The sequence below is a fragment of the Nerophis lumbriciformis genome, linkage group LG02, assembly GCF_033978685.3.
Source record: "Nerophis lumbriciformis linkage group LG02, RoL_Nlum_v2.1, whole genome shotgun sequence".
NCBI lineage: Eukaryota > Metazoa > Chordata > Actinopteri > Syngnathiformes > Syngnathidae > Nerophis > Nerophis lumbriciformis.
Window position 1 is genome coordinate 48,210,942 of NC_084549.2, and position 72,089 is coordinate 48,283,030.

The window sequence follows — 72,089 nt, forward strand, 5'->3', positions numbered from 1 at the left end:
GCCTTGAGCTCTTATTTTGAAGGCGCCAAGAGCGGAAGTGATGACATGTTTCTGTGGAGCGGAGGTTTTTGAAAGAATGTAAATAAAGTGGTCCTCGTGTAAACTGGAGCCTCCGTGTTTGTTATTTTGTAGTTTCATACAGTATAGGCGACATTTATAAACCCTCGGTTACACTTTTTTAAATAGATTCAATCTTGCACGTGGAAAATTTAAGTGAGGGCTCCTGTCAGGAGGTGCATTAATCCAGCACAACAGCGGCGAATGGACTTCATTTATAACTTAGTAAAGGTAAGACCATAATAACGTTTTTTTTTATTAACTGTGCTTTTTTGTGTGCTACAGTTTGTATGTGTAAAGTTAAAGTTAAGTTAAAGTACCAATGATTGTCACACACACACTAGGTGTAATGAAATTTGTCCTCTGCATTTGACCCATCCCTTGATCACCCCCTGGGAGGTGAGGGGAGCAGTGGGCAGCAGCGGCACCGCGCCCGGGAATAATTTTTGGTGATTTAACCCCCAATTCCAAGCCTTGATGCTGAGTGCCAAGCAGGGAAGAATGCTGGTATGAGCTTTTAAACATAACCTGTTAACTGCTGCCAATCAAATGGTGAATAAGATACTCTTTAGGGTTCATATGTTTGTAAATCTGACTGTGATGAAGTCAGTGCCTCACCAGCCATGAACCTCACCGCACGTCACTGTGGCTAACGTTAGCTGTGATGCTAGCGCACGGCAAATCTATGCCACGCACAAAATCAAATAAAAAAATAAGCGCATAACAATTTTCGACACACGAACACGACAGAGAAAACAGTTATCGTCATCATTTTTCAAATATTGTAACGTCTGTCGAGACGCTTATCTCCATTCGGTGCCACACGCTCACACCATCAAAATGCTGAGGCAAACATTTCCAGATCAACACTGTATGAAAAAAATAATTATTTTTTTTAGTTGTGATTTCCCTCTCTGCATGAAAGTTTAAAAGTAGCATATATTAATGCAGTATGAAGAAGAATGTTTTAATGTAGACACATAGAATCATCATACTGCTGTGATTATATTCATCAAGTGTTCATTCAAGGCTAAGGCAAAATATCCACATATATATTGTGTATCGCGATATGGCCTTAAAATATCGCAATATTAAAAAAAGGCCATATCGCCCAGCCCTAGTTCAATGATGCCATTTCTGTTTGTCATGTATAATTTTGTCTATTTTGTGTTTATCCTTGAATAAACAGGTCAGTTTCTTGTTACCAACCATTGTGTATTATTCTAACTCCCCTAATTCAGCTGGCTAGTTAACAAGAGTACTAAAACCCTTTTCAACATGATTCTGACAACTAAGTAGGCTAAATAACTTTAAACTTTAATACATGCTCGGATAGGCCAGTATCGGTCAGTATCGGTATCTGATCGGAAGTGCAAAAACAATATCGGTATCGGATCAGAAGTGCAAAAACCTGGATCGGGACATCCCTACACCAATGTACTCTTTTGTTTAATCAACAACTACCAACAACCTTCGATCAACTTACTCCCATACCTATTTTTAACTTTTGCCCTGAAGTATGTTCTTCTCTAATAATGTTTTTTATATCTTGGCAGTGGAGAGGGGATGGGAAGACAGCAGGTTCAGGTCCAACCGGAGATAAAAGATAAACTGGCAGGCTACGATAAGCCCTCCACGCTACAGGGACTCATTTACGTGGCCATTTGTTGAGAACAATGCAGAAAGAGAGACAGCGCGGTGATCTGGATCTCCCAAAACCACTGTCAATCTCTGTAGCTATTTGCTTCGACCCACAAGTCATTCAGAAGTGACCCTAAGCACCACCTCATCTGGGTACACAGTTGTATCTCATCGGCACTGATGAGCTAATGCAACTGGGGGTAAACAGCCTCCCTTTACTCGATTGGAAACAATCTCTTTAGTTGCATGGTCCGCCCTGCCCGTGCTTCACATCCAGGCAGGACTTTCATGCTTATCATTCGCTCCTCCACTAATCACTGCACCAGACGTCTCCAACTCCCAGGTACGAGGTCAATGGCGTTCTTCCGCTTATGATGACTTCCTGGATTCTAACCCAATCATTGTCTGTAATCACACACCACACCTGCACTTCCCTCACATTTTATGATAATCATTAATACAATTGCTGAAAAATAAGTCCTGCTCAGCCTGCACCTGTTGTTCTTGGTCTTACCTGGCTTCAACTGCACAGTGCACAAACTGACTGGTCCAAACCTGCTGTCATGTCGCCTCCCACCACTTGAGTGGACTGATCAGTCTTTTCTTTTCAATCTTTTCTGTTTACCATGACCTGCACCAGATCATGTTTTTAGCAAAGACCTGGCTCTTTCCTTGCCTCACAGTAAGGTTAGAAGGTACTCTGTTTTTTCCTAACTTGAACCCTGATCAGATTTTGTAAGTATCTACAAGGTCCAAATTGAACCCATTCAGGCCCTTAAGGTGTCCAGGCAGATTCCAAAAGTGCCCAAGGACTTCTAATGATGTTGGCCAAAAGGTCTGAAATGCACCCGGCAGGGCTGTTTGGGTACATTTTGGACCTTTTGGAGCACTAAGATATAGGGGTAAGATTGTTTTGGGGTACTTTGGGACCTTTAGGGGATGATGGTCATATTTGAGGTACTTCAGTTAATTTCCTGAGTCAAAATACTTTCTTGTGTACAAATAGGTTCCAATCCTTTTGGGGCCACTTCTAGTAAAAAAGTGTTCCTAAAATTCCTAGCCCCATTTGATCTGTGAACCAACTCGTCCGAGAAGTTTGCCTTTCCTTGTCTTTTTGATATACCGGATTTTAGATACATACCTTATCTTGGTTTAAGAGGTGAGCATGATTTAATAATGGTAATATTATCTATTGATGGAGATAGCATTGGTAAACATTTGTGTGAATGTATTATTTCCTTCTGACCTACAGTTATCCATATGCAATATAGTCATGTACACATTATCCTTTTGGGAAGCAGAGTGGATTTGTATTTCCTCATTTGTCAGCAACATTGTAGATTTTTGTATCAGAGGAAATTATGGAATGTTAGGCAGTCATTGGAATTCAAGCTGAAAACACCTTCATGGTAATTACTGCTGGAGCTACAGTGTGACAAAGTAATTCTCCTCTTACTGTTTGTTCCTGCTGGGGGATTAGAAAAAAATTAGAACGGCTGATGCAAGCTTTTCAAAGTTATTAACTAAACAAAGTCACTTTTCATGAACTGTTTGTTCAAACCATTTTGTCTTCATCAATTTTACGAACTGTTGCAAATGTGAGTTTAAGAAAGAAGTCTGAACGTTCTGAAAGTAGATGAGAATGTGTGTTTTTATTTCAGTATATTTGCTTTGGACAAGGAGTCCTATCATTTATTACAGGTAACATTGGTGGTAGTAGAGAAGATATTCATACAGATGATTAAATACGGCCACAGAAGACACTAAGATTGATAATGCAATTTCATGAGTACGGTGATACTTGGGTATACGAGTTTAATTAGTTCTGTGACGTAGTTTGTGCCTTGAAAAACTTTATATTGCAAAATTAATTGAAACCACTTGGTGCTTGGCCCTCAAAACATTACAATTTAATCATGCAACATTTATTTTTAAAATAAACTAAGTTTTAGCCAATACATATTGGATCAAATACAATACAGTATAAATAGTTTTTTGAAGTAATGCAATAATTATATACAATACTTACTTTGGAGAGTGGACTACTATAATGTATAATTCCAGCTGCTTCTCCATCAAACACACCATCAGCAGATTCTCCATATTTTCATGGATAAATATCTACCGTTTAGATATTATTAAACGTCCTAAGAGACAGCTTGGATGCCAAAAGAATTATAAGCTGGGACACTCGTAAGCCGAGGTACTGTACTACTGTACAAATAAAAATTAGGTACCATTGAGTGATCTGTGGTGACAGTGTTAAACATGATGTTAGTTTTTCACCAGCACACAAGCATCTCGCTAAAATGTCCAGGTCAAAAACTCTAGAAACTTTGATTTTACTTTATCTTAAAAGATGCTGTCTCAGTCAACTGCAACCAGTACTCAAAGGTGATATCTTGGTGATAATTTATTCACTCATTGTGGACTGTCTCGTTTCATATTTCATATTTAATGTAATTAAAATGCTTACATGTCATAATATTTACAAATAAATAATCTAACACTAATGTGCAAAATAAAACTTACTCCTATTGCCACTCGAAGGGTTAGAAAGGAGAACATGGCTTAGATAGAGTAATAACAACTGCTTCACCAGCTATTGACGCTTCGCAATGAGGGAAGTTCCTGAAAGTCACTTCTTGATGATGTTTATTGCCTGAACACTAACATACACATGTAAAACCATAACCCCTAGTGGCCTGGAAGAAAAAAAAGGCCAATTCCATCACACAGTGAATAAATAATTCTTACATAAAAGGTCAACTCGCAAACATTTTTGCATTGTGGCTCTAACATCAACACAATTGTTGATCAGTAATACATTTCTGCTCCAAATCATCAAAAGGTTCTGCCTGACTCTGAAGTAGCTATAAAAATTCAACTAAAAAGAATAAAAGTCATTCTATACACCCTATCTTATCTTTGTCTTGTTGTTCAATATGAATCATTTATAGGAGTTCGTCATAACCACAAACTCCAGAACACGAAACATTGTTGTGTTTGATCCTCTGATGATTTTATACTTTTGTTTACTTATCACAAAGATATATAAAAAGTTAATAATTTTTATTGTAAGGGATGTTGACAGAGAGAGAGAATGTAAAAAAAATGCCTAAATATTGTGCCTTAATTCAGCTTGAAGCTTGAGCAGCGTTACAAGGTCATATATTTTTTAATTTGTAATATGATATGTAATGTAATACGTAATGCAATGTCACGGTCGGAGATGAGGCGGCAAGGTGAGGTGGACTCAATTGCAGGGAAGCAAGGTAGAAGCAACAGTAGAGTGCTGCTCCATTAAGGACCCAAAAATACAAACCATGAAGTTAAATGGCAAAGCGCACAAAATAAAGTAAAAAGGTAGAAGCAGGAACAAAAAGACGAGCTTGGAGCAGGACTCACCTCAAAGACATAACGACAAGACAGGGATTAGACAGCAAACTGGGAACTAAATACACAGACTACTTAGACAACCGAATACACCTAGACCAGGGCTATTCAATTACATAACAAAGAGGGCCGCAGTTCCAAGAGCCCGACGTCTGAGGGGCCAGATTTCAAAATCTGGATGTTTCTTTAGTAAGTGCCTCCGCAGGTTTTATTCATTTGAGACTGTGTTTACTTAATTGCAAAGTAAACACATCACATTTCACACTTCTTTTGAATAATTTTTCTTCCTCAGTTTTATTCATTTATAACTACACGACCACGAATACAAAAGACATCACAAAGTCAGCAGTTTCAATACAGTCATACTTTGTTGTCTGGTCGCTGTTAAAAGTAAAATTCTTGCGAATGATTTAGATTTTTTTTAGGGTCCAATGTGCCATCTTTTTCTACTTACCCACCGCTGCTTCATTGTTGCAAAAATGTTTTGCTGTTGCCCCCTGTGGGGTGGCGGGAGTACTGCATATATGAGCAAACCTTTTATGAATGGTTTCATCAAGCCTATTTGGGTGTTGTTCAGGGGACCAAATTAAAAGCCTGCAGGCCTGATCCAGACAAAACACAAGAGGAAGGAGAAAGCTTATTGGTGGTGTTATTAAATACGTGTCGGTGTCCAGCAGGACCGATAATCAACAGATGCAAAAAGATGCTGGACATCCATTGTTTAATTTCATTTAGACACGCCCCCAGGTGACTACAATCTGGCGTGTTGGTCAGCTTTAGGGGCATGTAGAGTTGGGTGACATCACCATAACAGTGAAAGCTAACACCATATTTGCATATGATGTCACCTAGCGGCAACATGTAGATGATGAAGAGTGCAGGGCCAAGAACTGAACCCTGTGGAACTCCACACGTTACCTTAACATAGTCCGAGGTCACATTGTTATGGGAGACGCACTGCATCCTGTCAGTAAGATAGGAGTTAAACCAAGAAAAGGCTAAGTCTGACATACCAAAACGTATTTTGGTACGTTCTAATAAAATGTTATGATCGACGGCAGGCACGTGCACACATAGGGCCCTATGGGTGCTTGAGCCGCTGCCCTTTTTTGCCTTGTCTTAAAAAGTGCCCTCTGCCTGTGTGTGTGTGTTTTTTTTTCTTTTTTTCTTTTTTTTCTTTAAACAACATTAATAAATTCCTGTCAGGGCCTAGTGGTTAGAGTGTCCGCCCTGAGATCGGTAGGTTGTGAGTTCAAACCCCGGCCGAGTCATACCAAAGACTATAAAAATGGGACCCATTGCCTCCCTGCTTGGCACTCAGTATCAAGGGTTGGAATTGGGGGTTAAATCACCAAAATGATTCCCGGGCGCGGCCACTGCTGCTGCCCACTGCTCCCCTCACCTCCCAGGGGGTGATCAAGGGTGATGGGTCAAATGCAGAGAATAATTTCGCCACACCTAGTGTGTGTGTGACAATCATTGGTACTTTAACTTTAACTTTTTAAAAAAAAATAAAAAATAAAAAACAGCGGTACAAAAACTCCACGTTTTCTTGTAATACCGGGTTGTTTGAGCCTGCCGCTTCCGCCAGAGAGAGAGAGAGAGAGAGGGCGAGTGAGTGAGTAAGTCAGAGGAGAGAGAGCCAACTGCGCCCCTGAGGAGACGTGACAGTGGAGCAACTTGAACCTGTGAGTTATGGTCTAGTCGCCGTCCACTTATTCAGCATCTAATATGGGTAATATTTCAGAAACACGCTGTATTATTCTATTATTCAGTGTGTCAGCTTCTGTTTTTGCCGGACGTCAGAGCACGGCGCATCAATTGAGCACGGCACATCAATTCCGCGCAGAGCGGATCGTGCGGGACAGGAAGTAGTGTACAAAATACAAAATAAAACACCGGGTTAATTTTCAAAATAAAATGCACTGTGTTTACGGCGGATCACATTTCTCTCACAGTAGAGGTTTAGATATAAAGTTTATTGTGACTTTGCTATTACTGTGTGGGTTAACAAAATAATGATAATAATAATGATAATAATGATAATAATAACACTAATGATAAGAAGAATAATGATAATGATAATAATAATAATAATAATAATAATTATTATTATTATTATTAATAATAATAATAATTTCAGCATTCTGGGGATATAAGATGTAGGTTATCTGTTAGGAATATTACCATCTGTATTTAAACTTGATTCACGTTGATTATGCCTGCAGCACAATGCCAAAAAAAGAAAGGATACAGAAAAGGAAGGAGAAGGGGCGCCAAGAAGCAGCTAAGGGTAGCAGACCTCTTAATGCATGGCTAAAACCAAGTACTAGCACCAGAATTCAAGAAAGACCACAGACCTCAGAAAGTGTCACATCTGAGAGAGAGGCAGAGACCTTAGAAGCAACACCTGAGAGAGAGGAGGAGGAGAGTGTAGAAGCAACACCTGAGAGAAAAGAGGCTTTAGATGCAACTCCTGACACAGAGGAAGCCATCGAAATCCCGGTAAATGTTGGGGAGGAAGAATCCACAGGAAGGGAGGCAGATGATACTACTGCAGAGGAAGCCATAGATGAGGGGGAAGTTGAAGGAGCTACAACTGATGTAGGAGAAGAGGTCTTATCAAATATTGCAGTATAGTATAGTTGTATAGTTAGCTTCCTATTAGCAAATTTAATTTTACATTAATTTCCATATTGTGTAAAGGACCAAAAAAAAATTCCTGCCCTTTTCTGACTTTGAGCCCCTACCCCTCTATAATCATGTGCACGTCCCTGATCGACGGTATCGAAAGCAGCGCTAAGATCAAGTAGCAGCAGCATATAATTGTGATTTAATAAATAAAGGGTTTGTATGTTCTCTATTTCCAACATTATGTATTATTCTAATTGATCTTTTTTGTAACACAGTTAGTGAATGAAGCGCACATTTGTAGTTGTTCCCCCATATTTCTACACAATAACTCAGATATGGTAACACTAGCGAGCAATAAAGAATATGAAGTGATTTTTGGTCTAGAACATGTTTTGCTTCATTCATTATTGATGTGTTTCTTGCTACTTTATGTTGTATATTTTTTACATGAGATTTCCAATTCATTTTATCATCTATTATTAAACCCAAAAATGTGTTTTCTTTTACCCTTTCAATATTTACTCCGTCTATTTGTATTTGTGTTTGACTTTCTCTTCTACTGTTACCAAATAGCATTATTCTAGTCTTACTGAGATTCAAATATACTCTGTTTTTGTTAAACCATATTTTTAATTTGTTAATTTATTTTGATATTATTTGTATTAGCTTCTGTGTGTTCTCTCCTTAACAAAATGCTGTTGTGTCATCTTCAAATAATACTAACTTTAAGTCCTTTGTAACTTTACAAATGTCATTTACGTATATAGAGATTGAACAATGTTGGTACGAGTATTGATCCCTGAGGTACGCCACAAGATATTTTCATCTCTGTGGAAGTGTGTTTGCCTATCTTCACGTATTGCTTCCTATTGCTTAAGTAGCTTCTCACCCAGTTCAATACCAACCCTCTTATTCCATACCGTTCTAATTTGTTTATTAAGATGCTATGATTAATTGTGTCAAATGCTTTTGTTAAATCCATAAACACTGCAGCAGTACATTTTTTACTATCTATTGCATTTGTGATCTCTTCCGTTATTTCGATTAATGCCATTGATGTTGAGATGTTGGCTCTGTATCCGTATTGGTTGTTTGTGAGTGTTTTGTTTTTATTTATGAATTTGTCTAATCTGTTGTTAAACAGTTTTTCAACGATTTTAAAAAATTGTGGAAGTAGAGAAAAAGGTCTGTAGTTTGTAAACTGGTGTTTGTCTCTAGTCTTATAAATCGGTACGATTTTTGCTATTTTCATATTGTCTGGGAATTTGCCTGTTTGAAATGATAGGTTGCTGATATATGTTAAAGGTTCTGAAATCTCTTCAGTAACATTTTTTATCATTTTCATAACAATTTTGTTGCAATCATTTGAGGTCTAGGATTTACCTTTTTTCACAATATTGATAATTTCCTCTTTTGTCACTCCTTCTAGGAACATAGAGTTGGGGTTTCTATCTATGGTGTCATTCAAGTCCTCAACTGACTCAGGATCAGTACATACATACACACTCAAAGTTCATACATCCACACACACATTCACTGTACAAACATACATATAATCATACTGCTAATATACAAGCACATATGCATACATAGTCACACATATAATCATGTTTCATCAAACATATATTAACGTTGTTCCCCTAAGCGAAACTGGGTAACACACGGCACACTGACAAAGCTTAAACTATTGGTACTGTAACAATCTACACGATTAATACAGTTAATACTTTCTTCCCCTCCATTTATCTGCTTTCTTTTGTATTTCAAGTTATCATTACATATATATATGTTGCATTTGAAACAATTATATTGTTGATAATAGAGGTGTGGAAGTCTTTGTGATGTGGGTTCCCGTGGGACCGACAGAATGCCCGTGAGCCCAAGTCCAGGGTTCAATATTCAATTGTTTTATTTTCTATCTCTACTGAGTGTCTCGCTCGCAGCCTCCTGCTCGCCCGTGTCTGTCCGCTCCTCTCCCCCCCTCATGGTCTCAGACACTGCTGTTAAGGAGAAAGGTGATTACGATAACCAGCCTCAGCAGGGCAATCCACTCACCTGTCATCTGCTTCGAAGCCGGTCCATACACACGCCCTTCCCGCAGGAGGCGCGCCGACCATGCAACCCTCCACATGCCTCCACCGCCAGACTCAGTCCGGGAAGCCGTCCGGCCGCGCCCACTCCCCCCCACCCTCTCTGTAGGAGAGCGGGAGAGGAAGTCGGCCACGGCCATCTGTGCCCCCGGTCTGTGGATCACTCGAAAGTTGTAGGGTTGTAACGCGAGATACCAACGGGTGATCCGCGCGATGGCATCCTTCATGCGGTGGAGCCACTGGAGGGGTTTGTGGTCCGAGCAGAGGCTGAAGGAGCGCCCCAGCAGTAAATACTGGAGGGCCCCGACCGCCCACCGGATGGCGAGGCACTCCCTCTCCACCGTGCTGTACCTCGCCTCCTGGTCCGAGAGCTTCCGGCTGGTCTACAGTACGGGCCGGTTGACGCCCCCCACCTCTGCCCGACACGTCCGCCTGCAAGCAGAAGGGGATGGAAAAGTTAGGCATGTGCAGGACCGGCTCCTCGCAGAGGGCCGTTTTCACCCTCTCGAACACCTGCTGGTACTGCTCCGTCAACCGGACCAGAGTGTCACAAATTGGTACAATCATTCCGGAGTGGAAAATGCATGTTTTTCCTTGGACTCTGGCGACAAGGGAATCTGCCAGTAGCCCTTGGTCAAATCCAGTGTCGTGAAAAAACGAGCAGTGCCGAGCCGATCCAGGAGCTCGTCGACCCGGGGAATCGGGTAGGCGTCAAAATGTGACACTTCATTCACCTTGCGGTAATCCATACAGAACCGTACAGACCCATCCTTCTTCCCTACCAGAACGATGGGGCTGCACCACGCACTGTGGGATTCTTCTATTACCCCTAACTCCAGCATAGATTTTAATTCTTCCCGAACCACTTTGCGTTTGTGTTCGGGCAGCCAGTAGGGCCGAGACCGCACCGTCACACCCGGGCTGGTCTCAATGTGATGTTGGATGACGTTCGTGTGGCTGGGCCGAGAATAAAACACATCAGAAAAGCACTGCTGCAGCCTGGCAACATCTGCTTTCTGCGCTAACGTGTGCTGATTATCACAGAGGAGGAGGGAGGGCTGGGCGGAGCGCGGGATCTCCGGCCCAAACTCCTCCTCCTCCTCGACCACCGTCATCATGGAAACAGGCTCCGCCTCCTTCCATGCTTTCAGGAGGTTGAGATAGTAAATTTGGGTGTCTCCGCCGCAGTCCGAACGCTGGACCTCGTAATCCACATCACTCACTCACCGTGTGACCACAAAGGGTCTTTGCCACTTGGCGAGTAATTTGGAGCTGGACGTCGGGAGTAATACAAGCACTTTTTCTCCCGGTGAAAATTTCCTTAGCTGCGTCCCCGTTATACAGGCGCTGCTGACCTTCCTGGGCCCGGAGCAAATTCTCACGTGATATGTGACCCAATGTGTGGAGTTTTGCTCTCAGGTTCATGACGTATTGCATTTCATTTTTGCTAGGGCTTGGACCTTCCTCCCAGCTTTCCTTAACTATGTCCAAAATCCGGCGCGGCTTCCTGTCGAACAACAATTCAAAAGGGGAAAACCCTGTGGAGGCCTGGGGTACCTCCCGCACTGCAAACAGCATGGGATCCAACCATTTATCCCAATTAGGTTTGTCCTTTTGCATAAACTTACAAATCATGGTTTTCAGCGTCTTATTCAGCCGCTCCACCAGCCCGTCGGTTTGCGGGTGGTAGACGCTAGTCCGAATAGCCTTAATTCCCAATAGTCCGTATAGTTCCTTTATCGTGCGTGACATAAAGGACGTGCCCTGGTCAGTCAGAATCTCTTTCAGGATTCCGACTCGGGAGATGACCTGGAACAGTGCTTGCGCCACACTCTTTGCAGAGATGGACCGCAGCGGCACTGCTTCAGGATATTGGGTTGCGTAATCTACCAGAACTAACACAAAACGATACCCGGGTGGAATGGTCTGATGAGGTCCATGCCAATCCTTTCAAAGAGGACCTCCATGAGTGGTAACGGGCGCAAGGGCGCCCTGGGGGTGGCTGCGGGATTGACTAGTTGGCAGTCCGGACAGGCTGCACACCAGCGGCGCACGTCTGCCCGGATGCCCGGCCAATAGAACCAGACTATTACCCGGTTGAGTGTTTTATCATACCCCATGTGGCCAGCCATGGGGTTAAAGTGCGCCACCTGGAAAACCATTTCCCGACGGCATTTCGGCACCAACAACTGGGTGATTTCCTCTCCTGTGTGAGTGTCACGACTCACTCTGTACAATCTGTCCCTAATTAATGCGAAGTGAGGGAATACCCGCGCTATTCCCGAGCGCACCAGCTGACCGTCAATTGATAACACTTGGTCCCAGGCCGAGCGCAGAGTGTCATCTCGCAACTGCTCAAGGGGGAGGTCCTTCACGGGGTGCCATTGGGGGGTCGGGGGGGTTTCCCGCGAAGCCCCCGCCGGTTCCCCCTCGGCAGTGTCAGATGACCTCGCGTCGCCGCTGAGAACAGCGCAGATATCCCATTTCCCTACCGGTCGTGAATGCACCCCTGCGCACTGCTTCACTAAGTCATGAAACCCCGCCCAATTAGTTCCCAGGATTAAGGGGTGCGTGAGGTGCGCGCTTACAGCAACCTCAACACTATATTTTCTTTTGTTACACTGAATTTCTACTGGCACCACAGGGTACCGTGCAAATCCCCATGAACACATTTAATTTTTTACCTGTGCTGCCTGCCTCAAAGCCCCGGGTCGAACCAGGTTCTGGTGGATCATGGACTGCTCACAGCCCGAATCCACCATTGCTCAGTGTGTACTCCCTTGTGCCCTTACCAGGACACAATACGTCTCTCCCGGGCCGGGGGAGGGCGCCGGAGTGCCGACAACCCGGATCACCTGTCCCACCTCCATGAGCGAGCACTCCCGCTGCACGTGACCGGGCTGACCGCACCTCCAGCACGCCTGCCCAGGTGTTCGAAGGGCCGTCTGCGGAGGAAGCCCCATATCAGCAGCAACTGGAACCTGGGCGAGAGCAGAAGATAAGTCAGTTGTGCGGCGCCGCGGGACCGGCGGTGCGTGGTCTGCGCGGGGCTGGCCCTGGGCGCTCGGCTGCTTCCGCGGTCCTCTCCTCCCTCTGCGCCTCGCGATGCACCGCTAGGTGGTCTTCCGCCAGTGTCACCGCTGCTGCCAGGTCACGTGGGCGGTGGTACCGCACCCAGGCTGATGTCCGCGCCGGGATGGCCTCCAGGAATTGTTCAAGGACGACGAGTTCCTGTCGCCGTCTCTTGGCTGCAGCCAACGTGTCGCCACGTCCCGGAGCTGCTGCCCGAGCACAAACGGGTGGTCCTCCTGCCCCAGATGCAGCGCCCGGAACCGGTGTCGGTGGTCCTCGGTGGTGCAACCGGTCCGGTCCAGCATCGCCCTCCTCAAGTCCGGGAAGTGCATGCGGGAGGCCGCCAATAGGCTAAGTGCCGCCCGCTGCGCCTCCGCCGCCAGCAGCGGCATTAGGCGCATCCCCCATTCTTCTTCAGGCAACCCGCATGCTGCCGCAGTGGCCTCAAAAATGTCAATGAATGCCTGGGGGTCTTCGATCTCTGCCATGCGTTGCACGGAGACGGCTGATGACGTTGGCGGTGCCGCTCCCACCCGGCCCGCTTGCGCCTGCAAGATTTGGCTCTGCTGGGCCACTTGTTGGCGGGCCGCCTCCAGATGGGGCTGGCTCGCTGCTGCCACGTTCGCAAGCACTTGCCTCAGTGCCGTTAAGGAATTTGGTGCCGACATTTCCTGTCCACAGGTTTGATTGGGCGCCAGTTGTGGAAGTCTTTGTGATGTGGGTTCCCCTGGGACCGACAGAATGCCCGTGAGCCCAAGTCCAGGGTTCAATATTCAATTATTTTATTTTCTATCTCTACTGAGTGTCTCGCTCGCGGCCTCCTGCTCGCTCGTGTCTGTCCGCTCCTCTCTGCCCCTCATGGCCTCATACGCTGCTGATAAAGGAGACAGGTGATTAGATAACCAGCCTCAGCTGGGCAATCCACTCACCTGTCAGCTGCTTCGACGCTGGTCCATACACACGCCCTTCCCGCAGGAGGCGCGCCGACCACGCCTCCCTCCACAAGAGGTAATTATTATTATTCATTATCAATGGTGCTATTTGTATTAGTGTTTGTATTGCTTTGTAGTATAATAATGTTCATTGTCATTTCTGTTTTATTTTATGATTATTTTCTGTTTATCCATCCATCCATCCATCTTCTTCCGCTTATCCGAGGTCGGGTCGCGGGGGCAGCAGCCTAAGCAGGGAAGCCCAGACTTCCCTCTCCCCAGCCACTTTATCCAGCTCCTCCCGGGGGACCCCGAGGCGTTCCCAGGCCAGCCGGGAGACATAGTCTTCCCAACGTGTCCTGGGTCTTCCCCGCGGCCTCCTACCGGTCGGACGTGCCCTAAACACCTCCCTAGGGAGGCGTTCGGGTGGCATCCTGACCAGATGCCCGAACCACCTCATCTGGCTCCTCTCGATGTGGAGGAGCAGCGGCTTTACTTTGAGCTCCTCCCGGATGGCAGAGCTTCTCACCCTATCTCTAAGGGAGAGCCCCGCTACCCGGCGGAGGAAACTAATTTCGGCCGCTTGTATCCGTGATCTTGTCCTTTCGGTCATAACCCAAAGCTCATGACCATAGGTGAGGATGGGAACGTAGATCGACCGGTAAATTGAGAGCTTTGCCTTTTGGCTCAGCTCCTTCTTCACCACAACGGACCGATACAGCGTCCGCATTACTGAAGACGCCGCACCGATCCGCCTGTCGATCTCACGATCCACTCTTCCCTCACTCGTGTTTATGTTTTATTAATATTTACTTCAATAACTTCTTCTCTGCTATCACTTTTACTATCATATTTGTACATATCATATTTGCTGATGCTTTTCTGTGGTTGTTGATGTTATTGTTGTGTTTGTAGTTGTTGCCTCTTGTCCCTGCAATTTCCCTCTCGGTCTTGCTTTTTTTCTCTTTCTATTCCCTCCTGCTGCGGCCCGTCTGCGCCAAATAATAATATAAATCCATTTAATAAAGTCAAATACAAATAAGGCAACAAGAGAAGTATCACACACTTCTCTTTAGTAAAGTAAATCTGTACAGGTACTGTATGTAGATATGGGCATCTACATCAACAATATGATTTGCTCAAGTAGCTGGACAGGATAAAAACAATAACCAAAAAAACCCAGAAATTCTGTCCATAAAAGTTGTAAACAGAATCGGTGACAAAGGGAAGCCCTGGCGGAGTCAACCCTCACTGGAAACAGGTCCGACTTACTGCCGGCAATGGGGAACATACAGGGATCGGACCGCCACAATCAGGTGGTCGGATAACCCATACTCTTGGAGCACTCGCCACAGGACTTCCCGAGGGACACGGTCAAGTGCCTCTCCAAGTCCACAAAACACATGCAGACTGGTTGGGCAAACTCCAATGTACCTTCAAAGATCCTGCCAAGATCATTGAGTTGGTCCACAGTTCCACGACCATGATGAAAATTACACTGCCCCTCCTGAATCCAAGGTTTGACTATCCGACATAGCCTCCTCTCCAGTACACCTGAACAGACCTTACGGGGAAGGCTGAGTAATATGATGATGCCACGATCATTTGAATACACACTCCGGTTCCGGTGTATTATTATAACAATTATAATGACAAGGAAGCAAGATATTTAATTTAATTAGAGTAAATAAGTTTCATTTCTTCCCAATCATTTTCAGATATGAAAAATCTAATCATTATGTATTGTTTTTATTATGTTTTCTTTATGAAGTATTTGTTTTCTATGTCTGTACAATATTGTTGTTTTTTTTGTTATTATAATTTCCTAAAAAACTAAACTAATCTAAATGGTTGTTGTCTAGTACGGAACAGTTATAAATGACAATGAAGAATCTTCTAAATCATTTTAATGATATCAACTCACCAGTGGAAAGTCAAGATTTTACAAATCGGTGTGAATACCTAAAATGGGTTACAGTTTATACAACTGTAGATAATACTGCAAGTCCAATCAGATAAAATGTTATGTCTGCAATTTTTCATAGATTTGTTGACTAACGACAGGTGGGCCGATCCATTAAAGTTTCTCCAGACAATACTGATAACAAAATGTACTACAGTCAAGGTTAAATTGCTTCATGTATGCAGCACATGTTGACTACGTGTACATTATTCGTATTTTTCTCCACTATCAGCTGCTTGTTTCCCACGAGCTCATGACTAATGGGCGGTTAGTTACACTATTTAAAGGAGTCAAGCCATACCCTTCTACACATCTTTATGCCAAACCTCACGGTAAATGCAACCAATTATTGTTTATGTCTTTTTTAAAATGTATTTCTGCAAATACATAATTTCTTGTCATTTTACTCCAAACAGATGTCACCCATGAAGTATTTAGTCGTGCTCTGCTTACTTGCTGGTGCATCATATGGTGAGTCATCTATGGATTTTAAATGAAAATTTGTTTTTTGAGTTTTTCTGCTGTAAAATCTTCATGTATTGAGTAGTATGGCTTAATCCCGATTAGTGTCATTCATCAAATGTAATAAATTGTAGTAAGGCCTGTTTACTGATAGTCTCGCATTGTAATTTTCTACAGCCATGAAGTAGCCTGTATGATGAGCAATTTTTAAACAAAAAAACACATTTAAAACATGGCTAGTATACGTGAATTTTAAAAGTAGATTAGGTGTCTAATCATTAATGAAATGTAGTACTGTAAATTGTAATGAAGTCTGTTTGCTGCTAGTCTTATGACATTAAGGTTTACTCGTTGGTCATATTTGCCAGCTGGTATGACAAGTGAGTTTAAAATCAAAACAACATTCAAAACATGACAATATATTAGTGGTGTGTCAGTCATTAATTACTATGAAAATCAATCATGCTTATAAATACGTACATTTTTGATGTGCTTTCTGCTCAGCCTTATTCTCATAACGCCAACAAATAAATCCATCCATCCATTTTTTCTACCGCTTGTCCCTAAATATTATATATATTAGGGCTGTCACACGATTAAAATATATATTTATAAAATATTTATTCGCGGTTAATCGCATTTTTTTTCATAGTTCACTCAAAATTAAGATTAAGATAGATATAATTTTTCATCATTAGTAAGTTTACCCTTGACAGATCATTTTCAAGTTTTAACACCATGAATGGACAATTAATTTGCTTTAATGAAATGTGTTTTAAACATGATACGTTTTTAAACAGCTCAACAAAAAAAGGACAAACATGATTTAATGACAATTAAAAAATAAATGCCTGTTGTGTGTTGGTTTCTTACCAGATTTTGTAGAAATACAGAATTTGTATTCCTGCTTTAGGAGCACTTGCATTACTTGTTGTACAAGTTAATGGTCTTCATATAGCGGCATTACAATGTTTCAACCTTCTCTACTAATTTATAAAAATGAATATTCAGTCCTCTAACCCACCCCCACATTCCTCAACTGATGTACTAGCATTTCTTTATGTGCAATTATCACACAATAACATTACAAAACATATCCGACAAAGCATGATCGTAATGCAAGACATTTTTATTTTGTTAATGTAGTTAAACCGGATGTATAGCGTTGCGCTTTTATTTTGAAGCCGGAAAAGTGTGTGACTGGTTTGCGAAAGTGTCTTGACATGTTTTGATGTTGGATATATATATATATATATATATACATATATATATTAAAAAAAAAATATATATATATATACATACATATATATATATATATATATATATATATATATATATATATATATATATATATATATGATATGTATATATGATATAATATATATATATATATATATATATATATATCTATATATATATATATATCTATGTATCTATCTATCTATCTATCTATCTATCTATCTATCTATCTATCTATCTATCTATCTATCTATCTATCTATCTATCTATCTGTCTATCTATCCATCTATATACGCAGATATATACTCCATCCATCCATCCATCTTCTTCCGCTTATCCGAGGTCGGGTCGCGGGGGCAGCAGCTTAAGCAGGGAAGCCCAGACTTCCCTCTCCCCAGCCATTTCGTCCAGCTCTTCCCGGGGGATCCCGAGGCGTTCCCAGGTCAGCCGGGAGACATAGTCTTCCCAACGTGTCCTGGGTCTTCCCCGTGGCCTCCTACTGGTCGGACGTGCCCTAAACACCTCCCGAGGGAGGCGATCGGGTGGCATCCTGACCAGATGCCCGAACCACCTCATCTGGCTCCTCTCGATGTGGAGGAGCAGCGGCTTTACTTTGAGCTCCCCGCGGATGACAGTGCTTCTCACCCTATCTCTAAGGGAGAGCCCTGCCACCCAACGGAGGAAACTCATTTCTGCCGCTTGTACCCGTGATCTTGTCCTTTCGGTCATAACCCAAAGCTCATGACCATAGGTGAGGATGGGAACGTAGATCGACCGGTAAATTGAGAGCTTTGCCTTCCGGCTCAGCTCCTTCTTCTTCACAACGGATCGATACAGCGTCCGCATTACTGAAGATGCCGCACCGATCCGCCTGTCGATCTCACGATTCACTCTTCCCTCACTCGTGAACAAGACTCCGAGGTACTTGAACTCCTCCACTTGGGGCAGGGTCTCCTCCCCAACCCGGAGATGGCACTCCACCCTTTTCCGAGCGAGAACCATGGACTCGGACTTGGAGGTGCTGATTCTCATCCCAGTCGCTTCACACTCGGCTGCGAACCGATCCAGCGAGAGCTGAAGATCCTGGCCAGATGAAGCCATCAGGACCACATCATCTGCAAAAAGCAGAGACCTAATCCTGCAGCCACCAAACCAGATCCCCTCAATGCCTTGACTGCGCCTAGAAATTCTGTCCATAAAAGTTATGAACAGAATCGGTGACAAAGGGCAGCCTTGGCGGAGTCCAACCCTCACTGTAAACGTGTCTGACTTACTGCCGGCAATGCGGACCAAGCTCTGACACTGATCATACAGGGAGCGGACCGCCAAAATCAGACAGTCCGTTACCCCATACTCTCTGAGCACTCCCCACAGGACTTCCCGAGGGACACGGTCGAATGCCTTCTCCAAGTCCACAAAGCACATGTAGACTGGTTGGGCAAACTCCCAGGCACCCTCAAGGACCCTGCCGAGAGTATAGAGCTGGTCTACAGTTCCACGACCAGGACGAAAACCACACTGTTCCTCCTGAATCCGAGGTTCGACTATCCGGCGTAGCCTCCTCTCCAGTACACCTGAATAGACCTTACCGGGAATGCTGAGGAGTGTGATCCCACGATAGTTAGAAGACACCCTCCGGTTCCCCTTCTTAAAGAGAGGAACCACCACCCCGGTCTGCCAATCCAGAGGTACCGCCCCCGATGTCCACGCGATGCTGCAGAGTCTTGTCAACCAAGACAGCCCCACAGCATCCAGAGCCTTAAGGCTCTCATCCACCCCCGGGGCCTTGCCACCGAGGAACTTTTTAACTACCTCAGCAACCTCAGCCCCAGAAATAGAAGAGCCCACCACAGATTCCCCAGGCACTGCTTCCTCATAGGAAGACGTGTTGGTGGGATTGAGGAGGTCTTCGAAGTATTCTCTCCACCGATCCACAACATCCGCAGTCGAGGTCAGCAGAACACCATCCTCACCATACACGGTGTTGATAGGGCACTGCTTCCCCTTCCTGAGGCGGCGGATGGTGGTCCAGAATCGCTTCGAAGCCGTCCGGAAGTCGTTTTCCATGGCTTCCCCGAACTCCTCCCATGTCCGAGTTTTTGCCTCCGCAACCGCTGAAGCCGCACACCGCTTGGCCTGTCGGTACCTGTCCTCTGCCTCAGGAGTCCTATGAACCAAAAGAACCCGATAGGACTCCTTCTTCAGCTTGACGGCATCCCTCACCGCCGGTGTCCACCAAGGGCTTCTAGGATTTCCGCCACGACAGGCACCAACTACCTTGCGGCCACAGCTCCAATCAGCTGCCTCGACAATAGAGGCGCGGAACATGGTCCACTCGGACTCAATGTCCAGCACCTTCCTCGTGACATGTTCAAAGTTCTTCCGGAGGTGGGAATTGAAACTCTCTCTGACAGGAGACTCTGCCAGACGTTCCCAGCAAACCCTCACAATGCGTTTGGGCCTGCCAGGTCTGTCCGGCATCCGCCCCCACCATCGCAGCCAACTCACCACCAGGTGGTGATCGGTTGAAAGCTCCGCCCCTCTCTTCACCCGAGTGTCCAAAACATGAGGCCGCAAATCCGATGACACAACTACAAAGTCGATCATGGAACTGCGGCCTAGGGTGTCCTGGTGCCAAGTGCACATATGGACACCCTTATGTTTGAACATGGTGTTCATTATGGACAATCTGTGACGGGCACAAAAGTCCAATAACAAAACACCACTCGGGTTCAGATCCGGGCGGCCATTCTTCCCAATCACGCCTCTCCAGGTTTCACTGTCGCTGCCAACATGAGCATTGAAGTCCCCCAGTAGAACGAGGGAATCACCCGGGGGAGCACTCTCAAGTACTCCCTCGAGCGAATCCAAAAAGGGTGGGTACTCTGAGCTGCCGTTTGGCGCGTAAGCGCAAACCACAGTCAGGACCCGTCCCCCCACCCGAAGGCGGAGGGAAGCTACCCTCTCGCCCACCGGGTTGAATTCCAACGTGCAGGCTCTGAGCCGGGGGGCAACAAGAATTGCCACCCCAGCCCCGTCGCCTCTCATTGCCTGCAACGCCAGAGTGGAAGAGAGTCCAGCCCCTCTCGAGAGAACTGGTTCCAGAGCCCTTGCTGTGCGTCGAAGTGAGTCCGACTATATCTAGCCGGAACTTCTCGACCTCGCGCACTAGCTCAGGCTCCTTCCCCCCCAGCGAGGTGACGTTCCACGTCCCAAGAGCTAGCTTCTGTAGCCGAGGATCGGACCGCCAAGTGCCCTGCCTTCGGCTGCCGCCCAGCTCACACTGTACCCGACCTCTATGGCCCCTGCTATGGGTGGTGAGCCCATTGGAGGGGGGACCCACGTTGCCTCTTCGGGCTGTGCCCGGCCGGGCCCCATGGGGACAGGCCCGGCCACCAGGCGCTCGCCATCGTGCCCCGCCTCCGGGCCTGGCTCCGGAGGGGGGCCCCGGTGACCCGCGTCCGGGCGAGGGAAATCTGGGTCCTTTATTTTTATTCTTCATGGAGGTCTTCGAGCTGCTCTTTGTCTGATCCCTCACCTAGGACCAGTTTGTCTTGGGAGACCCTACCACGGGGCATAAACCCCCCGGACAACATAGCTCCTAGGATCATTGGGACACGCAAACTCCTCTACCACGGTAAGGTGGCAGCTCAGAGAGGAGGCATATATATGCTGTATATATACTGCATATATATACTGTATATATATATAAAATACTGTATATATATATTTATTTCAAGATTGCAAAACGAGATTCATCCTCAGACAGATCATCCAAACATCATGCATAAACTCAGGGTCCAGGACAGCAGACACCACGCTCACTTTTCATACACTTCCAGAGACGCTCGGCGTCTGATGGGTGGGACAGAGCAATTGTCGCTGTTGTGGCATGTAACTTGTTACATTGCACAATTTTGATTTGGAGGTTAAAATAAATTCAATAAAAATAAATCCAAGAACCCTACTCGACAAAAGAGTTTTTCTGATTGGAGCTCTGTCATAACTCACCAAAATGGATCAGTCAAATTCATTTTGGTGTCTACTGGCTCGGATCAACCCCCAAAGTCATCCAACAGGTATACAATTATAAAATGATATTGCTGAAACGACAATACGTCTAATATGTTTGTTTCTGACAGTCCAAATGTGTTCACACGGACAGAAGATTCCATCTCCATCATCTGTCTTTGTAGTGATCGTTTCCTCAATGACCGTGACCATTTGTGCCAGTTTGCACGTACATTCAATAATTGCTCAATATAAACACAAAACCAGTTAAAGGATTATATTTGCATCTCCTCCTCACTCGCTATTTAATAATCATCAAATATTTTGCAAATACATGAAGGCAGACACGCCAAATGGATTGTGTGAACTATTTTGCTCATTTTAGAGACCAAATCCTGAGAGCACATACTTTCTAGATCATTTTTTATGTGCTATGACGTTTTTACGTGGTTTAATACACTCAAAACTTTAATAGATCAGACCCTATTAGTGGTCCTGTAGAGGACGCAGAAATAATAAGGCGAACAACATGGACTGTTTTCTTCTCTTGCTTCCGTCTGACTACTGACCATCTGTGCTGGGAATGCACCCTCACAGGAAAAAGGAGGTACAACATAATGTCCATTGAATAAAATATGAAGCTTCTTAAAATAATGAGTTCATGTGACCACACATTGCAGAACATTTACTGTAAGCATTGATAACAAAAAAAGGATCTGCGACAGTAATCCTCTTACTTACAGTAAATGTACTCCATGTTTTTAGCTGCTGAGGTCTGTTTAGGGGAGCTTGGCTGCTTTAACGACCTGCCTCCATGGGGGGGCACTTCCCAGAGACCGGCCAGTGTCCTGCCATGGCACGCTGACCAGATGGGCACTCGTTTTCTTCTATTCACCCCGAGGAATCGCTACTTCCAGGCAAGAAAGCTCTGTTTTTTGTTTTTACATTCCTAAATACCTTGATGGTGCAGTTTTCTTGGTTAACTCATAGCTGCTTACACCTCCAGGAGATCAAGATCGATGAAACCATCCACGCTTCAAACTACGCTGGTACGAGAAAGACTCGAATCATCATTCCTGGTTATCTGCAAAACGGAGAGGAGGATTGGCCCCAAGAGCTTTGCAAGGTTGGAAACACTATTTACTTCATATTTCAAAGAAAAATTAGTGTATTGTAACATTGGAAACAACTAGTTAGTGGTTTGATTCATATTTTTGCATTAGACTAATATTTTTTGTGAAGTGAAACTCTTTCCTTGACCCGGGGGACCACATTCACCCGGTATTTTGAAGATCATACATTTCACACAAATTTGTAGTTGTTAATGATAAACTAAAACCGTGTTTGCTAGTTAACCGTATGTGCAATATTTGTGTAATTCATCAGTAAAACAAGACATAATTTCATACGCATCACCTTCAAGCACTGGTTGCAGGTGGCAGTCAACATTTTAAGAGTAAGTGCAGGCAAAGTTTCTAGTGTTTCTGAATATTTTAGCCAGATGCTCACCGAAAAACTAAATCCTAGCATAACACCAGTAACTATACCTAATTTAATTTACCCAACTTGACCCTTATTCTAAACTCTAACACTGTTCAAAATGGTCCCAAATAATGAAATACATAAATATCTACATAAATAGGGATGCACAATATTTTTTTCTTCAATCCAATAACTTCCTGCTCTTCATGAAAGATACTGAGACTGATAACCAATCACCTGTTTTATCTATCATTCTAACTGTAGTTTGTGCACACCCTTCTTTCAAAACACATTCAGGTGGCTGATAAGGTTTGATGTGTTGAATCACAATGTTGTTCTTTCACACCTCGCAAAATGTTTGCGCAACATCTGGTTCAGATAGAATGTAAAAAGTATTCCTCTGAAACAGTAAGACATGTCACACGATTGACGCCATGTTTGTTTACAATGAGTTAGGCGAGTTTACTGCAAGTCAAAAAGGGCGCTTAATTTGCTCACCCGGAGCCACCTACAGCACAGTATGGCTAGTGTAACTTCATCGGAGCATTTTCAAACATTTTTATGAAAACTTTTTTTTTTAAATTGTAGCCTGTTTATTGTAATGACACTATAATTCCTCATAGCAGCCGGACAATGATCTTAATCCTTGTGTGGTGTTCATATTGTTGTTACTCAGCCAGTGTTTGTGGGTCTGATGGACCCGTTGCATTTTGTGGCTTTTAATGCCTCACAGTCAAACACTTTATGTTAAAATACTGAACAGATGTTTACCTTATCCCAAAAAACATCTGTAATGAAGTGCTTCGAGAGGCTGGTAAAGGAATACATTGTCTCCGGACTTCCCCCCACATTCGACCCATACCAGTTTGCTTATCGCCCTAACCGCTCCACAGAGGAGGCCATCTCCTCTGCACTCCACCTGAGCTTAGAACATCTGGAAGGAAAGGACACACACGTGCGGACGTTGTTTCTGGACTTCAGCTCGGCATTCAACACAATCATCCCGCAGCACTTGGTGAGCAAACTGGCCCCCCTTGGATTCAGTACCCTCCTATGCAACTGGCTGCTTGACTTCCTCACAGACAGACCCCAGTCTGTGAGAGTGGGCAACAACACCTCCAGTGCCATCTCCCTGAGCACCGGCTCCCCCCAGGGCTGCGTCCTGAGTCCGCTGCTGTTCACATTGATGACCCATGACTGCTGCGCCAGGTCCACTACTAACCACATTGTGAAGTATGCGGACGACACTACAGTAGTGGGCCTCATCCGTGACAACAACAACATGGACTACAGGGAAGAGGTGAACCATCTGGTTGACTGGTGCAGAACCAATAACCTGGTCCTGAACATCGACAAGACCAAGGAGATCATCGTCGACTTCAGGAAGCACCAGTCCAGCCACACTCCACTCTTCATCAACGGCACAGCAGTGGAGATGGTAAGTAGCACCAAGTTCCTGGGGGTGCAGATAACTGACAATATGACCTGGTCCCTGCTGAGCTCTTGTAAAAAGAGCTCAGCAGCGCATACACTTTTTGCGTCAGATGAAAAGAGCACAGATCCCTCCCCCCATTCTCAGCACATTCTACAGAGGCACAGAGAGCCTACTGACCAACTGCATCTCTGTCTGGACTGGAGCCTGCAGTGCCTCAGACTGGAAGTCTCTCCAGAGAGTGGTGAGGACGGCGGAAAATATCATCAGGACTCCTCTTCCTCCTATCGAGGCGATGGCAAAAAAGCCGCTGCCTGACCAGGGCTCAGAAAATCTGCAGAGACTCCTAAAAGTGCAATATATTTATCTGTACAGTATCCATCCATCCATCCATCTTCTTCCGCTTATCCGAGGTCGGGTCGCGGGGGCAGCAGCCTAAGCAGGGAAGCCCAGACTTCCCTCTCCCCAGCCACTTCGTCCAGCTCCTCCCGGGGGATCCCGAGGCGTTCCCAGGCCAGCCGGGAGACATAGTCTTCCCAACGTGTCCTGGGTCTTCCCCGTGGCCTCCTACCGGTCGGACGTGCCCTAAACACCTCCCGAGGGAGGCGATCGGGTGGCATCCTGACCAGATGCCCAAACCACCTCATCTGGCTCCTCTCGATGTGGAGGAGCAGCGGCTTTGCTTTGAGCTCCCCGCGGATGACAGTGCTTCTCACCCTATCTCTAAGGGAGAGCCCTGCCACCCGGCGGAGGAAACTCATTTCTGCCGCTTGTACCCGTGATCTTGTCCTTTCGGTCATAACCCAAAGCTCATGACCATAGGTGAGGATGGGAACGTAGATCGACCGGTAAATTGAGAGCTTTGCCTTCCGGCTCAGCTCCTTCTTCACCACAACGGATCGATACAGCGTCCGCATTACTGAAGATGCCGCACCGATCCGCCTGTCGATCTCACGATCCACTCTTCCCTCACTCGTGAACAAGACTCCGAGGTACTTGAACTCCTCCACTTGGGGCAGGGTCTCCTCCCCAACCCGGAGATGGCACTCCACCCTTTTCCGAGCGAGAACCATGGACTCGGACTTGGAGGTGCTGATTCTCATCCCAGTCGCTTCACACTCGGCTGCGAACCGATCCAGCGAGAGCTGAAGATCCTGGCCAGATGAAGCCATCAGGACCACATCATCTGCAAAAAGCAGAGACCTAATCCTGCAGCCACCAAACCGGATCCCCTCAACGCCTTGACTGCACCTAGAAATTCTGTCCATAAAAGTTATGAACAGAATCGGTGACAAAGGGCAGCCTTGGCGGAGTCCAACCCTCACTGGAAACGTGTCTGACTTACTGCCGGCAATGCGGACCAAGCTCTGACACTGATCATACAGGGAGCGGACCGCCAAAATCAGACAGTCCGTAACCCCATACTCTCTGAGCACTCCCCACAGGACTTCCCGAGGGACACGGTCGAATGCCTTCTCCAAGTCCACAAAGCACATGTAGACTGGTTGGGCAAACTCCCAGGCACCCTCAAGGACCCTGCCGAGAGTATAGAGCTGGTCTACAGTTCCACGACCAGGACGAAAACCACACTGTTCCTCCTGAATCCGAGGTTCGACTATCCAGCGTAGCCTCCTCTCCAGTACACCTGAATAGACCTTACCGGGAAGGCTGAGGAGTGTGATCCCACGATAGTTAGAAGACACCCTCCGGTTCCCCTTCTTAAAGAGAGGAACCACCACCCCGGTCTGCCAATCCAGAGGTACCGCCCCCGATGTCCATGCGATGCTGCAGAGTCTTGTCAACCAAGACAGCCCCACAGCATCCAGAGCCTTAAGGAACTCCGGGCGGATCTCATCCAGGGCCTTGCCACCGAGGAGCTTTTTAACTACCTCAGTAACCTCAGCCCCAGAAATAGAAGAGCCCACCACAGATTCCCCAGGCAATGCTTCCTCATAGGAAGACGTGTTGGTGGGATTGAGGAGGTCTTCGAAGTATTCCCTCCACCGATCCACAACATCCACAGTCGAGGTCAGCAGAACACCATCCTCACCATACACGGTGTTGATAGTGCACTGCTTCCCCTTCCTGAGGCGGTGGATGGTGGTCCAGAATCGCTTCGAAGCCGTCCGGAAGTCGGTTTCCATGGCTTCCCCGAACTCCTCCCATGTCCAACCGCTGAAGCCGCACACCGCTTGGCCTGTCGGTACCTGTCCGCTGCCTCAGGAGTCCTATGAGCCAAAAGAACCCGATAGGACTCCTTCTTCAGCTTGACGGCATCCCTCACCGCCAGTGTCCACCAACGGGTTCTAGGATTACCGCCACGACAGGCACCAACTACCTTGCGGCCACAGCTCCAATCAGCTGCCTCGACAATAGAGGCGCGGAACATGGTCCACTCGGACTCAATGTCCAGCACCTCCCTCGTGACATGTTCAAAGTTCTTCCGGAGGTCGGAATTGAAACTCTCTCTGACAGGAGACTCTGCCAGACGTTCCCAGCAAACCCTCACAATGCGTTTGGGCCTGCCAGGTCTGTCCGGCATCTGCCCCCACCATCGCAGCCAACTCACCACCAGGTGGTGATCGGTTGAAAGCTCCGCCCCTCTCTTCACCCGAGTGTCCAAAACATGAGGCCGCAAATCCGATGACACAACTACAAAGTCGATCATGGAACTGCGGCCTAAGGTGCCCTGGTGCCAAGTGCACATATGGACACCCTTATGTTCGAACTTGGTGTTCATTATAGACAATTTGTGACGGGCACAAAAGTCAAATAATTAAACACCACTCGGGTTCAGATCCGGGCAGCCATTCTTCCCAATCACACCTCTCCAGCTTTCACTGTCACTGCCAACAAGTCCCCCAGTAGAACGAGGGAATCACCCTGGGGAGCACTCTCAAGTACTCCCTCGAGCGAATCCAAAAAGGGTGGGTACTCTGAGCTGCCGTTTGGCGCGTAAGCGCAAACCACAGTCAGGACCCGTCCCCCCACCCGAAGGCGGAGGGAAGCTACCCTCTCGTCCACCGGGTTGAACTCCAACGTGCAGGCTCTGAGCCGGGGGGGAAACAAGAATTGCCACCCCAGTCCGTCGCCTCTCATTGCCAGCAACGCCAGAGTGGAAGAGAGTCCAGCCCCTCTCGAGAGAACTGGTTCCAGAGCCCTTGCTGTGCGTCGAAGTGAGTCCGACCATATCTAGCCGGAACTTCTCGACCTCGCGCACTAGCTCAGGCTCCTTCCCCCCAGCGAGGTGACGTTCCACGTCCCAAGAGCTAGCTTCTGTAGCCGAGGATCGGACCGCCAAGTGCCCTGCCCTCGGCTTCCGCCCAGCTCACACTGCACCCGACCTCTATGGCCCCTGCTATGGGTGGTGAGCCCATTGGAGGGGGGCCCCACGTTACCTCTTCGGGCTGTGCCCGGCTGTGCCCGGCTGTGCCCCATGGGGACAGGCCCGGCCACCAGGCGCTCGCCATCGTGCCCCGCCTCCGGGCCTGGCTCCAGAAGGGTGCCCCGGTGACCCGCGTCCGGGCGAGGGAAATCTGGGTCCTTTATTTTTATTCGTCATGGAGGTCTTCGAGCTGCTCTTTGTCTGATCCCTCACCTAGGACCAGTTTGTCTTGGGAGACCCTACCAGGGGGCATAAAGCCCCCGGACAACATAGCTCCTAGGATCATTGGGACACGCAAACTCCTCTACCACGTTAAGGTGGCAGCTCAGAGAGGAGTCCAAAACGAATGGAAACAATAATTTCAGTTTATCCAGGGCAGTTCGAAGGGGAAGGGGTATGTTGCCTGTAAATTTTGTAGAACAGACTTCTCCATTAAACACTGTGGCCGAACGGATATACTCAGTCATGAACGGACAGCGAAGCACAAAGCGTTGGCAGCGCAGCACCGGTCCCAGCCCCCAGTATTATGGGCCACCTCGCTAAATGGAGACCCGATGGTGTAACATATGCAGAGACAAAGATGGCTATGCTGATAGCTGGAAGCAACATCCCGTTCTCATTTGCGGATGTCTTCAACAAATCCGTGAAGCATATGTTCCCGGATTCAGAGATCGCTCGCCAGTACGCAAATGGCAGAACAAAGGCTACTCAAATAGTGAAAGGTAAGTGTTTTTTTTTTTTTTAGTAAGTAAGCAGCAAGCACAGTACAGTTAGTAGAACAACTCTGTTTTCATTAGTGTATTTAGTATGTATGTAGTACAAACCCCGTTTCCATATGAGTTGGGAAATTGTGTTAGATGTAAATATAAACGGAATACAATGATTTGCAAATCATTTTCAACCCATATTCAGTTTAATATGCTACAAAGACAACATATTTGATGTTCAAACTGATAAACATTTTTTTTTTGCAAATAATCATTAACTTTAGAATTTGATGCCAGCAACACGAGACAAAGAAGTTGGGAAAGGTGGCAATAAATACTGATAAAGTTGAGGAATGCTCATCAAACACTTATTTGGAACATCCCACAAGTGAACAGGCAAATTGGGAACAGGTGGGTGCCATGATTGGGTATAAAAGTAGATTCCATGAAATGCTCAGTCATTCACAAACAAAGATGGGACAAGGGTCACCACTTTGTCAACAAATGCGTGAGCAAATTGTTGAACAGTTTAAGAAAAACCTTTCTCAACCAGCTATTGCAAGGAATTTAGGGATTTCACCATCTACGGTCCGTAATATCATCAAAGGGTTCAGAGAATCTGGAGAAATCACTGCACGTAAGCAGCTTAGCCCGTGACCTTCGATCCCTCAGGCTGTACTGCATCAACAAGCGACATCAGTGTGTAAAGGATATCACCACATGGGCTCAGGAACACTTCAGAAACCCACTGTCAGTAACTACAGTTGGTCGCTACATCTGTAAGTGCAAGTTAAAACTCTCCTATGCAAGGCGAAAACCGTTTATCAACAACACCCAGAAACGCCGTCGGTTTCGCTGGGCCTGAGCTAATCTAAGATGGACTGATACAAAGTGGAAAAGTGTTCTGTGGTCTGACGAGTCCACATTTCAAATTGTTTTTGTCCTCCGGACCAAAGAGGAAAAGAACCATCCGGATTGTTAGAGGCGCAAAGTTGAAAAGCCAGCATCTGTGATGGTATGGGGGTGTATTAGTGCCCACGACATGGGTAACTTACACATCTGTGAAGGCGCCATTAATGCTGAAAGGTACATACAGGTTTTGCCATCCAAGCAACGTTACCATGGACGCCCCTGCTTATTTGAGCAAGACAATGCCAAGCCACGTGTTACATCGACGTGGTTTCATAGTAAAAGAGTGCGGGTACTAGTCTGGCCTGCCTGTAGTCCATACCTGTCTCCCATTGAAAATGAACTGCTGAACAACTTAAGCTGTACATCAAGCAAGAATGGGAAATAATTCCACCTGAGAAGCTTAAAAAATGTGTTTCGTCAGTTCCCAAATGTTTACTGAGTGTTGTTAAAAGGAAAGGCCATGTAACACAGTGGTGAACATGCCCTTGAAATTCTAAGTTAATTATTATTTGCAAAAAAATAAAATAAAGTTTATGAGTTTGAACATCAAATATCTTGTCTTTGTAGTGCATTCAATTGAATATGGGTTGAAAAGGATATGCAAATCATTGTATTCCGTTTATATTTACATCTAACACAATTTCCCAACTCATATGGAAACGGGGTTTGTATATAAGGCTGTGCTTCTGGCTGCAAAGCATTGCACTTTCAAGTACAACAATGAGTAGATGAGTGTTATGTGTGTGTATACGTGTAAATAAATGAACACTGAAATTCAAGTATTTATTTTATATATATATATATATATATATATATATATATATATATATATATATATATATATACATATATATATATATATATATATATATATATAATATAATAAATATATATATATAATAAAATAAATATATATAAAGCTAGAATTCACTGAAAATCAAGTATTTTATATATATATATATATATATATATATATATATATATATATATATATATATATATATATATATATATATATATACTGACTTTTGATGATTTTCGCTGTAAATATACTCCTCCCTCTTAACTACGCCCCCGACCACGCCCCTGCCCCACCCCCCGACCACGCCTCCCCCACCCCCCACCCCCCCATCTCCCGAATTCGGAGGTCTCAAGGTTGGCAAGTATGTGTGGACATGTTAGTTGGATCCTTTCTAATAAGCTTCTGCCTTGGAGACTTTGTATGTGTAAGTAATATGCAACTATAATTATTTGTTACCTTTTTATATTGACAAATATGTTTTAGAATGCAATGTTGTTTAACAAAGGAAACTTTATTACGTATGTACTGTATAGCTTGCATGCTATTGTGTGCAACTGCTATCTCCTAGTAGCCTATAGCCTACCGTGTTTACCTTTTGTAAATGATTTGACTAAAATACAAGCAAAGACCAACCTTGTGTGCTTATTGGAGGACATTTAGATGCTAATTGGCTGTCCAGCATTGCACAAGTATTTTTCATAAATACATATAGATTTTACATTCAAGCACATATAATTTTTTTATTTTTTTTGATGACATCAGACCGATGATCCAATCAATATTGGATCGGGACACCACTCGTTATTGGGTTAGAATTATTCATATCTAATAATTGCAATAATCACTTTATTGCAATGGTTGATCAGAAATCAGTGAAGACCATCAACATCAAGCTAGCAAGAAGGTTTGAGGAGCAGGTTTTCATGACGCATGGAGGTGCCTCAATGCAGCATCGTAGACATATTTAACGACATGTAAATTATTCACTTTGATTTGGTATTCATGAGTGGTCTCGGAACATAATCCTAATAGCCTGAATCTACTGTACTGTGTTATTTATTTCAGTGAGCAAGCCTGTATTGTTTAGTAAAGTTGACAATTCCATTGCTGTTTGCAGGACATGTTGAAGTGGGAGAATATCAACTGCATTGCTGTGGAGTGGAAGAAAGGAATAAAGTGTCAGTATGCACAAGCAGCCAATAATGGCAGGGTGGTGGCTGCCCAGGTGGCATCCATGCTGACATTTCTCATGGTAAACAAAACCAGGAACACTCTTCCAGTTCAAGTCAGAATGAACAGCATGTGTACACAGACAGCATACAGTACATTCTAATGGATGGCAAAGTATTCAAATATAAAAATGTTTGGTAATATTGATTATACTTAAAATTTAACAAAGAATACATGTATTAAATATTTGTATTAACCTTTTTATGAAAAATTAAGATTCAGGAGTCTTTATTGTCCAAGACACAGAAAGCATCAAAGTTACATTTTACTCTCTAAGCAGTGCGATTACAATAGTGTATCTTATACTGTGACAATAAGAATGTAAGTGTACATAGTATACATTAAAGATACTTTTATGAAATGTAAAAAAGGAGCATAAACGGATAAAGTATGTACAATATGTGACTAGAAGCAACTGTGCAAACACTTTCAAATGTGCAAAAAAATATGTGGAAGAAAAATGTCTCATAAATAAAAAAACAAGGTGATGTAATAATAGCAAATAATACAAGTATTCCCTTTTATTGGATACAATTGTTTGATTCAAATAAAGTCAATAGTACAAAATAAGGAGAAAAAAAAGGAAAAACTGTTATTGACTATTTCACTAGCTTTATACATTAAATAACATTATTACAACAATATCAACAACGAACAACCACAAAATTTATGAGAAAAAGAAAAATGTTGAACCCATCACAATAGTATCAATACGATACAGAAACTACCCATATCAATACAATCGTCCTTCACTACATTGCACTTCAAATATTCACCACATAATTATTTTTGGGGGAGTGTGTGGTGTGTAAGCATTTTTGGCCTCAATTAAGAATTTTCAAGCAAAAAATGGCTAAATTACCCAAAACTATCTATAATACAGTAGTGTTGGCCACTAGATGGGACTTGACAGAGCAGAGCGTGCATTACTGTATTGGATTGAAGAGTGTAAAGGTGACTAAAGGGTGTTATTTCATGTTAGAGGGCTCTCTTTATGTTAAAAACAGTTTTTTATCCTCCAGCTATGGAAATATTTAAGTTATAATTAATAATTTCTAATTTGCCGAAATTCATCTATTGCGGTCATATCCGGAATAATTTACTAGCGATAAACGAGGGATTACTGCAAATTACTGCGCTATTTTCCGTGAAGACTCATAACATTGCATTGAGTTGTTTAGTACCATTTTGTTTTCATAATAATCATGCAAACAAATCAACAAAGATGCATACAGAAAGACTGAAGGATAGTGTCGTTATCGCAGTGCATTGAAACATACCTGTACCCGTTTGCTGCGCAGGGCAACTACAAGCAGACAGCTGAGAAGTTCTACGTCATCGGTCACAGCCTTGGTGCTCACATTGCTGGAGAAGTTGGAAGCAGGATCAGCGGCCTTGCTCGTATCACAGGTAAACTTTCCACCTGTTGGTTGACATGTATGCTTACCAGTGTTGGGACTAACGCGTTACCGTACGTTACGCTGTTACTTTCGGCGGTAAATAGTAACCTAACGCGTTATTTTTTATATTCAGTAACTCAGTTACCGTTACTACATGATGCGTTACTGCGTTATTTTACGTTATGTTTTATGTAGTATCGGCTGGAAACTGAGAAGATCTGAGTGTGTTTTATTGGAGCGCTGCAGAAGAGGCGACAGAGAAGAGGCGCACTCTGTGGGTGTGTATGTGTGTGTGTGGGGCGGGGGGGTGGGGGGGGGGGTTGTCTGTGTTTACTAACAAGACATCATGACGAATATATCTCCATGTCTTAACATGGAGATATTGTCATTACTTTTCTTTTGTCGACCACAAAGAAAAGAACATTTTAGTTGTAAGTTGTGTCTTGGATCAAAGATCCCATCTACTGCCCAAAACAGCAATTAAAATCTGCTGAAACAGCTACAAAAGCAACATGCTTCGACGAAGCTAGTAAAGAGAGACACACTACACCTCCTAAGCAACAGCGGCTGGATTTTAACAAGGCACTGCTAGCCAGGACAACATTGATAGAGCCATTGCAGCGTCTGTGCTAGAAGACATGCAGGCTATTTCTACAGTGGAGTCACCAGCTAATTAGCATGATACAGCAAATGGCACCTGGACAGCGAGTACATAAAAATGGAAAGCAAGCTAAAGAAGACACACTAAACTCTGCTTCTGCTCATCATTCAGCACCGAAAGTACACACACTCTGTCAATTCTCTTATATACTGTTGCTCTTTCATTCTAGAATTCTAGAGTGTTTGATTATCACATCACTCTAAATGTATAGACTATAAAGTTCACAAACATAAAGAGGGATCCTAGTGGGCCAGGCGAATCTTTCCTTTTCTCTAAACTAAAACTGGGGAAATGCGTAGTGTTCTGGGCTTCAGACATGATTTTATTTCAGAATTCTTTGAGAGAAAAAAATGCCTGGTTAGGCTTTGTGTATGTAGGGTGTGCCTTCCTTGGTTTACAGCTATGTTGTTATTATGCTGTTTCTTGCTTATGTACAAACGTATGTTATGTAGCAGCTATTTAAAATAGTTCTGTCAATTTGTTCTGGCCTGAAACAAATTGGCCCTTTGAAACATATCTTCGTCTTTGTGTGTTGTACGTAGACCACATTGCTTAGCAGAGTTCAGTGATGCAAATGCATGTCAAGTTGATCAACAGATGGTATTATTCTCCAGTGCAATAACAGTACTGAATGTTTGCATTTTTTAAGGCATTAAAGGGGGCCTTAAAAAAAAAAAGAGAAAAAAAAGTTTATATATAAGTAACTCAATAGTTACTTTTCACAGTAACGCATTACTTTTTGGTGTAAGTAACTGAGTTAGTAATTATAAATAAATGATAAATGGGTTATACTTGTATAGCGCTTTTCTACCTTCAAGGTACTCAAAGCGCTTTGACAGTATTTCCACATTCACCCATTCACACACACATTCACACACTGATGGCGGGAGCTGCCATGCAAGGCGCTAACCAGCAGCCATCAGGAGCAAGGGGTGAAGTGTCTTGCCCAAGGACACAACGGACGTGACTAGGATGGTAGAAGGTGGGGATTGAACCCCAGTAACCAGCAACCCTCCGATTGCTGGCACGGCCACTCTACCAACTTCGCCACGCCGTCCCAATTGAGTTACTTTTGAAATAAAGTAACTAGTAACTGTAACTAGTTACTGGTTTTCAGTAACTAACCCAACACTGATGCTTACATAATTTCACCCAATCACTGGCATCTACATCCCCAGAAAATTTAGACCCATATCTAATAAGTACTAAATAGTGTGTACAAACTAGAAAGTATACAATTATGTGTACAATTAGTGGGTGGTATCCTAAGTCTGTGTGTACAATTGATAAGTACAAAAGTGATCGCCATATTTAAATGATTGTGTGTGTACTACTTGCTGTCACCATGGAGACACATATTTGCTGCACATTCATGACATCATGCTCCAATATGTGTTTGTTTGTCTTGTTGTTGAACATGCAGCACACAAAAATAATCTGCAATCTTCCAAAACGCCTGAAACAACTGTGATGGTGCGCTTGCTCGAATGATCCAGACGCAAGAAAATGCACGATGCAAGATATATTTTTTAATAGGATATTTATTGATAACATATTTTATATTACAAATTTACCTTCGGGTACTAATAAAGTAACCTAACCTGATCTGCCATATGATAAAATGAACGCCAATAAGCAGACACCAAAACGAATCAATTGAATTTGTTTCAGTGCCTTTTCGCTTCAAATCATCCACTTAACTCATCCAGCCGCTATAAATGTAATTTGCTGGATACATAATATGGCTAATATTTTCAATTTTGACAGTCTGAATGTATTGACACATGCACAAGTGTAGTGTTTTCACATTATTGTCTGTCTTTGCACCGATCACCTCCTTCTCGCCACATCCATTTGTGCGTAGCTAAAATCAGCTAAATTATTACATTTCCCATCCTCCTCAGTATTACACAAACCGGCTAAATGGATTGTGTGAACTATTTTGATGAATTAACAGACCTAATCCTCTGCGCATCAGCTAAGTAGATCATTGTTGCATGCTCTCAAGTTTGCACATGTTTTAACTAGGGATGATGCTCGAAACCGTTTTTCCCGGTTGTTCGATAAGAAAAGAACCGAATCCTCGGACTCAAATCCCTTTTTGAGAACCGATACCAGTTATCGAGACCACTATAGTAAAGAAAAAGAGTTGGTTCTTTATTCGAATCCCTGAGAACGAATCCCTTCCCACAGGAAATGCCCTGTGGGACGCAATGTTATGCCAATTTGATTGTAGACTCTTACTGACAACTTGTGGCGATATGAAAATACTACGCGTCATTAGTTTGGACACTTTCGGGTTGGCGAGTCAGTTCAGTTCATGAGACAATTGAGAAGTAGACAAGTTGCTACAAGCTTTGGAAAAGATAAGTCTGTAAGTAAACTGTTTAACTTGTTTATATAACTCAATATTAAGGTGGAAAGTGTTTCAATTTGATAGTAAGATGTCTATTGAAAAACGATTTTTGTGCACTGTTTCAATGGATGTTTTGAGGACTTAAAATGGCTGCCAGTCGTGTATATCCACCATCGAAATAGTTTCAACACTCAGAAGTATTTGTTTGAAGATAGTACTGTATATTTGTGTGAAGCTAATATTTACATATTGTGTATTACATTTCAGTATGTTAATTGAATCACATAGCTTATACATTTGTCATTGTGTGTATTTCAGTTTAAAATTAAAATAAAATAACAGTCCAGTGCAAGACAAAAGTAAAGATAGAAAAAGACAAAGCAAGATCAACAACAATAAAGAGCCTAAATGGATTAATCTGCTTTGGAACTTTATTAGACGTCTGGGATTGTTTTTTAGCTGTCTGCCAAGCTGTATAACCTCAACACGTATATAGTGAGGGCAGAACAGGCAATATGCAATTATTGCCAGGTTTCGGTCTCATGTAAGGGAAGAATTGTTGATTGATGACTGTGGTGTTCCTAGTGTCATAGTGTGTGTAGTTAGTATGTACCAATAGCAGCAGAAGTGCACTTTTTGGAGAGCTGTATTATTTTCAGTTTTGTGCCCAAGGGACTGATTTTATTTAACACTATGTTATTATTTATACACCTATAGTGATCACAGAGACAGGTGGTTTTTGTGTTACTGTATATGTTTGTTTTTCTGAAAAATCCCACTTAATATACTTCAGGTGACAACAGTCAATATATATATATATATATATATTTTTTTTTAGGGGGGTAACAGTCAATATTTATTTATTTATTTTATTTTATTCTTATAAAATAAAAGTGAGCTTTTGTTAAACCAAATATTGTGTTTTTTCCATATACAACAACCTATCTGGAATCGATAAGGAATTGGTTCAATAAGAGGATTCGATAATGGGCTCAAACTCGATAATTTCTTATCTAACATCATCCCTAGTTTTAACACTCGCAAATCTTTAATAGATCACACCCTGAATGCGGGATTAAATGTACTGTAAAATAATTTATTTTATAAAGGAAATCAAAGTCTCCTGCACTAGGTGCAAGACACTACATACTAGGATTAGAGGGAGAGGGAGAGAGAGACATAGAGATGCTTTGTTGACAGACAAGAAGAGATGCTGCAGTTGCATAAACTGACAACAATTCAATGCATTACACTTTATGTGGTTAAGATAAAGCTGTTTGTAGTGATACATTTGGCCAGCAGGTGTAGTCTTGTGCGGAAGCATGCATTGAAGCTTTGAGAAATTCTTGAAACAGTCCGGCTCAGGTGGTTCAATGTCTCACGAGGCTCAATCTGACCATCACTAGTTAAAAGTAAGACACTCTTTACTTCAGATGAGGGAGTCAGTGGAATGACTTGTGCTGGTTAAAGCAATTTTCCTTCGTTGGGTCTCATAGTCGCCATGTTGTTGTGGCACAGCCGGTTTTACGCAAGTTTAAATTGGCTGACTCACGCAAGGATGTTTAAGTAAATGTCTACTATATATATGGATAATCCACTAATGTCACTTACATATGGCAGCAACGTCACAAAAGGAGCAAATTCTACACGGACCGTTTGGAGGAAGTATGAGGGAAGGCAAGATTGTTTTATAAATATCTTTGCAATGCCTCCACGTTTGATTTCAAAATTTCCGGGACTTATGCAGATTCCAAATAAGCAGGTACCAACAGGTAAAAACAAAGTTGATTTTGCGTAACAGGGCCAAGTTTAATAACAAAACAATGTAGGTAAAATTCACACTATAGTGGTGTCCAATAGGGTTGTCATTCAGTCCTGTTAATTCTATGCTAAAACTCATTCCTGTTATGTTACTTTTTGTCCTGTTTCTCAAAAGAGTTATCTTCATCTTAGAAACCTTGTTTGAAATGCAATAAAGTTGTGTAAAAAGAACAAATACAGATTTTGAGTAGTTGAATGTGTATTTTTTAGATTTAGAGTTTTAAAAAGACAAATGTAACTTAGTATTTGAAAGATTTACAACAAACAAATTACACTCATTCAGTAGTATGGCTCACATATATTTCTTATATACAGTATACAGAACAGTGGTTCTCAAACGTTTTATCACCAAGTACCTCCTAAGAAAACATTTTGCTATTCAAGTACCACCATAATGACCAACATTAAAGTACAGTAGCATAGTAGGCCTAAGCATTAAAAACCAGGCCTAGGTTTTATTTAATATTTTCGGCCATTGTAACATTACACACAGCTTGAACAGTAACACTGTCTGAAAATGATACACTGTACCTACGTAATGAATCAAAAAAATAACTTTGATTTAATTAAGTGATTCTTTGGCTACCACTAGATGGAGCGCGCATACCACTAGTGGTACACACGTACAATAGTTTGAGAATCACGGTAGTGGTATATATACACACAGTAGAATATATATAGTCTTATACATGTATATACAGTACATCTTGCATTTCAGGATCGTTGTTGTGTTTTGCTTTGCAGGACTGGACCCAATTGAACCTTATTTCAGTGACACAAATGCGACCGTGCGTCTGGACACGACTGATGCCACCTTTGTGGACGTCATTCACACTGACGGATTTCCTTTCAACACCAAACTGGGTACACATTTTTATTGCTGATAATATTTCACAGTTTAAATGTGTTTATCAAAACACAAATAATGCAGCAGTATGCTACACCTCTACACGAGTATTTATTTAAAACCTGGCCAAAATACGGCTCGTTAAGATTTTCAAACCGGCCCAGCAGACGTTTTCCTTTTCTTTTTTTTTTTTAAACCATTAACATTGAAACTGTAGCCACCGTTACGATGTGCATTGCTGTTTTAAAATTACCGCAAGTCTTGAACTATAGAAAGTACTTCAATGGGTGGAATTTTCACTTTTGAGTGATACGATTATTACGTTACAGCCGCTCCAGGCAGACGTGGTACAAAGAAGAGTGGGTGGGGTTTACAGAGCAGAAAGCCCGAGAGACACGGGTGTGTGGTACGGATGCGGAAGCGGATTTGTACAACAAAGTTCTGCAGAAATGTGATTCTACCATTTTGCATTCATATTTTGAGGTGTTTGTCGCATTCTTTTTGGTCTGAAAAGTAAAAGGAGAAGCCACATCAGGCGCACTGTTTATAGGTTCTTAATATTCTACAGTGGTGTGCCGTCAGGGCCAGCAAGGCCTTCTCTGATGGCCTAACATAACCAGAAATCATGATTATAATTAAAGATAAAAGTAATTTTAAATGGACTTTCCCTAAATATCTACAAGTATTCATATTCTCTCCATGAATTAATTTAAGTGGACCCCGACTTAAACAAGTTGAAAAACTTATTCGGGTGTTACCATTTAGTGGTCAATTGTACGGAATATGTACTGTACTGTGCAATCTACTAATAAAAGTCTCAATCAATCAATCATACTACGCTCCTTCCAGCGCTGTTTTTAGTTTATAGAGTTTTGATCCAATCCGAATTCAGCTAGTTTATGTTGCCATGCTGTACCAAATCTGCCAGAAGCCTTCAGATTCAGCAATGCGAGCGTCCGTGCGTTGTCAGTAAGGCCTTCTAGATGGCCTAAGGCAGATATATAGTGATGTTATGAGCCAGGTAACATAAGAACTCCATTACCCAGCATGCCACAGTAGTGAAGAGCATGTGCATTAACCCCATTTAGAGTGTTGAATGTAGACATGCCGGCAGCGGGATGTTATTGACGAGCATGCTGTGGAGTAAACTTTAAGAACTCAGCCAACACGCCTCATCTGCATCTTTTATGATTAGACAAGACAACACATATATTTGCAAGGCCATTTTCAAGAAGGATATTTAAAGAGAAACTACATCTTGTGAGACCATATCGGCCAACTCCGGAAGCTAGCTCATCTGTTGATGAAATGTCAGTTCAGATATTTTATTTCTTTATTTTTTCACGTTTAAAATGTTTTTTGCAATTTTTTATTTTGACAGTAGATATGTTTTAATTGCTTATTGTGTATTGATTTTTAAATGCGCCAGAAAAAACCCCGTCTTGTACAATGCCCAGTAGTGCGTAAATGTGTTTCTGTGTAGTATTTCTCCAGCAATGGTCATGTGGTGACATCAATTATGGTATTTTGAGAGGTAATCATTGAAGTCGGACATCCCTGACATCCATACTTGCCAACCTTGAGACCTCCGATTTTGGGAGGTGGAGGTGGTGGGGGGGCGTGGTCGGGGAGGGGGGTCGGGGGCGTGGTTGGGGGCGTGGTTAAGAGGGGAGGATTATATTTACAGCTAGAATTCACCAAGTCAAGTATTTCATATATATATACTATATACTGTATATAAGAAATACTTGACTTTCAGTGAATTCTAGCTATATATATATATATATATATATATATATATATATATATATATATATATATATATATATATATATATATATATATATATATATATATATATATATATAGAGAGAGAGAGAGAAATACTTGAATTTCAGTGTTCATTTATTTACACATCTATACACACATAACACTCATCTACTCATTGTTGAGTTAAGGGTTGAATTGTACATCCCTGTTCTATTCTCTGTCACTATTTTTCTAACCATGCTGAACACCCTCTCTGATGATGCATTCTGCTTCGTCTCCTTGTTGTGTGCGCAGTTGTGCATTGCACTCTCTGAAAGCCGTAGATGTTATTGTCACATATGCATGTACAGTAGATGGCAGTATTGTCCTGTTTAAGAGTGTCACAACATTGCTGTTTACGGCAGACAAACTGCTTTACGGTAGACGAAAACGTGACTGCTGTTGTTGTGTGTTGTTGCCGCGCTGGGAGGACGTTAATGAAACTGTCTAACAATAAACCCACATAAGAAACCAAGAACTCGCCCTCGATCATTCTACAGTTATAACGTGATTGGGCAGGCACGCTGTTTATATTGTGGGAAAGCGGACGTGAAAACAGGCTGTCGACACGTCACTCAGGTCCGCATGGACCTACAGGGGGCGTGGCCTCCAGCTCCGCCTGAATATCGGGAAATGTTCGGGAGAAAATTTGTCCCGGGAGGTTTTCGGGAGAGGGGCTGAATTTCGGGAGTCTCCCGGAAAATACGGGAGGGTTGGCAAGTATGCTGATATCATCGGTTTTGGCATCAGCACATCTGAACTGTTCATAACAAAATTGCCACCCACATAACCATTCTGCTCTTTTATAGGGCTTCTCATGCGCCATTGTTGCCATAGGTTAGCCTACCAACACAATCTAACGTTTCTACACGTCAAAACAGTCGGCCTACGGTCGTGTGTCGTCATAGTGTTAAAATAAAGGAACTCAAAGATACTGATGCTATCTAACCCTCATATCTCTCTGACCTAACCTAAGATTAACTACATAGACAACAAACTAAACCCCTGTGAGTTGGTATGGTCTGATGTTGTCTGTGATGACATCATCAACCTCACAACCTGGCGACTCTGCCCCAAACATTTCTGAAGGTGAGTTGCCAGCACATGTAAGTTTCTTGCAACAGATAGCTTAATACATCTAACTGAAACAAAATGAAACCAGTACTACTAATAACGCTAGCAATCCAAAACCATAATGACGTGAATTAGACCTTTTAAGGTGAGTGATGAGTACCAAATCATCCACTGTCCCACATGATCACATTACATTTACTTGAAGAACTTAAAAAAACGTACAACTGTTTTAAGTTTCAACATGTAAAAGTTTAACAGATCCACTTAATTAGATCCACTTCTTTCTTAACCTTTGGGACATGTTGAACTGTGCAAATGCAAGAAGGTGATGTTCCTTCATGCACCTTGTTCAGCATGTCTGAAACTAAATATTGTGAATAAATAGTTTGTGTTTGCACCATTGCAGGTCTTGGTATGGGGCAGCCAATAGGCCACATTGACTTCTACCCCAATGGAGGGGAAGTGATGCCTGGTTGCAAGACTAACAAAGGCACAGCAAGAGACCTGGATGCTATCTGGGAAGGTAACTATTTAAACGCAAACCTATTTTCATAAAACCTGTTGAATTACATGATGACATTTTTAACATGAGTTTTATTGGCTTATAATCTTTTTATTTATTTATTTTTTTTTTTATGTCCTGTCCAGCTTCTCAGGCAAATCATATAGTTTATGTAGATGCCCATGTCGGCTGTTCAGATTTACTTTATAAAAGAGAAGTGTAGGATACTTCTCTTGTTGCCTTATTTGTATTTGACTTTATTAAATGTATTTATATTATCATTTGGTGCAGCCGGGCCGGAGCAGGAGGGGATAGAAAGAGAAAAAAAAAGAAGACAGAGGGGGAAATTGTGGGGACAAGAGGGGGATTAGACAGAGAGACAAAAACAACAACAGCAAACAACAACAACAACATCAATAGAGCAACATCAGCAAATACGACATGTACAAATATGATGGTAAAAGTAATAGCAAATAAGCAGCTAGCGAAAAATAAAAAATAATACAGAAATGACAATGAGCATTATTACACTACAAATGGATCAATACAAATACCAATAGAAATAGCGCTATTGATAAAGAACACTACCAATACTTTACCTTTATTATCAACAATACAGTTGTTCAAGTGCAACAATACATATATGTAATGATAACTTGACATACGAAAGAATGCAGAAAAATGGAGGGGGAGAAAGAGAAGCAACCTACATTAACCTTGTAGATTGTTATAGTAAATATAGGTTAAGCTTTGTCAGTGTGCCATGTGTTATACCCAGTTTACCCTCGGGCAACAACGTTAATATATGTTTGATGAAACGTGATTATGTGCATGAATGTAAGTATGCATATGTACTTGTATATGTACAGAATGTGTATATGTGTTTGTACAATGAATGTATATGTACAGAATGTGTATATGTGTTTGTACAGTGAATGTATATGTACAGAATGTGTATATGTGTTTGTACAGTGAGTGTATATGTACAGTATGTGTATGTGTATGTTTGTATAATGAATATGCGTGTGGGTGTACGAACTTTAAGTATGTAAATATGTACTGTATTTGTGTATGTATGTGGGAGCCTAGGTACCTATGTATGTATGTGAGCATATGTCATACTTGCCAACCTTGAGACCTCCGATTTCGGGATGTGGGGGGGGGGGGGGGTTTGGTTAAGAGGGGAGGAATATATTTACAGCTAGGATCCACCAAGTCAAGTATTTCATATATATACAGGTAAAAGCCAGTAAATTAGAATATTTTGAAAAACTTGATTTATTTCAGTAATTGCATTCAAAAGGTGTAACTTGTACATTATATTTATTCATTGCACACAGACTGATGCATTCAAATGTTTATTTCATTTAATTTTGATGATTTGAAGTGGCAACAAATGAAAATCCAAAATTCCGTGTGTCACAAAATTAGAATATTACTTAAGGCTAATACAAAAAAGGGATTTTTAGAAATGTTGGCCAACTGAAAAGTATGAAAATGAAAAATATGAGCATGTACAATACTCAATACTTGGTTGGAGCTTCTTTTGCCTCAATTACTGCGTTAATGCGGCGTGGCATGGAGTCTATGAGTTTCTGGTACTGCTCAGGTGTTATGAGAGCCCAGGTTGCTCTGATAGTGGCCTTCAACTCTTCTGCGTTTTTGGGTCTGGCATTCTGCATCTTCCTTTTCACAATACCCCACAGATTTTCTATGGGGCTAAGGTCAGGGGAGTTGGCGGGCCAATTTAGAACAGAAATACCATGGTCCGTAAACCAGGCACGGGTAGATTTTGCGCTGTGTGCAGGCGCCAAGTCCTGTTGGAACTTGAAATCTCCATCTCCATAGAGCAGGTCAGCAGCAGGAAGCATGAAGTGCTCTAAAACTTGCTGGTAGACGGCTGCGTTGACCCTGGATCTCAGGAAACAGAGTGGACCGACACCAGCAGATGACATGGCACCCCAAACCATCACCCAACCATGCAAATTTTGCATTTCCTTTGGAAATCGAGGTCCCAGAGTCTGGAGGAAGACAGGAGAGGCACAGGATCCACGTTGCCTGAGTCTAGTGTAAAGTTTCCACCATCAGTGATGGTTTGGGGTGCCATGTCATCTGCTGGTGTCGGTCCACTCTGTTTCCTGAGATCCAGGGTCAACGCAGCCGTCTACCAGCAAGTTTTAGAGCACTTCATGCTTCCTGCTGCTGACCTGCTCTATGGAGATGGAGATTTCAAGTTCCAACAGGACTTGGCGCCTGCACACAGCGCAAAATCTACCCGTGCCTGGTTTACGGACCATGGTATTTCTGTTCTAAATTGGCCCGCCAACTCCCCTGACCTTAGCCCCATAGAAAATCTGTGGGGTATTGTGAAAAAGAAGATGCAGAATGCCAGACCCAAAAACGCAGAAGAGTTGAAGGCCACTATCAGAGCAACCTGGGCTCTCATAACACCTGAGCAGTGCCAGAAACTCATCGACTCCATGCCACCCCGCATTAACGCAGTAATTGAGGCAAAAGGAGCTCCAACCAAGTATTGCGTATTGTACATGCTCATATTTTTCATTTTCATACTTTTCAGTTGGCCAACATTTCTAAAAATCCCTTTTTTGTATTAGCCTTAAGTAATATTCTAATTTTGTGACACACGGAATTTTGGATTTTCATTTGTTGCCACTTCAAATCATCAAAATTAAATGAAATAAACATTTGAATGCATCAATCTGTGTGCAATGAATAAATATAATGTACAAGTTACACCTTTTGAATGCAATTACTGAAATAAATCAAGTTTTTCAAAATATTCTAATTTACTGGCTTTTACCTGTGTATATATATATATATATATATATATATATATATATATATATATATATATATATATATTTAAGAAATACTAAGTCAAGTATTTCATATATATATATATATATATATATATATATATATATATATATATATATATATATATATAAGAAATACTAAGTCAAGTATTTCATATATATATATATATATATATATATATATATGAAAATATATATATAAAATACTTGACTTAGTATTTCTTATATATATATATATATATATATATATATATATATATATATATATATATATATATATAAAAATATATATATATATATAAGTCAAGTATTTCATATATATATATATATATATATATATATATATATATATATATATATATATATATATATATATATATATATGTATATATATAAAATAAATACTTGAATTTCAGTGTTCATTTATTATTTTATTTTAGTCACATATACACACACACAACACTCATCTACTCATTGTTGAGTTAAGGGTTGAATTGTCCATCTTTGTTCTATTCTCTGTCACTATTTTTCTAACCATGTTGAACGCCCTCACTGATGATGCATTGCTGTGTGGCACGCAAAAAGTGCGTTCATCAAATGCACTAGATGGCAGTATTGTCCTGTTTAAGAGTGTCACAACATTGCTGTTTACGGCAGACAAACTGCTTTAGGGTAGACGAAATGCTGTTGTTGTGTGTTGTTACCGCGCTGGGAGGACGTTAATGAAACTGCCTAACAATAAACCCACATAAGAAACCAAGAACTCGCCCTCCATCATTCTACAGTTAAAACGTGATTGGGCAGGTACGCTGTTTATATTGTGTGCCTGAGTTTCGGGAGATTTTCGGGAGAAAATTTGTCCCGGGAGGTTTTCGGGAGAGGCGCTGAATTTCGAGAATCTCCCGGAAAATCCGGGAGGGTTGGCAAGTATGGCATATGTGAATTTGTATGTACAATATATTCGACTCCCAGAGTGCGTGGGAGCCAGAGCACGGCCCTATCACCCCCGAGAGCCCAACCCACAAACAGTAGGCGTGGTGCCCAGGGAACCAGGGACCACCGCCCCCACGCAGCCAAGCCGGCCAGCGACAGGAACCCCAGAGCCCGGCCCACCGCACCGCCCACAGACAGACGCACCCGGCAGAGGACAGGGCACGGGAAAAGCAGGGGACAGCCAGACCCCAAGCTAGCGAGAGACCACACACCACACGGGCAGAAAGGCGGGACGCCCCGCCCGAGGGACCCAGAGACTCCCCGCAACCGGACGCGAAGACCGTCCCCGCCCCACCGGCAACCGGGCCCCCACGAGCCCACCCCCCACCCCCGGAGAGCGCGGCGAGGCCAGCCCCCGGCCACCCCACCCAAATCGGCCGCCGCAGGACCACCCACCCCACCTGCAGGGACCCCAACGATGGAAATGGAACAACCAGCAACTGCCCCGCCGAGCTCCCCCCCTGAGGGAGGGGAAAAATAAAAAAATAATATGAATAAAATATATTAAAAAATAAATAAATAAAAATAATAATAAAAAAAAATTGTTGGCTTATAATCAAGTAAGAACATTTTAATTATATTATTTTCCCAAACGTATTTAGTTTATGTTCATACTAATAATTATAATCCCATCAGCATCAAGGTTTTGTGCTGCCTATTCCAATACCGATCATCCTTGAGTGAGATTGGTAATGATCTCTTGTATCAAAGCGGCTGTTTGCAACCTTTACACAAATGCCTAGAGAGCGCTAACTTTCCAAAGGGGTTTAACCCAAAGAGGACGTTGTCATCTTTCAGCCATAACTTTGGTTGCGCTACTCCGAATGAAACGATTTGTTTCTTAAAAAGTTTTTTCCATGTTCAGTTTTATGATTCTTTATTTCAAATTATTTCATATATCAACAATACACTGGGAAATAATTTTAGCCCAGTTACAGTAATTCCTGCCAGACGAAAGACTCATCAGAGAGTTAAGAGTACAAAGTATGTAAATTGGTTATACTTGTATAGCGCTTTTCTACCATCAAGATAGAAAATAGTGTCAAAGCTCTTTGACACTATTTCCACGATATATACAGTATATAAATGATATCCAACCATCCATTTTCTACCGTTTGTCCCTTTCGTGGGTCGTGGGGAGTGGCTCCAGCCTATCTCAGCTGCATTCGGGCGGAAGGCGGCATACACCCTGGACAAGTCGCCACCTCATCTCAGGGCCAACACAGATAGACAGACAACTTTCACACTCACATTCACACACTAGGGCCAATTTATATATATATATATATATATATAAATATATATATATATATATATATATATATATATATATATATATGGATATACACAACCTGGGGATAGGTTGATTGGCAACGCAAATAATTGGTTATGCAGGAATTATGCATTTATTTAAAGGGGAAATGCATTTTTTTTTTAAATTTTGCCTATTGTTCACAATCCTTACGTCTTTCAATCCACACGTCTTTTAGGTTGAGGGAGCGGTGGGGGGATTTTAAAGATGATAAAAAACGCTTGCAAGATGTGGCTAATGGGAGTCACCGTTATAGCCTTCAAAGCCCTTTAAAACAACTTCAAACCCCTCCATCAACGTTTTATATACTCACTGCAAATATATTATTATATAATGTAATATGTTCAATATTTACCGTATTTTCATTTTACACAATACCAGAACTTCTTTCCTCAGCGCAATTATTTCCGTTTCACTTGCAGCACACTTCCAACTTCTAGCAACAAATGTGTGTTCCTACTTTCGGAGACAAAAATGTGTGTGTGCGAATCATGGCAGATTTGGTAACAAACAAGGAATATGACTATTTTTGGACAAATTAGGATTCACAACCTTTTCTTTTGAACCTGAATATACGAAGGATGAACTGTTATTTATAAAAGCGAGCACGAAGAAGGGTGAGTCGTTGGAGCAGACGGACGCCGAAAAAAGGGAGGTCATTCAGCGTGACTTGGTCACGCTGAATGAAAACATCCATAGACAGATGTACATAAATATTCACACCTAGAAAAGTCACAGGACCAACACAGATACACAGAAAAACATTCAAACTTACATTCACACACTACGGGCAATCTAGTGTTGCCAATCAACCTATCCGCAGGAGCATGTCTTTGGATGTGGGAGGAAGCCAAGGTACCTGGAGAGAACCCACGCAATCATGTGAGAACATGCAAACTCCACACAGAAAGCGACCAAACCCAGGACCTTCTTGCTCACTGTCCCACCGTGCTGTCCGACATGAAACTAATATTTCATTATTATAACAGAAAATAACTATTTTCCAACCTAAAGTCATACAAACGTAACTAACATCAACCAATCAATCAACGTTTATTTATTTGGCCCTTAATCACAAATGCCTCGCAGGGCTGCACAAACCACAACAATATCCCCTGATCTGAAAATTACATTATTGACATGAACAATCCATTCATAAGCCAAGCAGATATTTGAGTTTTTAGTTTTATTTTAAGAAAAAAAGTTTGTAATATATGATAACATAATATTTGTTACATTATTGGATAATAGTGACTTAAAAATATATGCAATTGCATGCAGTACATGTATTTTTTTCTTTCACAACGGAAAGAACCAATACATTTAGTAAGAAAAGATAAAGTACTTTATTGACGCATCATAATTCTAGGCTTTCGCAGGTCACATACAATGATGTGGCGGACACCCAGGCCTTTAGTTTGAAACTTGTGATTTAGATTGTGTTTTTTAAACTGAAAACAAACTGACCTAATTGTTATGTTTATTTTCAGGGCCTTTCCAATCTAAAATGGTTTGTTAGTTAAATAATTGTTCATCAACACCTCACACTTCTCTTCTATGCAGGTACAAAACCGTACGACGCCTGCAATCATGTCCGTGCCTACCAGTACTACATGGAGAGTGTACTTAAATCTCAGGGCTTTGTTGGATTCCCTTGCTCTGACGCAGACACTTTTGCGGCTGTAAGTCCGACACATTTTTTATTTTGTCAGTCAAACTTGTTGTACAATTTCAAATTCAAACATAATTTACTATGAAAATGAAATCAACAAAGATGATAAACTATGGAAGACTTTGTTGTGTTGAAAAGTACCAGAGATGGCAAAAAGGCAATGTGTGATGCTTACCATAGAACCAATGTTGCTATTACTGTGAGATTGTGTTTCAATCCTTCAAACAAAAGTATCTTATGTTCACAAATTAGTGATTAGCGCTAATAACCATTGGTTTCTGAAACTCAGATTTAACGTTGCTATGTTTGTACGGTCGACTGTTGTTTATTATTGCTTGGTTCCAGGCCTGACTACACTACAACATGACCCCTCTGTGGAATTATTTCCTGGGTAAGGTTGTCCGATTACCAGTATTTTGGTACCGGTACCGTTAGCAAAATGCATTTATATACTTTTTGATACTTTTCTAAATAAGGCGGACCACAAAAAATGGCATTATTGTCTTTATTTTGACCAAAAAAATCTTAAGGGTACATTAAACATACGTTTCTTACTGCAATTGAAGAACAGTTTTGGTCTTAAATAAAACAGTGAACATACACGACAACTTGTCTTTTAGTAGTAAGTAAGCAAACAAAGGCTCCTAATTTGTCTGCTGACATATGCAGTAACATATTATGGCATTTTCCATAATATTATTGTGTCAAATTTTTGAAGGACAAGCGTTAGAAAATGAATTATTAATCCACTTGTTCATGTACTTTTAATAGCTGCTAATTTTCTGTTTTATCATGTTCTATCTACACTTCCGTACAATTGACCACTAAATGGTAACACCCGAATAAGTTTTTCAACTTGTTTAAGTCGGGGTCCACTTAAATTGATTCATGATACAGATATATACTATCATATATATACTATCATCATAATACAGTCATCACACAATATAATCATCAGGGTGTATACATTGAATTATTTACATTATTTACAATTCGGGGTGTGGAGAGGCCCCCCCTCTGGGGTTAGGTTTGGTTGTTATCATCAGTCATCAACAATTGAGAACAGAGAAATGGATATTAAAACAGTGTAGGTCTGACTTGGTTGGATATGTACAGCAAGTAGTTGACATAGAGAGAGAGAGAGATCAGAAGGCATAAGAAAAGTATCTACATTTGATTATTTACATTTGATTATTAACAGTCCGGGGAGGGTGTTAGTTTAGGGTTGAAGTTGCCTGGAGGTGTACTTTTATTGCGGTTTTGAAGAAGGATAGAGATGCCCTTTCTTTTATACCTATTGGGAGCGCATTCCACAACGATGTGGCATAGAAAGAGAATGAGTTAAGACCTTTGTTAGATCGGAATCTGGGTTTAACGTGGTTAGTGGAGCTCCCCCTGGTGTTGTGGTTATGGCGGTCACATGATGAGTGAATTTCTTTGACATTAATTCCTGTGGGTAGAAAAAGTGGTTTTAAGTTGAAAGGTAGAACAAAAGCGTTGTCCAAGTTGAGAAGGGAGAGAGTACCTCCACTATTGTCAACACGTTTATGGTGACACCACCTGTTGCAGCAACAATTGATTTGCTTGATTGGATTTTCGTGGTAGCAAATGAGAGATATAAAAAGGGTTCCGTCATGTCTTCCATCGGGACAACTTGTATTTGCAGCTGTTGGAGTCTTTATCCCCGCTTTGGACACGTCTTGATCAAAGGCACCACGGGATGTGGTTTGTGTCATTAGATATGACATGAATCCCATCTGCTATCACTTCATAGAATTCATAGAGAACATTTATTTTGTCTCATCTGCCAGTGTTAGAACTGGATGCTTCTTTTGGGTTCATTTTGGGTACAGACAGAAAAACTAAATGTAATCAAAACTACTGGGTACCAATTGATGTAAAGTCAAATGGTAACAAATCTCAAAATACTTTTGACAGGTTGCAGACATGACACCTATTCAAACACTTGGTGGATAAAGGTGCATAATCGTAGCAGACTGCCTCTAAGTAATGTTGTCATTTTCCATGCCAACAAAGCAAGCATGTCTGATAGAAAGCACTCAAAAGTAAAACTCCACATTTCAAAATGTGCTTGTTAGGCAACTATGCACAAAAAAGGCAAATATAGTTGCCGAGAAGCTGATCGGGGGAAAAACTTGTACCTGCCTGACGCGCTGGCTTGTCCAAAAATGATCGCTTCAAGGTTTTGCATTTCAAATATTTATATGTGGTAGAAAACAATAAATGAATAACTTCTCAAAGTAAATGTGTTCTTTCAATGCGATCAACAATGTAAGACGTCCCCTGTGACCCTCTTAATTCCATATTGAGAATGCCAGGGGAACAGCTGATATCACTTGTGCTGACGCACCACACCCCACGTGACTCACATCCCCGTTAATCATGCAAAGAAAATACACCATTAATTAACAAATAACCTGGCATGGTTATTTGGCATGGCAAATAACCTACATTGGATATGCCATATACTGTACATGCTGCTGTTTAGCATTAGCGATGATTTCAACGCCTCCAAATTTGGTAATGAAAACTACAACTAAGAAGCACATTACAGACAAACAGCTGCTGTGTAGCAAGTACCGTACAATACAAAAGGCCTGATCTACTAAAGGTTTGAGTGTAATAAAACATGTGCAAACTTGATGGCACACACAAAGCTGATCTTTTGCGCAGAGGATTGCAATTCTGAGTTAAGCAGAATAAGGAGCGCAATCCATTTAGCGTGTCTGTCTTCATGAATATGCAGAATATTTGCTGATCATCAGAACGCCCACAACACTGGGAGGAGATGATGCAAGTACAGTTATTTAGCACACACAATGTGTTTTATCAAGACAGATAACTGTTCTGCCGGCGCTATTTTGCGTCGTTACTTAGCACGTCCGAAAACTATATGTAAACTGACACAATTATGTGTGTGTCAAAATATTTGGTATGTCCTAAATAAATAAAAAATTGACCTATCATCTATTCAGCAATATAATTTTATAATTTTATAGCTGCTGGATGACTTAAGGGGATGATTAAAGCTAATTAATTTGATGCGTTTAGGCTGGCATTTTTTTAATGCCATTTGTTTTTCATATGGAAGTTATGTTATTATTATATAGCTCCGATATGAAAAAAAACGTAAGCATTTTTTTTCGCGTTTGGATCATTCCAGATGCATGAATGCGCTGTTGTAATGGTCCACCGCCTCCCTGCAGCGCATCAGTTTCTGTTGTCTATAGATTGCGATTCTATATTGCAGAAAAGGTGTTACATGATGTACAGTAGATATGTGCTGCTAGTTCAACTATATCGCACATGATAACACGAATGTGAAGGCCACATAATGTAGTATATGCCATTTAAATAAGGTGTTCTGTACCACTTATCAGTTGTACATGCAGTCATAGTCAATCTCATGCAACATGCCCACGTTTATAGTTTGCACACGCTGTTTAGCGTGTGGTATTTGGATCTCTGGTAAATCAGGCCTTAAATGTATTGTTACAAGCCAAGAAAGCAATGTGTTCCAGCGCATAGAAAACATGACAGCCTCAACCTCATCAAAACCTTAAAAGTGATGTGTTCTTGTCCAACATGCAAAATGTTTTGGTTTCCTTCACTTATCATATCTTTGTCTTTGCAGGGAAAATGTTTTCCATGCGCTCAGGACAAATGTCCTCTCATGGGTCGCAATGCTGACAGGATTGCTGTGACCAACATCTCATCAAAGACCAAGTACTTCCTCACCACCGGAAGCTCGGCACCCTTTGGACGTGAGTTCCTTCTTGAAATCTAACTTTCACATTGTAATAACTGTACCAGGAGCACTTTACACTTCCTGTCTGACAAAATAGTTTACCCTGTGCTCTGCGTGTCCACTTCACTTTCTGTATAGTTGTTCATGCCTTCTTGCACTCCAATGGAAGTAACATCAAACTTTTAGTCATGAAAATAAAATAAAAATAACATTGTCAAAATCCAATGATGAAACATGGACGGATATTTTTGCGTTTATGACAAGACTCAGAAATCTCTTTGAGCATTAAGGACCACGTCACAGTTATGGCTGCCTTCAGAGGGTCGCTTGTAACAGTAAATATATGAGAATATAAAAGTATAGATCCTTCTGATATTATTACACAGTTGCCTATGCATTTGATTTTTAAATTTTTTACGTACAAATTGATGAATAACTTGTTTTGAAATCATAAGTCAAGATGACAAGCAGATATTTAAGCAATACAGTATGTAATTCTGTAATATATGTAGCATGATCAGAAAATATTTAAATTGAAAAAATATGTAATTTCATGCAGTAGATATATTTTTTCTATCAAAATGGGAAAAAACCCAAATACATTTATTAAGAAAGATTAAGAACTTTTTTGATGCATTTTATATTCAGACTTTGACAGGAAACATCAATTGTTGTTATTAATAAGTTTTTAAACCGATTTGTACGAGAAACACAATTTTTTTCATAAGACATCATGTAAATCCCAAAAAATAAACATAAAACAGAATAATGGTAGTTTTACATACAGAAAACAATGTGAAATAAAAGGAAATGATGAATGAAATGAGTAAGTGAATATCTAACATCACTTTTAAACTGTATTCACCACTCTTGTTGGCAAGGAGGAAGTGGAAGGAAGAGCCATCACAGTACTTAACAGTATTGTTTCTTGAATTTAATCATGTTTTTCACATTTTTTAAATTAAAGTGCTGTTGCTCGTAACTTTCCTAGGCCCCACGGTGGATTATTTTTCGGTCATGCTCAATAAAAAAAAGTTTGGACACTCATTCTGTGAAATGATACAAAAGAAAAAGGACTTTCACTCAATGTTTAACATTGGGATGGTATACGAAAACTTTTGTGAACCATTGAAAACCGAATCATACGAAAAGTGAGGCTTTACTTTTGACCTCTTTCACAATGTAAATCCATAAGTATTATTGATATCGTCATAAAGGGCAGATACTCTCACAATAAATTATTTTACACTCGATAGAATTTAAAGTTAAAGTTAAAGTTAAAGTACCAATGATTGTCACACACACACTAGGTGTGGCGAAACATAAAACAAGAAGAGAAGTAAAAACGAGGATCAAGAGAAACATCAATATCAAGCATATTCCATGTTGATATCATCAGGCACAAATTGCAGAATTATGAAACAAAACTTCCTTCTTGTAGGGAAAAACGACTCTATTATTTATTTGAGTTTATTATTAATATTATTACTACTTTCAGCAGTTATTGTAGTTTTGGCTTTTCAAATAATTAATTATGTGTTGGTTGGAGGAGTTCAAGTACCTAGGAGTCTTGTTCACGAGTGAGAGAAGAGTGGATCGTGAGATCGACAGGCGGATCGGTGCGGCGTCTTCAGTAATGCGGACGCTGTATTGATCCGTTGTGGTGAAGAAGGAGCTGAGCCGGAAGGCAAAGCTCTCAAATTTACCGGTCAATCTACGTTCCCATCCTCACCTATGGTCATGAACTTTGGGTTTTGACCGAAAGGACAAGATCACGGGTACAAGCGGCCGAAATTAGTTTCCTCCGCCGGGTGGCGGGTCTGTCCCTTAGAGATAGGGTGAGAAGCTCTGCCATCCGGGAGGAGCTCAAAGTAAAGCCGCTGCTCCTCCACATCGAGAGGAGCCAGATAAGGTGGTTCGGGCATCTGGTCAGGATGCCACCCGAACGCCTCCCTATGGAGGTGTTTAGGGCACGTCCGACCGGTAGGAGGCCACGGGGAAGACCCAGGACACGTTGGGAAGACTATCTCTCCCGGCTGGCCTGGGAAGGCCTCGGGATCCCCCGGGAAGAGCTGGACGAAGTGGCTGGGGAGAGGGAAGTCTGGGCTTCACTGCTTAGGCTGCTGCCCCCGCGACCCGACCTCGGATAAGCGGAAGAAGATGGATGGATGGATAGTTCAAGTTCTTCATCACGTACACAGCTGCTCCTATTTTGTTGGAAGATAGATGGATGGATGGATGGTTGAAAGACAGAGCTGACTTGTTACTAAAATTGTTCTTGGGATGTGAAGAGACAACAGGATATGAAAATAATAGGACATTAATGATATTAATATGGTATGATATGAAGATGAAATAATATTTGTTGTTTCACCAGGATACAGTTACAGTGTCAAAGTCACTTTGGATGGTCCCAGCTGGTCCAACCCAGGATTTATGTATGTGTCTTTAGTAGGAGACGAAGATTGTACTAAAGATTTCCAGCTGCACGTGTAAGACCCTTCTCTGTACTTCATGGATTTTATGATTGTACTTCATTACTGTACTTCATTACCATACTTTATGACTGTACTTCATTACTGTACTTAATTTCTGTACTTCATTACTGTACTTAATTTCTGTACTTTATTACTGTACTTCAGCTGCCATACATGGACAACAAACATGCAGCGATGTCCAAACTAAAACTAAAATGATCCATAACCTAAACCATCATAAAATCATGACAAGAGTAAAAAAAACACTACAGGATGAAAAACAAAAGTTTGAAGAAACAGCCAGCAGTAAAACGACTTCATGAGAAGAATACTGCCAGGCGCTCAGGACGTTTGCCTGCTTAACGTCTGTTCTTTATGTAATATTACAGCATTTCTCTCATGTTTTTGGACTTTGTCTGCACATGATTTTTATCTTTCAGTATTTATAGGACTGCAGGGTTTTAAATATACAATATTTTCTCACCTTTGTTGTTTTATGGAGCTTGTTGTTGCGAATCATTTCTGTTTGAAGCGTTTTGTTCTGCTTTCTTCCATGATGTCGTTTTGACTGTCATATACTTTTAAAAACAACACTCCATCTCTTTGCATTGAAGCACAACAAAGTTTTGACTAATATGTTTATTATCATATTTGATTGTTTATTTATGTCATTGTTTTCATCATTAATAGCAGCTAGCTATTGCATTGGACACATTTCATGAGTTCATGCTGCTTCTCTTCAGGGGCACAATGAAGCCAGGTAGGACATATGAAGTTGTGGTTCACGCTGAGGTCGACGTGGGCGATGTGAGCGAGGTCAGATTTTACTGGAACAACCACATCTTCAACCCTTTAAACCCCAAGTATGGCGCTTCCAAGGTGGAGCTACTGAGGGCCAAAGACAAGAAGATGTAAGTCGTCTAAGTCGCCTCGTTTGTACTTTGGAGGAGTTTCGTTTTCACAGGAGCACTCAATTTTAGATTTTTCATGTTTTTATTACAACTTTGACGTGATAACAGTCCGGAAGTCATTTACAAAAGATAAACATGGTTGGTTATAAGCGACCAGGAGCTGGCAGCTACACAACAACTAAGCACACAAGCTAGACATATGTAATAAGTGTGCTTAATGTAAAATATTGCTAAAAACATCTAAAACATCACATGTATCAACATAAACTTGTATTAAATAATTATAGTTGCATATTACTAAGTCTCCAAAGCACAAGTGTATGAAAAAGTATCCAGTAACAAACATGTCTGCATCATTCATCACAGAAATTCATCATGTCTTTATTCAATTCCAAAAGTGAATCTGTTGTATTCTTTAGAGTCCCTACATAGAGTAAAATATTTTATTAATGTATTTTCTAATTTCTTAATGACTTTGATGATTACTAAAAAAATACAAATTCACTAACTACATTTGAAAAATGTAATTAACAAATGAACTGCAGTAACTTCCTGGACCTTTAATTTGTCTAAACCAGGGGTGTCAAACTCAAATACAGAGTGGGCCAAAATTTAAAACTGAACAAAGCCGCGGGCCAAGGTTGAACAAATGAACCTTTTAATAGGGACCCAAACAAGTTTTGCATTGAATATTGAAAAGCAAGGCTTACATAACTTTATAGTGACATGCAAAGTCGAGTTTCAAATAATAATAATAATAATTAAAAAATATCAATGGCATATCAAATACAATTTAAATAAAAATTGAATGCCTCTTTTCTATTTTGCAGCCTTCTGAGGTAAATATCAACATTAACTTTTTCCACAGGCTAATAAATTTGAAAATAAAATAACAATGAATAAACCAACCATTCAGGACTTTAAACTGCTCAGTTTGCAACACACTGATCTAATCTGATGTGCCCAAGTCAGATACCTGCCATCTTTTCTTGGATGCTAGTTCATTAATGTCGGTGCTCAGGCTTTGAGCTGAGGCAACCTTCATTATCGAACGAAGGTGTTCATCGGTCATTATATCTCGTATTCCACCCGGACCACAGTCTTGGGGGCGTGCCTTAAAGGCACTGCCTTAATTTAACGTCCTCTACGAGCTATCGTCATGTCTGCTTTTCAATCATTCTAACAACGTGCCGGCCCAGTCACAAGATATGTGCGGCTTTTGCACGCACACACGTGAATGCAACACATACTTGATCAAAAGCGATACAGGTTACACTGAGGGTGGCCGAATTAACACTGTTAGAAATATACGCCACACTGTGAACCCACACCAAACAAGAATGACCAACACATTTCGGGAGAACATCCGCACCGTAACACAACATAAACACAACAGAACAAATACCCAGAACCCCCTTGCACTAACTCTTCCGGGACGCTACAAAATGCACCCCTGCTACCACCAACCCCCCCTCCCCCCACACACACACCTTGTAGGGGGCGGCATGGCGTAGTGGGTAGAGCAACCGTGCCAGAAACCTGAGGGTTGAAGGTTCGCTCCCCGCCTCTTACCATCCAAAAAATCGCTGCCGTTGTGTCCTTGGGCGGGACACTTCACCCTTTGCCCCCGGTGCCGCTCACACCGGTGAATTGAATGATAGGTGGTGGTCGGAGGGGCCGTCGGCGCAAATTGCAGCCACGCTTCCGTCAGTCTACCCCAGGGCAGCTGTGGCTATGAAAGTAGCTTACCACCACCAGGTGTGAATGATTGATGGGTTCTACATGTAAAGCGACTTTGGGTACTTAGAAAAGCGCTATATAAATCCCAGTTATTATTATTATTGTAGCGTCCCGTAGTGTAACCTGTATCGCTGTTGATAAAGTATGCGTTGCATTCACTTGTGTGTGCGTGCAGCAGTCGCACATACTATGTGCCTGGGCCAGCACTTGTTGGACTGGATGAAAAGCAGACTTGATGGTTATCTGGAGGGGCACTGAAAGTCGGGAGTCTCCCGGGAGAGATGGCAAGTATGAGGATTAGCGGTGAATGCGGTGTTACCGCGGCACCGTCGCTGTATATATTTGGCGGGCCAGCTCTAGTGTTAATTTGATATCGCCTCAAGGGCCAATTACGCGGCGGGCCAGAGTTTGACACCCATGGTCTAAACTCTAACTTTTGACTGTATCCTCATTTATTGACATACACCTTGTGTATACGCTAAATACTTTATTTATGCCATTTGTATTGTCTAAACATGATATTTGTGTCTGCATTGATATTTCTCTCTTTCTTTGTACACAACATCCAAAGTCTGGACCTGTAGTACACATACATTATGCACAAAATGTTTATTATAATTCATAATTAATTACCGAATGATTGATATATATATTACAATTTTAAAAATGTTATGAAAACATTTTTTTTTTAAATTTAACTTGTTTAGGCTATTCGTGCAGATTTTAGCGATAGAACACACAGATGCATGCAGTAAAATTAAATGTTCACAACGTTCTGCATTTTTGTGAAAAAAAAGCACTTATTCAGTCCACTAGAGGACAGCATTGAGCTTGTGTGCGCCTGTCTAAAAGAAAAGGTATTCTACTGAAGCAACCTGACAAACCAAACTTACTGGTGTGTGTGTATATATATATATATATACATACATACATATATATATATTGTATATATATATATATATATATATATATATATATATATATATATATATATATATATATATATATATATATATATATATATATACATATATATATATATATAGTTGTTAGAAATAAGTTCTTAAACCAAATTGTACAAGAAACACATAAGATAAGAAATCATGTAAATCCCCAAAAATAAACATAAAACATATTTTACATATACACACACATATATATATATATATATATATATATATATATATATATATATATATATATATATATATATATATATATATATATATATATATATATATATATATATATATATATATATATATACATAAAAGTAGTAATATAATTTTTCTGTTCTTTCTGTGACAGAACACACTTCTGCGGGAAGGAAAACGTGGCAGAAAATGTGATCCAAGCTGTGCTTCTATGCCAACCTGAACAAGCACAATGATGCGAGTCCATCAACAAAGATTGGAAAACATCTTCAATGAACGTGTCTTCAGTACTTTACCATCATTGACTAAATTCACGTAATAAATACATAAATACACAATTATGTTTGTTTTTTAACCTCTATCTAGTGCAGCTAATTATTTTATTCAACCCATCACCCTTTCTACCTCTTGAGTGAAAAGGATACTGTGTACTTTAAATATAAAACATCAAGTCAGCAGAAAGTATTTAAAATTGTGTCAGAAATCTCAATTATTATTAGGCAACATCGGATTGTAGTTTATTGTGTGTACAACAAAACCACAGTGCAAAAATGGATGACAAACACAACCAAAAATAGATTTGAAAAAAAAATACAAAACTGCTCAAAGTTAAATTTGTTCAACCAAAACAAATAAAAAGACCACCACCAGCTAGCATATGTTACCATTAGTGCTTTACCAGAACATTTTCTTTAAAAAATGTCTATAAATAATAATTATAATTGTAAAAATTACTTGATGGCCGTGGGTAATTAGTCTGGTGTTCATGCTTGTCACTCAACACTGTCCTGTACACACGGACACACAAAAACAGTCCCGGAGAAGAAACTAACTAGAATATGATAACAACAATGTACTCATGCAGTTTTGATATACTTTTTGGTGATTGTTTAATTGCCTAAAAAGCCTGAATTCGCTGCAGCTTTTTCAGAAAGTTGCGGCATTTTTTTCTTTTTTTTTCTTTTAATAACATTGACTCAAGTTGTGATTTAATGAATTTGCCCCGCCTTCCGCCCGATTGTAGCTGAGATAGGCTCCAGCGCCCCCCGCGACCCCGAAGGGAATAAGCGGTAGTAAATGGATGGATGGATGGATGTTTTAAGTGTTTAAAGTGTTCCTTGTAACTTTAACCTCAGAAAGCACAGGATTTCAAAATAAATTGGATAACAAATTGATGTTAGCTAGTGTTACACCACACAGACTTCAAATTACAGACACAGTAAAAGCACATACTCACAGCTCATTGTCAAACTACGGTACTGTATACATTTGTTATTTATGTATTTCATATCTTTTTTAATAACTTGATAGGGAGAAAAAAATACAATAGGCAATTCCTTGTTCTACCAAAGGCGTTTTCTTAATTGTTTTGGAGTTTGGTAATATTCCAAAAAAGGCCAATTCTACTCAAGGCGTCAACTTCAATTTTAGTACATCTGCAAAATGTTTAGAAATATCAACATTTCCAAAGTTAAAGCATGCTTGTATGATGTCATAGTGATTAGTGATCATGCTGCTATCTCACTAATAAAGCATTTTGAGAAATATTTTTCATATTCCACCAAGTTGGCGCCTACGAGTGAGCTGGCTACAAAACCCAGATTTTATTAACTACATAGGGAATAAAATTGATACTTATTTTGTATTCAACACCAATGAAACCAAGGCAAGTATCAGATGGGTGGCATTTAACGAGTACATTAGAGAAAAAATAATTCGCTATACATGTACTAAATCAAAGGAAAAATCGACAGAAATGGAACATTTAGAAATGTTTTGAACCACTTGAGACAATAGGTTTGAGAATTTCTCAAAGCTTTTGAATGCTTAGAAAAAGAAACTAGCTGCTCACCAAATGCATAAATGACAAACCACATAATATGTGATCATTTGAAGGCATTTTGCAAGTCTTTGAGTGCCTCAGCCAGTCTCTCTTCCGGCTACCATCCAAAGTCTAACAGCCAGACCTAGCAAGCCAACCAAGCCCTGGAGGCCAACCAAGACCCGGAGGCCAACCATACGCTGCTCGCCTGGCCTGGTGCAATACCAGAGCTGCACTGTCCTGCACCTTTGAGCGCAATCAGAGACTGGCTAATCATCACGGAGTTCTGGCCAGTACAACTACACCCTGATTCACGCAAACACCAAACCAGATTTCTAGGCCCATATGTGGTGGAGTTCATCATCTGTCCTACCGCTCTCCAGCTGCACCGCCTGCATGCCTTCAAAATACATCCTGTATTCCACATCTCTTGTTTCTCCAGCATGTGACTTGAGCCCCCCTGAGGTGCCTCCCCCTCCTCCTCCTCCTCCTAGGCTTATTGATGGACATCCCACATTTTGGACATGAAAAGAAGGGGCAGGTTGTTTCAGTTCCTGGTGGACTGAGAAACCAAGAGATCGTTTCTGGATCTCTTGGTTTCTCACTATCGATCCTGATCTACTCATTCAGTTTTACCGTAGTTTTCCGGAAAAGCCGGGTGGTGTTTGTGACTGCTTTTCCTGGCACTACTCTCTAGCTCCCTCTTGTGTCTTGATGTGGGAGGAAGGTTGGAGCTCGGGGGCACACTTGTTAGCAATAACTGGCTCAATGTTAGAACTCCCCTGGTGTTGCTAGTTCATTCCGTGATGTCCTACATCAGGGGTTCACAAACTACGGCTGGCCGGCCAGATCCGTCCCACCAGCATCCAAAATCCGGCACACCAGAAGTCCCAAGTTAAAAAATTTATATTTTTTAATTATTATTATTTTTGTATTATTTTTGTTTTTAAAACTGTCTTTCTAATCCATTTTCTGTCGCTTGTTACTCTCGGTTCTCATAGCCGCTCAGGCAAATCATATTGTCTAAAAATGCCTTTTGCCATCGATAAAGTAAAAAAAAAGAAGAAAGAAATGGATTATACCTATACTATGCCTTTATACCTTCAAGGTACTCAAAGCACTTTGACACTATTTCCACATTCACCCATTCACGCACACATTCATACACTGATGGTGGGAGCTGCCATGCAAGGCCCTAACCACGACCCATCAGGAGCAAGGGTGAAGTGTCTTGCTCAAGGACACAACGGACGTGATGGTATTGGTTAAACGGTGGGAATCGAACCAGGAACCCTCAGGTTGCTGGCACGGCCACTCTCCCAACAGAGCCACATTTTTATTTATTTATATATATATATATATATATATATATATATATATATATATATATATATATATATATATATACATACATACAGCCCGGCCCAAATTTTTTTTAAACCAATGTGGCCCCCGAGTCAAAAAGTTTGGGGACCTCTGTCCTACATGCACACCAGACATCTCCAATATTCTCCTTGCTACTTACCCTATCCTTACTCATTAATTACCGCAGCGATGGGCGGGTTGATATTGGAATTTTGTTGATAATGTCAAGTAAAGTTGTCACTTTATATGATCATGGCCGATTTAAAAGATCATGTTGCTTTTCAACGCACTCCAGTTCAAGTGAATGAAGGGCATACTTACTCAACAGCCAGTCACACTAAGGGTGGCCGTATAAACAACGCCAACACTGCCATAAACACGTGCCACATAGTGAAACCACATTAACCAACAATGATAAACACATTTCGGGAGAATATTAGCACCGCAACAAAACAGAAACACTACAGAATATCCATCCATCCATCCATTTTCTACCGCTTATTCCCTTTGGGGTCGCGGGGGGGCGCTAAAGCCTATCTCAGGTACAATCGGGCGGAAGGCGGGGTACACCCTGGACAAGTCGCCACCTCATCGCAGCACTACAGAATGAATTCCCAGAATTCCCTGCAGCACCAACTCTTCCGGGACACTACAGTATTTATTTTGCTACACTGTCTGCCTGTTTGTTTTCGTGGCACTGGCTTTTCCCACCAGTGCCATTGTTTTGTGTGTTACCTTCCTGTGCTGTTGTTAAAAACTTTGTTTATACGCACAACTCCGTCTGCTCTGCTTCTGGGGTCCATTATGCTACCAGAGTGTAACAGCTTTAGACTGACGGTGACTGTAAATAGAAACATGTGTGACATTAACGTCAGACTGCAGTGAGAAGATCTGCTAATATTCTTTGTTTCTTACCGAACTACACATGTGATTGCGTACACACATGTTGCACCTCTCTACTACAAAATAGTGTGCTGCAAAAGCACGTTTAGTGAGTAATTACATTCCACTCACATAGGTTGTCATGATGATGCTGCTAAAGGGTAAAGATCGGAGAGCTTCATCAGTAAATGGAATGATGATCATGTCCACACCATGACGATAAAGCACGTGTTTGTATGTCTTGTGTCGTCAGTGGGCTGCTTTATGAAGTCCTGGTTGTGTGTCTTTGTTTTGGCTTCATGTTTTTCCACGCACACGTTGCAATTAGGCTTGCAAATACTCAGCTTTAAAAAACAAGCTGCCATCCTTGTCACGGCGCTAACAAAGTGTTTGGAATCACTCGGCGCAGCCATCAAGGTATCAGCCAATCAGTGCAAGCCTCCCGCTTCAAGCCTGCATTAATAATATTAATAAAACAGCAAAGTGAATGCGTGGGCTGCCAGAAGGGTGAGGGGCTGTCTTGAAATCCTCTAAAGAAATCCGTCTTTGTCTCGCGTCTTGTTTCTCTTCTCATGATTGGCTCATTGCAAGTGAAGGCTAATGACAAAATAGCAGACTAATTCCTGTAATTATGTCAATTTCCAAATGACAGCGCTTCCTTTCACTGCTCTTGAAGCTACTGCGTTTGGGGGTGGCTTTGCTGCTAACGGCACATTTTATCGTCAACTTGTGAATGAGATGAGGCATTAATGGAAATGTCCCTTAATAAAAAATGCTTGCACAACAAACGTAACCCCGACGTCTGAGATGCTTTGTGTCATCTTCCACAAGAACAAGAAACTTTCAGATAATTAACATGATGGAACTTTTTAAACATTACATTCTTTCCACCGTGGGTGTCCAGATACAACTTTTTCACTTCCGATACGTTACCGATATTGGAGCTTTGAGCATTGGCTGACACTGATATCAATCCGATAGGATATCAGCAGGGCATCCGGAAAGTATCACAGCGCTTTACTTTTTCCCCAAATTTTTTTATGTTACAGCTTTATTCCAAAATTAAATACATTAATTTTGTCCTCAAAATTCTATGCACAATACCCCACAATGACAATGTGAAAATGTGAAAATCACATTTAAAAAAATATTAACAGCCTTTGCTCAATACTTTGAGGATGCGCCTTTGGCAACAATTGCAGCCTCAATTATTTTGAATATGATGCCACAAGCTTGGCACACCTATCTTTGAGAAGTTTCTTCCATTCCTCTTTGCATCACTCTACAGCTCTATCAGGTTCCTTGGTTTCATCCAGGATGTCTCTTTACATACTTGTATTGTCTTGTAGTGTGGGATGTTAGAAAAGGTTTGATCAAGTGATATTAAACAAACAGAGAACAATGATAGGTATGAAAAAATAACCTATTTATTGTTAACTGTCTGCGATGAGATGGCGACTTGTCCAGGGTGTACCCCGCCTTCCGCCCGATTGTAGCTGAGATAGGCTCCAGCGCCCCCCGTGACCCCAAAGGGAATAAGCGGTAAAAAATGGATGGATGGATGGATGGATGGATGGATTGTTAACTGTCTGAAATGGGCTTATGCTGTCTATACATGGAAGTAGAGTGGTAATTAGTTTTATGGCGACACCTAGTGGTCACAATAATTCGTGAAGTTGGCCTATGAGGATTTTAATCTACGTTCAAAACACATAGATAATATTTAGATATATATGCTTTGGTGTAAATTCTGCATACACTATGCTTCATAGTCATTTTAATAACTGTTTTGTTGAGTCATCTGTAAGATGTTCATTTCTGGAGATGTTCCCAGATTGTCAAGGAAACCACTTCAATATGTTGAAGTCGTCAGTTCATTTTCTTTCCAGACACAGTCGAAAAAAATGTCATCAACATTATATAGATTCACCCGGTCATAACATTAGGTGCGTCTGTAATATCGCCGATCAATTCAGACTGCATACAAAAAGCTGTTTTTAGCAGCATTCATGTCACACAATGATGTTATTGTGTGCTCTCCAAGATTATATGAAAATACAACTTTATCCTCGTCCTCTGTCTGAGAGCTTGACTTAATGTCTAAATAAGTGATTGCGCTTTGCTGTGATGTCACAACATAGCCACATTGCAAATAGCAGCATCCAAAACTGCAAGCTTACTCCAAAAATCACAAACCTCATGATTTAACGCTATTATCCAACCTTGTATAATACATCAGAAAATAGGTAATTCATCATCGTCCCCCTTTAAGCACATGCCGCTGTAAGTTGAATGATGCGGACACGTTTGTCACTGGATACTTACAAATATGGTTCTGCCTTGGAAACATTGTGCTGTTTCAGACTGCAAATGAAAGACACTTATTACGTATGTCTAGCTTGTGTGCCTAGTTGTTGTGTAGCTGTTAGTAGCCTACAGCCTACCATGTTTAGCTTTTGTAAATAACTTGACTAAAATACAAGGAAGACCAACCTTGTGTGCTTATTCAAGGACATTTAGATTTTAACTGGCTGTCCAGATTTGCACAAGTAAACAAGCTGCAGGATTGCTTTTATTGGATATTTTACATGCAAGCACATGTCATCCACACTTGTTTTATTGATAACATCAGAGCAATATCAGATATTAATATCGGATCAAGACATCCCCAGTTTCCACCCTGAGTATTTACAATGGGGGAAGAAGTATTTGACCTCCTGCTGATTTAATTTACTCTACAAAGATATGCAGGGTAGGACACATCATTTACGATAGAATATTTGAACAGAGAGGGACTGAATTAAAAATAAAGCATTGAATTAAAGTTTAAAATACTTGAATGTGGAATAGAAAATAATAGAAATATCTTTATTTGGAACATACTGAAATGGTGTTTCGATTTTATTAATTTTTGGAAGAGAAGTTAGCAGTCACCATGCACTAGATCTGGGTTGTTGGTCAGTACCTTTATGTGGGCCACCATGAGCCACAAAGAGGCTGAAGTGTCTTGCCCAAGAACCCAACAGCACCGGAATTAAGGAAGTCGGATTTGAACCGAAACTGCTGCTTCTACTGGACACCCACTCTACATCCTGAGCCTTTGGTCTTTTTTCAATAAAGCTCGTTGATTGGATCTGTGGTGCTGCAATGCCTGACAGCAACCAGCAGCTGACCAATCAGCAATAAAAAAATAATAAAAAAACAACAACATGAAAGCAAAGGGTAAAAAAAACACCCAAATGCCTAATCTAATCTAAAATCACTTTTCTGCAGAATTTTGTACTCTTTCTGTCACTCCTGCTGTCTTAACCAACACCACCCACTCTGCTTCACATCATTACTTTATCTAGTGTGACCCAAATACCAAAAGTGGTACCTACCCATGAGCCAAAAAGGCCCAGTAGGACTCCTTCTTCAGCTTGACTGAATGTGGGTTCTGGGATTACCACTCCGACATGCACCAACCACTCTGCGGCCACAGATCAGATCGGCTGCCTCGACGATAGTCACAGAGACGGCCCACTCCCACCGATGCCCACTACCTCCCTCGGAATATGTTAGAAGCTCTTACACAGGTGGGAATTGTAACCCTTTCTAACAGGAGAGTCTGCCAGAAGACCCTTACAATGCATTTGGGTCTGCCAGGTTTGACCGGCATTGCAGCCAAGTCACCAACTGGTGGTGATCAGTTGACACTTCCGCCGCACTCTTTACCCCCCAATTTTTCTACTTCCTTTGCACTTCTCCTGTCTTGTCACAACCTGTGTGGAGATTCTAATTGACACACCTGCCTCCATTTGGTGATTAGCAGACTCACCTATTGATAATCAGCATCCAAGGGCTTTCTCTGCGAGTAAAATGTATAAGATGGCGCGGGTGCATTACTGAGTGCACACCTCAGTTTCTTCCTGTTACTTTGTTTTTCCTGCTAACGATTGTTCTTTTGCTTTTTCACCTATGGTTGACTGCTGCTCTTCCCATGTCGAAGGTCTTTGTTTTGCTTTATTTCCTGGTACCTTACAGAGGGCCCCTTTGCTCACAGTCAGCCTGCCTTCTCTGCATCCTGGATGAAGCGAACTACCACACTTATGCCCCATACTGACAAAATCCTTCCTAAAACAAGATGTAAAACCTCTATACAGCGGACGTAAGTAAGTACATTTAATTTATAAAGCGCTTTTCACAGATAAAATCACAAAGTGCTGTACAAAACATAGGTGAAGTAAAACAATTCAATTTAAAACAACAGGGGCAACATCATAAAAAGGATATAAAGTGGATTAAAATTGATAGTTAAAAGGTGCATTATCTAAAAGCTTTACTAAAAAGAGAGGTTTTCAAATGTTTCTTAAAAGTTTCAACACAGTCAAGATCACGGAGGGACTGGTGCAAATTGTTCCAGAGTCTGGGGAGTTATAGCCTGGAATGCCAGGTCTCCAAGGGTTTTAAAATTGGGATTTTTATAAGACCCTGGCCTGAAGACCGGAGGCTGCGCTCTGAAGAGTAGGGGCATAGCAAGTCAGTGATTTACTGAGGGGCCCCACCATGCAACGCACGGAATGTCAGGACTAAAATCCTAAACTCAATGCGGAACTTAACTGGAAGCCAAGTTAAGTTCTGGGTGCACCGGTCAAAAGTCTGGCTTTTAGTTAGTTAGCCGTAAGTTAGTAAGTGCAGCGATGGTCTAAAAAAATTTGATTCTTAAAAAATATAAAGATTCCTCAAAATTATGAATTGATTTAGAATTGGAATACATACTTGTGATTGAGATATGATTGTTTTCCCCCAGCATATCCATCTTTGCTATATTAAGCATTTCTAAGAACAAGTCAAACAATAAATCGAAGTGATTGAAATACATTTTATTGATGAGTCAGTGGCATTGATTAGAATATACGTTAGCAAACATGTGAGGTTTGAAATAGAAAACAATATCTACACGGAGTACATTCACTGAGATGATCGTAACAAGTTCAGCAAGTACTTGCTTTATTGATATTGTACACAGTGTGGAGCAGATACATAATTAGTTATGTTGGTTTACTACTTTAAGGCCAATCAGACCTTGTAACCCACAAAACATTTGAACGTTACAGTGTCAAATGCTACACTGGAAGCTAATGTTTGCTAAACAGCTCATTTACTTTGACCATAGCTTAGCAATATGATACATTAAAAAGTGCAACCTATAGAAATCAATACATTCCTCTTCTTGTTTAGTCTGTATGAGCATACACATGTTAAATAATACTTGAATAGCTTATCAATAGAAACCATTTATTGGCAAGTCATATTTCATTTCACAGTTGCATCATTCGTCTTGTTTGTGCTGCAACACACAAGCTTTTCAATCAAGTCTGACCTTTAAAATTGTCAAGCTGAGACATTGAAAGATAAAGATGAAAGGATTGTTGAATTGACAAACGATTGAGGGGCATCATCAATTATTCTTGTGGACTTGTCAAATGGAGTGCACTACTTGGCGGCAACCAGAGAAGGCGCTGTTCACCGGCAATGCCTCCAGGCAGCATCACTCTGCTCAATAGGGCATGAAAAAAGGAGTGCAGAACAATCTCCACATATCGATGTAAATAGAGCGAGTGGTTACCGGGTTATAGCTATATTACATAACTGTACGCCCCAACTTTCCTTGCATCCTCTCGGCACCTTCGTGTCAAAACTGATATTCAATCAAAATATGGCACCCGCGTTCCCTTGGTGAGAATTGTGATTATTTCTTCATCTCGACGATAATTTGTGGGAGTGGACATTGTGCAGTAAGTGTTTCAATAAAAACATTTTGCACTCTGATTTTAAAACCTGCTGCTCATCTTCCTTGTGTTCAGGCTAAAAGGTTGTGGATCATAATTAGTCCCAAAATAGTCGCTGTAGGCTCTGATGAAATATGTTGTGAGTAGTAGAGGTTTGTCATTGTTGAAGGTGTTAGAGCCATTTACTCTTTCTGTCCGTCCAATTCATGACGTCACTAAAGGGGTTGGCTTAAGGCCAAGAGCCAGTCTACTTAGGGAGGGGCTGGGATCTTGCTCAGGTGTTGCTGAGTGGAGGCGCAGCAGTTTTTGACTGTATCAGGCTATTATTTGTTTTCTCCCGTTTATTTTCCGCTCTTGTTACAAAGTGAGTTTGATTTACGTGACTGTATGTTAATAAATACTTTGGTTAAACATGGACATCATTCTGGACATCAATTATTAGCCGGCTGCACACGTCTGAACTAGCTTCATTTGTATTCGGCAACCAGTAGCAGTAATAGTATAGGACTTTACCGCTACAGAAGGGAACGGTGATCCCCCAGGGTCTGTCACAGATCACGTGACTGGTCAAAGTAGCTTGGGAATCTCCATTAGATTGATATTATTTTAATGATTTTTTTTAAATTTTTTTTTTTAGCAAACTTTGTAAGTCTTTAAGTTTTATAAATCAGATATAGATGATAATCGCTTGAATAGAGAGGAAACTTGTTTTTCCATTATACTGCTGCTTTAAACATGCAGGTGATTAACACGAACGCCCATAAAGCGCAATAAAGGCTCTGCTTTCAGGTCGTACGTGGGCGTACTTCTACTATTGTTCTACCTCAATCCTCTACTTCAGGAAACACATTTTGTGTGAGTGAGTGCATAAAAGGTCTATTTTTAGGGATGCTTTTAAACAGGTGCTTGAGTAAAAAAAAAAGCTTGTTGGGGTTTATGATGTACTTTCTTTATTACCAGTGTAATATATTTCTATGACTGCATTTTTTAAATGTATTTAGGTCCTCCAAATGTTCTGCATACAGTAAGACTGACTTAGACTATAACATAAGAACAGAACTCATAGGTAGACCGAGGAGGGTGGAAGGGGTTTATTGTCAAAAAGGTTGGTTGTCACACTCGTCATCTCGCCTCCAGATGGCGTTGTTTCTACACACTAATAAATATGTGTTTAATATGTGTATATAAGTTATGTCAACTTTATTGCCTTTTGAGAAATATTTTTATACCAAACCCTAGAATGGGGTAAGTTTAATTTTGGTAGGTAGGTTGTCACATTGAGCATCTTTGATAGTTAATTACGCCTTTGTCTGAGCTGGAAACACATTTCTAAACTTCAATTTAATGTAAGAATATTTTTTTAAATATGTTCAGTTTGATGTGGGAATATTATCAAACATCTTAACTTATGTCAGAATGATTTTTTAAATATGCTTAATTTAATGAAGGAGTGATTATTAAAATATGTTTTAAATAACGTTGGAATGATTTTCTAAATATTTTCGAGTGTCGAAATTATCAATAAGATATGTTTAATTTAATGTAGGAACGAATAGTAAAATAAGTTTAGTAGAATACAGGAAGTTTATAAAAATTTAATGTGGGAATGATTGTTAAAATGTTTTAATGATGAGCATTTCAGACTAGAGTGAAAATTGTGAGAACTAACGCAGTGTATGTTTGATATTTTCCACAAAGGTGCAAAGCAGGTCGTAATATTGATGCATAGAATATGTTGAATGAATTATGTTTGTTGTGCTGAGATGTCACAGTGGCTGATATGTTCATATATGAAAAGTAAAAGCACGCACAAACCCACTCACACTCCCAAATGACAGCTACAACTAACAGGATGCTAAGTATTTGTACAATATCTAAATAGCGTATGTACAGAAAATATGTATGTCGGTTATATTTGATATCATCAACGGAAGCAGAAGCCAATTAAAGCTTACAGCATGCTGCACTTTCCTGGAATACTTCCGTCACTAGGGTCCTGGTTTACTCAAAGTTTGCATGTACTAAAACAAGTGCAAACTTGACAGCACAAGCACAGCTGATCTACTAAATGTGTGCAAAGTGGATTGTGTCTGTTAAGTGAGAAGAATAAAGTGTGAAATACAATTTGCGTCTCTGTCTTCATTAATATGCAAAATATATGCTGATCATCAAAATGCCTGCAATACTGGGAAGAGAAGTTAAAGTACCAATGATTGTCACACACTATAGGTGTGGCTAAGATGCAAATATCATTATTCAGCACACACAATGTGATTTATCAACACTCATCACTGTATTGCGAGGACTATTCTCTATTCTATTGAGCACGTGTCAGAAACGGACAATTCCACACACGGCTGCAAGATCTTGCGCTGCACAGACAGACGAGAATACTCCGTCACACGTGTGTGTCAACCAGTGTTGGGACTAACGCGTTACTTTGTAACGCGTTACTGTAACGCCGTTAGTTTCGGCGGTAACTAGTAATCTATCGCGTTATTTTTTATATTCAGTAACTCAGTTACCGTTACTACATTATGCGGTACTGCGTTATTTTACGTAATTTTTTATGTAGTATCGGCTGGAAACAGAAGATCTGAGTGTGTTTTATTGGAGCGCTGCGGTGGAAAAGAAAAGGCGTGCTTTCTGTGGGTGGGGGCGGGGGGGACTCCCAGACCGTAGCTGAGGGGCGCAGGGGAGACGTTCCTCCAGGGCCTATGTATTTCGGGGCTAACAAGTGGGTCTTTACAGCTGAGGGCGAATGACGAGGCCGGCGGTTTGTTGCAACTTTGTGACTTTATTGGACGCAGCCATCCACCAAGCTAGAGCACCTGCACGCACTCACTGTCGCCGCTCGCTCACCTTTCTCGCCCACTCACTCACTGACATCACTCACCTCACATGCTGTCATATCTTAAAGGGCCACACACACACACACATACGCTACTCTCAACAACTAACAAGACATCATGGCGAAGCCAGAAGTCAAGTTTTTTAACATGGAGACATTCTCAATACTTTTCTATTGTCGAGCACAAAGAAAATAACATTTTAGTTAAATGTAAGTTGTGTCTTGGATCAAAGATCCTATCTACTTAAAGTTAAAGTTAAAGTGCCATTATGTTGCAGCTATTTAAAATAGTTTTGTCAATTTGTTCTGGCCTGAAATAAATTGGCCCTTTGAAACATATCTTTGTCTTTGTGTGTTGTATGTAGACCACATTGCTTTCTGAGTTCAGTGATGCAAATGCATGTCAAGTTGAACAACAGATTGTATTATTCTCCAGTGCAATAACAGTACTGAAATGAAGGCTAAAAGGGCATTAATGGGAGCCTTAAAAAAAAGGGGGAAAAAAAGAAGTAACTAAATAGTTAATTTTCACAGTAACCCATTACTTTTTGGTGTAAGTAACTGAGTCAGTAGCTGAGTTACTTTTGAGATAAAGTAACTAGTAACTGTAACTAGT

General features: G+C 41.3%; 2 protein-coding genes across 5 annotated transcripts in view; one reads left to right on the top strand and one right to left on the bottom strand.

Moving 5' to 3' along the window:
• The first annotated feature begins 16,028 nt into the window (after positions 1-16,028).
• Positions 16,029-59,120, top strand: LOC133608558 (inactive pancreatic lipase-related protein 1-like). The gene is made up of 13 exons (XM_061963871.1): positions 16,029-16,117; positions 16,202-16,256; positions 22,263-22,414; positions 22,504-22,623; positions 31,335-31,469; positions 32,749-32,857; positions 38,430-38,549; positions 41,822-41,938; positions 48,623-48,741; positions 52,387-52,516; positions 54,878-54,992; positions 55,721-55,888; positions 58,937-59,120. Exons 1-13 carry the CDS (start codon positions 16,103-16,105, stop codon positions 59,016-59,018), a joined length of 1,437 nt encoding a protein of 478 aa, XP_061819855.1. The 5' UTR covers positions 16,029-16,102; the 3' UTR covers positions 59,019-59,120.
• Positions 59,121-69,221: 10,101 nt separating this feature from the next.
• Positions 69,222-72,089, bottom strand: part of hspa12a (heat shock protein 12A) — a 172,835-nt gene continuing 169,967 nt past the window's right edge. For all 4 annotated transcript variants that reach the window (XM_061963892.1, XM_061963908.1, XM_061963901.1 and 1 more), the window contains one exon: positions 69,222-72,089. This exon is cut by the window's right edge. The gene's annotated coding sequence lies outside the window, so the exon portion shown is untranslated.

What these genes read in the sequence shown, in the direction of transcription:
- LOC133608558 (XM_061963871.1), top strand. An exon ending in GGCCCCAAGAGCTTTGCAAG is followed by an intron (nt 22,624 to 31,334) that starts GTTGGAAACACT and finishes TGCTGTTTGCAG; the next exon opens with GACATGTTGAAGTGGGAGAA. An exon ending in CCTGGATGCTATCTGGGAAG is followed by an intron (nt 41,939 to 48,622) that starts GTAACTATTTAA and finishes TCTTCTATGCAG; the next exon opens with GTACAAAACCGTACGACGCC.